Consider the following 72,089-nt stretch of genomic DNA (forward strand, 5'->3'; position numbering starts at 1 on the left):
AAGACTGACACAAAAGGTCCATTTTGCTTTGCTTCAATGTCATTCAGAGTTCCTATTAGCATGGTTCTTTACAGTTTGCACAATAGTTGATGCTGAGAGGAGCTTCTCCTAAAGGTCTGACCAAGAGTGTCTCCCAAACTTGGTTATTCCAATCATCATCTTTCTTTCTTTCTTTCTTTCTTTCTTTCTTTCTTTCTTTCTTTCTTTCTTTCTTTCTTTCTTTCTTTCTTTCTTTCTTTCTTTCTTTCTTTCTTTTATGTCCTGAGGACTCTAGGAGTTCTCACTCAGGTCCATTCACTTTGCGGGGGCGTTCTCCCCTTCACTCATTGGTTGGTTCTCCCCAGCAGCCAGCTATAAAAGCAGGCTGCGGGGTCCAACCAGTTGCTGATCGCTGCGAGCCAGTTCCAGGCGTGGCAAGCACGGTCAGCCCTTTATTGTTATAATAAAGTATTGTTGCACTCATGCTCTGGTTCAGCCTCTCTTTTCCCAAACTTAACACTGGCGACGAGGATGGGATGGCTACCAGAAGCACCATGCAACCGCTGAGTCACTAGCCGCCGATCCGCAGCCAGAGAGAGCGATCGTCCGGCGATAAGAGCAACGCTGATCCGCAGCCAGATAGAGCGGTCAGCAAGCAAAAGAGCAAACAAAGAGCGAACGCTGGTCCGCTGACAGAGAAAGCGGCCAGCAAGCAATAGAAGCGAACACTGATCCGCAGCCAGAGAGAGCGGTCAGAACGAAAGTTAGAAGCGCCTGTAGCCGCTTGTTAGCCCAGCTACAGGGAAAGTGAAGCGCTGCGAGCCGCAGCCGCTCATTGTTTAGGGCGCAAATTCAAACGGCTGTCATTTGAATTTCAAACCTAAAAGGTACAGCACGGTGCTGTAGTCAAGTCACTGACGCCCACACAGGCGCGTATTCAAACGCCGCCAACGGCTGACGGCCAAACGTGGCTAACCCAGAGAGAGAGAGAGGATTGCGAAAAGCCTCTCCAGAGCTGAAATCACTTGCCTGCCACAGGCACTAGAACATTTTTCTGCTGCCCCAGAGAGATTTTGTCCACAGGTTGTTCTACCGGCCCCATCACCATGAATTCCAATCCAGTCTTCCCAGCGCTCAAACCGGATGAGGAGAAGTGGGAATCATACAAGAACCGTTTTAACCATTATATCGATGCAATTGGGCTGGCTGATGCTGGAGAGCATCGGGAAAAATCGTATTTCTGATCTACTGTGGAGCCATCGCCTTCGATATGGCCACAGCCCTCGTGGCTCCACGTGAGTTGAAAAACGCCTTGGTCAGAGCTACTTGAAATCCTCACTAACCACTATTCTCCCAGGCCCTCACAGATTGCCAGGAGATTCACCTTCCGTATGAGGAAGCAAGCGGACAAGGAGACCATCAATCAGTATATGGTCGCCCTCAGAACAGCAGCACTGCATTGTGGGTTTGGAACCTACCTAGAGGACATGCTCCTCGATCAACTAGTCTGCGGGGTCAAGGACCTACACCTTCAAAGGCGCCTTCTCGCGAAAAAAGACCTCAATCTCGCACAAGCAGTCGAGGAGGCCTTGGCAGCAGAACTGGCAGCGCACTCAGCCACCGAAATCCATGGCCCGACGGCCAAGCTGACGACAATTCCAGTCCACTCCGAGGAGGTGGTAGCAGAGGAATCCCTTAGTGATGAAAACGACGTCCACCGCCTCTCCAACGACAGACGGCCGCAGGTAGGAGCCAAACAAGAAAACATCGGTCCACCCAAGCACATCACCCTGTGCCTAGCCTGTGGTGGATCTCATCTGAGGGCCACCTGCAAGTTCAAAGGAGCCACCTGCAATAACTGCCATAAAGGGGGCACATCGCGAGAGTCTGCCAAGCCCCTCAAAGCTCAACACAAAGGCACCCCCCTTCTCACACTCGGGCCGCAAAGGCAAGTATTGAACTGTCGCACGCACCACCATGCCAAGCACACTTGCCACACTGTTAGTAAAATCTCTCTCTCCGTTTCCTTAGAAGGTAAACCGTGCCGCATGGAGGTTGACACAGGGTCAGCGCTCTCAATTATCTCGTGGAACACCCTCAAGAGGCTCCAGCCCAGCCTGTCCACTAGCCGGCTCCAGAAGTGCCAGTTTAGCCTGAAGGACTACCAGGGAAGACCATTCCTGTAATCGGCAGAGGCAAGTTCCTTGTCAATTTTAAAGCTTTTAAAGGTCACCTACCTCTAGTGGTAGTTAACGGCAATCTCCTACATTATTGGGGCTCGATTGGTTTCCCCATCTCGGCCTAGGGCTAACAGGAGTCCATGCTGTCTCAACCTCTGACACTGACTCCTTATTCGCTGATTACTCAGATGTATTCAGCGAGGAGCTGGGGTGTTATAACGGTCCCCATCTCATTCTCAGTTGACCCCAGGCAGTCCCAATCAGGCTAAAACCGCGTAGGGTCCCATTCGCTATTCGCCAAAACTAGATGCTGAATTGGATAAACTATTAAAACAAGGGGTCATTGAGCCAACAGACTTCGCCAAATGGGAGACGCCCATTGTCACACCCCTCAAAAAAGACGGTAGCCTGAGAATTTGCTCGGAGTACAAGACCACAATCAATAAGTTTCTACAAGTTAGTGCTTACCTGGTGCCCGTCATTCAGCATTTATTACACACTTTTGAACCTGGCAGTATTTTTGCCAAATTGGACATGTCTCAAAGCGTATCAACAGTTCCCTGTTGACAACCAAACAGCGGAACTCCAGACCATTGTCACTCACAGGGGTGCGTTCCGATGCAAGCGTCTCCAATTTGGCGTAAGTGTGGCCCCAGGTATTTTTCAATCCCTCATGGAGCGGATTTTACAGGGCCTCCTGGAGTAGTACCCTACTTCGACGACATCTTAGTCTCGGCCAGGACAGACCCCAACTCTTCCAGAGAGTTCGAGCAGTGTTAGAGAGGTTCAGACAGCATGGCCTCAAATTGAAAAAGAAAAATGCGCCATTGCCACTAGACAGGTGGACTTTCTGGGTTATAAAATTGACGCCTCAGGCATTCACCCCCTGGAGTCCAAGGTTAAGGCAATTCACGAGGCACCCACTCCAACCTCCAAAACTGAACTACAGGCTTTCTTGGGGCTATTGAACTTTTACGCGTCCTTCTTGCCCCATAAAGCATCAGTAGCTGAACCCCTACACAGATTACTGGATAAAAAGTCACCTTGGCACTGGGGGCACAAAGAAGACCACGCTTTCCACGCCGTCAAATCACTACTCACGTCAGAGGCGGTACTTATTCAATTCGACCCCAACCTTCCTTTAGTGCTGGCAGCAGACGCATCCCCTTTGGAATTGGGGCAGTATTAAGCCACAGGCTTCCCAATGGCGCCGAGGCTCCCATTGCCTTTTTCTCCAGGACGCTCTCTGCAACAGAGCGTAATTACAGCCAGATCGATAAGGAAGCTCTAGCAGCTGTTGCAGCAGTGAAAAAATTTCACGAATTTCTCTTTGGCCATTTTTCGAGCTGGTCACAGACCACAAGCCCCACCTGGGTCTACTAGCTGGGGACAAACAGACCCCTCAATTCCTTTCTCCTAGGATGACGAGATGGACCCTCTTCCTAGCAGCCTACTCCTACAGACTCATACACCGCCCAGGTAAAACATTGTCCCACGCTGACGCTCTCAGCCGCTGTCCCTTGCCTGCCCGGCTGAAGACCCTGCTCCTGTACACGCTATTTTCGAGGTCACCCAATTGGACCTCCCCATCACTGCCCTTGACATTGCTGCTAAAACCAAGGCAGACAAAACGCTCGCCCAGGTGCTCGACTGGGTGAGGAGGGTGGCCAGGTGGCAATGTTGAAACCAAATTCACACCTTTCAAAACCCGCATGCAGGAATTGTCAAGTTTGCAGGGCTGTCACTGTGGGGCACTCGAGTGGTCATCCCGACCTCACTGCGCACCGAGTTCTGGAGGCGTTGCACGAGGGACACCCGGGCATCGTGAGAATGAAGGCATTAGCACGCAGCTACGTGTGGTGGCCGGGCCTCGACGAGGACATCGCTAGATGGGTAAGCTCCTGCAACCCCTGCCAGGAATCCCGTCCAGCTCCTCCTATTGCCACCCCTACTAAATGGAGAGCGCCAGCGCTCCGTGGTCCAGAATTCACATCGACCTGGCCGGCCCTTTGCATGGGAAGATGTTCCTAGTGGTCGTGGGACGCCTATTCTAAATGGATTGATGTAGCACAGCTATCCACGACCACCACACAAGCAATCACCAACGTATTAACACGCCTGTTTGTAACACACGGGCTACCCGACTCCATTGTCTCCGACAATGGCCCACAGTTCGCATCAACCGAGTTCAGCCGTTTCGCTGCCAACCTGGGTATCCGCCACATTTTCACAGCCCCATTTCATCCTGCCAGTAATGGATTGGCTGAAAGGGCCGTCAGGACCACTAAAGAAGCCCTGGCTAGGTTCAGCAAGGATGACTGGCACCACAAACTCTCGCGTTTCCTGATGAGCCAGCATTCAACTCTATGTTCAGTCACCAACAAGTCCCCAGCTGAGCTCCTGATGGGCAGGCGTCTGAGGACTGTATTGGACAGACTTCACCCACAATACTGCCCTGACTCTCCCCTCGCTTCCACATCGGGGGTTAGACATTTTATCTTACAGGAGCCAGTATTCGCGAGGAACTTCGCTGGAGACCCCCTGTGGATCCCGGGCGAGATCGTGGCCATCACCGGACCCAGGTCATATCGGGTCAGACTGGAGGACGGCCGGGTCTGGAGAAGGCACCTGGACCAGCTGCGTAGGCATCTCAACACCCACACTAGCAGGGACCCAGAACCACAAAGCGATGGGAGGTCCCAGCATCAACCCCACATCCACATCCTTCCCGGCGACCAGTGCACACCAACAGTCATTCCAGAAAGCCCGAACACGGACAGCGGCGCCCAGACGGCGGACCAGCCCGATCCAGTCTACGGGAGCACGTCCCCAGTGACCAACCCTACGAGTCCGGGCCTGCCCGAACCGGGCACGTTGGTGACACTTACCCGGCTCTGCCTTCCCAGACAGACTCTGAACGGACAGTCAGCGTTCCAGAGCTGCGCCGTTCCGGGCGCCAACATAAACCTCCTGCCTACCTCAAAGACTATGCGTGTTCGCATCTGGGGGAAGGGGTGTTATGTCCTGAGGACTCTAGGAGTTCTCACTCAGGTCCATTCACTTTGCGGGGCGTTCTCCCTTCACTCATTGGTTGGTTCTCCCAGCAGCCAGCTATAAAGCAGGCTGCGGGGTCCAACCAGTTGCTGATCGCTGCGAGCCAGTTCCAGGCGTGGCAAGCACGGTCAGCCCTTTATTGTTATAATAAAGTATTGTTGCACTCATGCTCTGGTTCAGCCTCTCTTTTCCCAAACTTAACACTTTCTTTCTTTCTTTCTTTCTTTCTTTCTTTCTTTCTTTCTTTCTTTCTTTCTTTCTTTCTTTCTTTCTTTCTTTCTTTCTTTCTTCTTCTTCTTCTTCTTCTTCTTCTTCTTCTTCTTCTTCTTCTTCTTCTTCTTCTTCTTCTTCTTCTTCTTCTTCTTCTTCTCCTTCTCCTCCTCCTCCTCCTCCTCCTCCTCCTCCTCCTTCCCTCCTTCTTCTCCTTCTTTTTCCTCTTCCTCGTTTTCCTCTTCTTTTTCTTTTTCCTCTTCTTTCTCTTCTTTCTCTTCTTTTTCTTTTTCTTCTTCTTCCTTTTCTTTCTCTTCCTCACATATTCCCAAAGGTGCAGGGTCCACTTTTCAGATCATTGAACACCACTTTGCATGGTCAGCTGCATCTTCAGGGCACAGGCTTGTATATCTTTGTTGATGGTTCTTGCCATCTCTGTTTTGGACACCCACAAGGTCACATATTGGTGATTCCATTATGGCCTGTGGAAAATTTCACACTGCACCCAAGAGAAGCAATCAATGGAATTGTCTGATGTGTCCTAGCTTCTGTTGAGCTGGGAATTGGCACAGTATCAACAGATAAGAAAAGATAAAGGAGAGGATTTGTAGCTCAGGATTAAAATGAGGGGTCCTTGGTATTCTGGAGCTGGGTTGTTTTCTTAAAAATGTTTCATTACCCAAACTCATCATTGCACCGATGATGTTACCTAGTTTGAGTAATGAAACCTCTGCAAGAAAATAACATCACTCACAGGGGTGGAATTCTCTCAGTTCAGACCAGTTTGGGCAAACCTCATGTTCTGATCATCAGCTGGCTCTGAACCAGTTCACTCCGACCAGCATGTCAACCTGCCCCTACTCTTTCCTGTGCTTTATATCTTTTTGATAGAGCACACCTGATTTGTGTGGCAGAGCTGTTTGCCATGCCTTAGCTGTTTTCTTCAGCTGCAGTTGAAGGTAAATATTAGTTTTTTAAAATGCGGAGCATGCATGAAGTGCGCTCTCACCCAACCAGTTGTTATAGTGGTTGAATCGCCCCCCTGCTCACTCAGAGAACATACCAGAACTCCTCAGATAAGAAAAGACATTTTATTTCATATTGCTGAGTTCTCCACGCCTCTTCCCACCTGAACATGCAGGCCAATACACTTCAGTGGCATTCACTCAGCTCTTCCAGGCTGACCAGTTCCAGAAATGATCCTGAAGCCACTCAACTTGAAAGCACTTTGGCTGGTCCTGGGGGAGATAACTGAAAAAAACCTCCTTCCAAACCAGGGGTGTCAAACTGGCAGCTGTGGGCCGGATACATTATGTGCAGGCCATGCCCACCCCAGTTCTGTGAAGGGGAAAAAAACATTGCAAAAAATGACATGATGGCAATGTGACACCATGAGTTTGACACCCATGCTCCAGACCTTCTACCAAAATGATAATTTTGCATTGTCAAGGAAAATCTAATGCCTCGCCACTTCAGCAAAAAGACTCTTTCCCCTCTTCTTCAATTTTGTATTTCTAAAAGGCTTGTCAGAATAGGGAAAACGTTATTTAAAGGATATAAAATCATTTATTTAAATCAACCTTGATTTTCCAGGTTTTCTTTGCCAAATATACATATATAAGAATAACATGGGAACTGACTGCTTTGTATTTCCATAAATGAATTATCTTGACTGATGAAGAAAAAAAGAAGAAGAAATGTAGCTTTCATTCAGCATCAAAGTGTTTTGTTAAGTCACTTGTTCACGAAAAAGGATTATCTGAAATAGTTATCTCTCCCCAAAAGAATCCAGGCTATTATAACAGAATAAGGAGCTTCAGGTGGGATCTGATAAGAAGGCTTGCATGTTGTAGTGATTTTACAAGAGCAAAATCCATGAGCACACTTTCAAGACTGCTTTCCTTCATGGCTTCCAGTAATTTAATGCTCTTGGTCCAATGATTCGAACAAGGATTCCTCTTAAGATTGCTTGGTACATTTATTTTTCCCACATAAGCATATTATCTCTGGGCTTATTTTTTTTTCCCACATGGTGATACTTTCCATAATATTTCATAGTAATTTCAGCTGAGGTGCTACAATTCTGGTAGATCTTTGATAATATCCCTGGATTGTTTATCAATTTAACAACATTTTTTCTTTGAATGTTTTTTGTTTGTTTGCTTGCTTGTTTTTTTAAAAAAGTCTAGAATTATTTTTATGAAGTTCACAGAGTTTGCAATATGACATGATACACATAGTTTCTCCTCTGTACCTGACACCCAGTAATCTCAATAACCTAATGCAAAGTTGGGATGACTTGTTGAGTCAACCCAAGCTTTAAACTCTTTCAGACATAGCTGTTAAACAAAAATAATTTGATTATGGTAAAAAAGATAGGTTGTGGAAATTCACGTATGAAATGCTATCAGCACATCTTTAAACAAGTTGTGATGCTGCAATTTAAAAATCAAAGTAGAAGATAACAAAAGAAAAAGGTTAAAAATCAAAGATGTTTTACTAGGCTAATGATGGAAATGAAAGAAAACTAGAGAAGAAGATGCAAATAAATAATTAAAATTACAAAGGAAGTAATCAGTTAAGTCACAGAAACTTACTGTTTAAGTTTCATGAGAGATTCAAAGAGATCACCATATTATCAGGTGGTTAAGATATCTAAAAGTAAAGGTGTCCATTTTTTGTCTCCACACTGATTCATTTTAGAGCTCGGCACAAGTCATTTTACAAAATTCTCTGTCAATAATGTGGGAAGAGAAATTGATCCTAATTTTTTTCCAGGAAAGAGCAATCTTTCAAAGAATTGATCAAGGGCAAGGCTTCCTTTACTAGCAACAGTAACGTGATTATTGAAAACTCCCATGTCAGAAGTACCTGCAACAAGTCTTCCCTTGGGAGTTAGGGTTAGGAGTTGAGACACCGGAGAGGATTGTAGGAAACCAGAAAAGTTACTAGTAGGTGGAGATTGTACAATGAAAGAACAGGATATTCATAATGTGAAATATGTGAGGAAGTGACAGTATGATTCCTGTATGTGCTTCAGAGTAGAGGCAGCCAAAGTGAAATGCTTCCCACTTCACTTCCCCAAGGCAAAGCCCAGCTCGTCCTTTCCTCCAAAAAGACATAAAAGTTTTCAGACTGAGAAATATGAGAAGACGGGGAGGGAGGAAGAGGAAGTATCCATATTGGCATCCCAGTTATCTGACTAATTGAGCTACCCCCCAGTGTTTTCAGAAACATGCTATTATCCATAGGCAACATCAACCCACTATGCCATTAGTTGATAAAAGGAAAAGCTAACAGTGTGGGTATGTAGTAGAAAGGGAGAAGCAAACAGTCAAGGGTCAAGAAACAACAGTGAGAACTGGACAGGGAACCATTGATTGGTTCAAAATTGGGAAAGGAGTCCAGCAAGGCTGTATACTGCCTATTTAACTTAAATGCAGAGCACATCATGAAAAAGGCAGAGCTAATTGAATCAAAAATTGGAATTAAGATTGCCGGGAGAAATATCAACAACCTCAGATATGCAGATGATACCATTCTAAAAGCACAAAGTGAAGAGGAACTATAGAGCCTCTTGGTGCAGGTGAAGGAGCAGAGTGCAAAAGTTGGCTTGAAACTCAACATTAAGAAAACTAAGATCATGGCATCTGGCCCTCTCAATTCCTGGCAAATAAATGGGAAGAAAGGGAGGTAGCGACATATTTTATTTTCCTGTGCTCCAAGATCACCACAGATGGCGACTACAGCCAAGAAATAATAAAAAAAGCTTGATCCTGTGGAGCAGGGGTCCCCAACCACCAGTACTCAGACCGGTACCGGTCCATGAATCATTTTTTACTGGGCCTCAAAGCTTGGGCGCCACGAGGGGGAGAGAGGGAGAAAAGAGCGCTACGGTATGCCCCAGCGCTAGTCTCCCTTTTCCTCTCCTTCTCCTTCTCCCCCGTCAACCATGCACAAGCACGCGTGCAGATAAAGCTGTTGCTGTTGCTGCTGCACCACGACCCGGAGGAACAGATTGAGCACAGGCGCTGAAGGAGCGCCACGGCGTCCGTCGCCAGAGCGCAAAGAAGCAGCAGCAGCAGCTGTGGTGGCGGTGGCTGCACCTCCAACTTTCCCAGGGAAGGTCATTCCCTGACCAGTCCCACTTCCCGGCCCACGCTTGCACCCCTCACCCCCCCCCGCCATCCACTTCCTCACAGGCGGAGGCGGGAAGCTGTGAGGAATTCGGGCATGCTTTCTAGCTGGCTGTGCCAAGTCTTTTTTTTTTTTTTTTTGCCCAAGGCTGGAAAGAAGAAGGGCGACAGGTCACTGAGGAAGGTGAGAGAGACTGAGAAGGGAGAGAGAAGCCCGGCTAAAGCAGCTCCGCATTGCTTTAGGGACTAGTAGTAGAAGGTACCGGTTCGTGGAAGAATAAATAATCATAAAACTGGTCCCTGGTTCAAAAAAGGTTGGGGGCCACTGCTGTGGAGGAAAGCTATGGCAAACCAGTCAAGTCTATGATTTTCTCAGTTGCAATGTATGGCTGTGAAAGTTGGACCATAAGAAAGACTGAGTGCCAAAGAATGATCACCTTGGACTGAAAGAGGATCAAACTGGTCAGTCCTAGAGGAGATCAACCCTGACTGCTCTTTAGAAAGCCAGATCTTGAAGATGAAGCTCAAATACTTGGCCACCTAATGAGAAGGAAGGAGTCACTGGAGAAGAGCCTAATGCTGGGAAAAATTGAGGGCAATAGAAGAAGGGGATGTCAGAGAATGAGGTGGCTGGATGGAATCACTGAAGCAGCACGCATGAGCTTAAATGGACTCCAGAAGATGGTAGAGGACAGGAAGGCCTGGAAGAACATTGTCCATGGGGTCGCAATGAGTTGGACAAGACTTCACAACCAACAACAGTCAAGGAAGCAGGGAGTGACATCTGGAGATTTACAACAACGACAAGCAAGCAGGTTGTCACTTAGCTATCAAGACCTCAAGCTAAAGTAACTATTGCATCCTGGTGTGATTCCTGTCCAAAACTTGATTTGGGAGCTTGGCTAGCAAGCTCAGTAGCTACACTGCTTAAGAGCAGATCTGGAGCTTAGCAGCAACCAGAAAATAAGCAATGTTTTTGAGGCAGCACTTAATGCCATCAGATGCAAGGAGTTCTGGAGGGACCAAAGGCTGTATGCCACTTTGCACTCTGTAAGACTATTACTTTTTGTAAATACTAAGCATTAAAATGATTTGTGTAGCTACATCAAGTGGTAAAACCAGGAGAATGGAGTTAACCCAGGGCAACATCTTATTTTGGGAGGTGTATGCTACCAATAAATCACTGAATATAGTTATCTTCTGCCTTGTGGTGGATCTAGTCTTAGAAAACAAGGAATCCTTATCTATGGACAAATCTTGGCCAGATTGTAATTAATAAAATGAGAATTTGCTAGATTTCTTCCAGGAAAATTCACCAACATTCTCTTCTATTTTAAAAGAAATTTCAAAAGCAAATTCTGTCATAATGAAATGAATGAATAAGAAAAAAATGAAGGAAAATGTCTTGGTTTAGCATTAATTTAATCAATCAATCAGAATAGAATTGGAAAGGACCTTGGAGGTCTTCTAGTCCAACTCACTGCTCAGGCAACAGATCCTATACTATTTCAGACAAGTGATTTTCCTCCTCTTTGTGTCAGCCTCTCAAACATTGGAATACAGATATCACGTCCCTCCAGTCCTTTTTTTCTCTAGAGTTTAGACTAGCCAAACCCAAATCCTGCAATCTTTCTTCATATCTTTCATTATTCAGCTGCTTCTTATTTTTGTTCTTCAGCCTTTCTCTGAGGAGTTAAATAGCCGACCTAAGTTTGTTCCTCACAATCACTTTATAAATTAGTTAGAGATGTTTTCAAGAAGAATATAGCATTTCTGGGTGGTTATTCCTTGTCTTTCCTGCCGTATCATTCTACAGCGAGTAACTGGTGAAGCAGAGAGTAACTGGTGAAGTAGACTCCCTGTATATGAGCTTCTGAAAAAAAAAGTCATAGAATTACTGTAAGATTAGCATTTAGTGGTATCTCATTAAGCTTCCTTGCTCCCTTTTCTCATCTTCTTTTGCTGTAAATGGCAGCCAGTTTCAAAGTGCGAGATGTTCCCTTCCAGACACTATAACAGAAAGAGTCTATTATTACATTTCATGCCTACGAAACATCGTGTCATCAATCAAACAACTGCAATATTATTAACATTAACTTTATACAGTTATTTCTGTTTCAACATCCCCTCTAAAATTAACATTTTAGAAACGAGAGGAGAGCAGGAGAGAAGAAGGAAGGGAGAAGGGAGAAGGAAAAGGGAAAAAGGAAAAGTAGCTGGGTGACTTTGAACCAGTCACTCCTTCTCTCAGCCCAGGGAACAGCCCACCTCCAGGGTTGTTGTGGGGGAAATAGGAGAAAATAATATTATACAGTATATGTTTGCCACCTTCAGTTACATAAAGTAACAAAAGCAGGATAAAAACCAAACCAAACCAATCAATCAATAAATGGAGGAAACTGTTTTTATAAATCTACATGGAATTTGAATTTTTGCATATCTATTGAACAGTAATTAGCACTAAGCAGGCATGAATATAGAAGTGGTCCTTAGTATTCTCTGAGCTTGCTTGTTTTCTTGCAGACATTTCATTACCCTAACTAGGTAACATCATCAGTGCTAGTAAGGAGTGCAGTTTGCTGTCAGTTTATATTCTGGTGATTTGCCTGTCAGTGTTGGTAGGGGTAATCTTAGAGATTCTTTAGTTTGGCTGTTTGCTGTTTGCTTCTTTGACAGTATCTTGATTGGGGTTTTGTTTACTTGATTGTTGGTCTGATTTTAACCTTTGAATTCATCTATGCTAACCTGAGCGCTGATTGGTGATCGAGAGGTGCTTTGTTCCTTTTTTGGGCTGGGTGATAGTCTCTTTTAAGCCACCTGGGAAAACCAAGGAAAATCATCAAAACCATAAAAAAGCAAAAGTTAGAACATTTTGGACATGTAATGCAATATCCGGAAAAATACAGCATATTTCACTTAATCCTCCAAGGAAAGATTGAAGGCAAACCAGGTCCAGGCAGAAGAAGAACATCATGGCTTCAAAATCTAAGGGACTGGTTTGGAGAAAACTCAACAGCACTTCGTTCTCGTTCTTGTTTGACAAATTCCATTAAATAAATAAACAAACAAATTATGGTACTTCCTGACTATCTCATAAGTGGAAACATTGCTATCAATAGGTATATCTATTGTATTTTGATTTATTTTATATGCAAGGTTTTATAGGCATGCATTTTCTTTAAAATCCTGATAGGGAAGTGCATGTGATTATATCACAAGCAATCATAACTAACCCGAAATCTGAGAAATTGTTTTCTTCTATATATCTTCAACCTAAGTATCTATCAAGTGGAAGTTTTTAAGACTTTGTCCTCTTAAAAAAAAATCTCAAGAAGTAGCTATGATTCATTGTGGGCAAAAAGAATTCATCCATAATGATTCAGTGAACGCAGAGAAGATATTTTATTTGAACCTTGCCTGCTTTGAGAATGACATCAGCTTGCTTTTCAGGAGTTATACAGAGAACTTTGTAGAATATGATACATATTCTTCTGCTTTGGGGAAGTTCGAAAATCATGAAACATTAGTTCAGGCTATACAACATAATTTTGATTCCTGCAGTGTGCCTCAGGCACTGAGGCGGTAAGTTAACATTAGAGAAGCGATCTGTCCAGAAACAGAGTAAAATATTTTTCTTCCAAATGTGTTCTGCAATAAAGAGATATTATCAGAGATGGTATTTAGCAGGTTCTGATCAGTTATGGAGAACCAGTAGTGAAAATTTTGAGTTGTTCAGAGAACTGGCAAATACCACTTCTGACTAGAGATTTGGTTGACTCAGTAAAGATAAAGATCTCAATTCAATAAAGCAGGTTTTACAATATATTCACTAAAGTTCCAACACATGAACTGATTGATTCATTGCATCCATTTTCATGACTGAAAAGACTGAAGAAAATGTTTTCATTTCAAATTAGCTTGTAACTAACGATTGGAACTATTAAACTAAGGAAAACCACTGAGGTAAAGGAAGCTATGGTTGAATGCAAATTGTCATAGGAGTCATTTATTTAAAACCTTATTCCCAGAGAAGGAGAATCTATCCTGTAATCTGCAACTCTTAACACTGCAAAAACATATGGACAACACAACTTGATCAGGGCAAAGCAATAGACACAATCTACATAGACTTCTGTAAAACCTTTGATTCAGTGGTACACAACAAACTACTCCTAAAACTAAAATCTTATGGTATCTCTGGACACCTGCATAACTGGATAGAAGCATTCCTGTCAAACAGACAATAAATGGTCAAAATTGGGAGCATCCTATCAAATTCTGTACCTGACAATAGTGGTGTCCCCCAAGGCAGTGTTCTAGGACCAACTCTCTTCATACTCTACATAAATGACCTCTGTGATCATATTAAGAGCAACTGTGTTCTCTTCGCTGCTGATGTAAAGCTATTCAACACCACAGACAATACTGCTACCCTTCAAAAAGACCTTGATTATGTATCATAATAGTCAAACAAATGGCAACTTCAAATCTCAACAAATAAATGCTCTGTCTTACATATTGGCAAAAAAAATCAGAAAATAAAATACAGGCTGAATAGTCAAGACTTTGTTGATGATCCAAACTCTGTCAAGGATCTTGGAGTACTCATCTCTAATGATGAGTGCTAGAGCCCACTTTAACTACATAGCCAAAAAGGTGTTAAGAGTTGTTAACCTAATCCTACGTAGCTTTCTCTCTGGCAATATTACACTACTAACTAGAGCATACAAAACATTTGCTAGACCAATACTCAAATACAGCTCATCAGTCTGGAACCCACATTACGTATCTGGTATTAACACAGTTGAGAAAGTCCAGAAATATTTCACAAGAAGAGTTCTCCACTCCTCTACTCGTTGCAGAATACCTTATGACACCAGACTTGAAATTCTAGGCCTAGAAAACCTAGAACTATGCCACCTTTGGTCCGATCTAAGTATAGTATATAAAATCATACATTGCAATGTCCTACCTGTCTATGAATACTTCAGCTTCAACCATAACAATACAAGAGCAAACAATAGATACAAGCTCAAGGTTAATCACACCAAACTTTATTGCAGGAAATACGACTTCAGCAACAGAGTGGTCAATGTCTGGAATACTCTACCTGACTTTGTGTTTTTTTCCCCAAACCCCCAAAACTTTAACCTTAGACTTTCTACTATTGACCTCACCCCTTTCCTAAGAGGTCTGTAGGGGGCGTGCATAAGTGCACCAACATGCCTACCGTCCCTGTCCTATTGTTTCTTTTATTTTTTTTATTTTTCTTATATGTATCCATGTATTCATAACTATGTTTTTACTTATACCTATTATCTTGTAAGCAATTGACAAACCAAATAAATAAATAAAATAAATCTTTCCTAGGTTCCAGAAGTGTGTGGGGCTTCCTACATTCAAGACAGAAGATGGCAATGTAACTTGGATGGATGTTTTTCACCTGGAGAAAGAACCGAATCATGGTACCACTTGGTTGGGGGTATCATGATTCCAAATACATGAGGACTGCATTGGAAAGCAGTATCTCAGGAACACCTGGTTGGCAAAGTGACAAACAAAATGCCAGCCTCAAATGGCCCTTGGGCTGAGAATTGTTTTGATATTCAATGTATAGTTACATTTTATTTTATTTACCAACCATCAGCCAATGAAATGCCTGTAATTGTTGCTGTCTCTCTGGTGTTTTCTCTTGCTGTTTTGTATTTCACATCTTTGCTTTTAAAATAATGATTTAATTGTTAATATATAATTGCTGTGAATCAGCTAGAACTTCCAGCTTGTTGGTGTATCATAAAGGGAAAGAAATGAAATGTTATTCTTATAACAGCAGGAAGGATAAATGAGATTCAAGTAACTTAATGAAAACAGCGGTTTCAGAGGCAGGGAAGTGGATTTAGGCTGTAAAATTAGTCTGAATATGTAGCAAAGATGTTTGGCTATGCTATACCAGCTGCAAAATATATTTACAAAATAATTTATTGCATCATTATACAACCTTCCAGCATTGTTGAAGTAGTTGCTATTTCTATGAATGAACTCAATGGAAAATGCTGTGCAAAACATAAGGTTGTTTTTATGTCTTGTATATCTGTTGTTTCTTTTTAATGAGAATTTGTAGAACTAGATCATATGAATGAGGATTACACTATAGGTTTCTCCTCCAGCTTTATTCATTGATGTGGGAATAAATTGCAATGAAGTTGGCAGAGCTTACCTCTGAATAGAAAAACAAATTACCCATAACAATAAGGAAACTTCAATTTTAAAAAAGATCACTATGACGTAAAAACAAAACTAGCTACGTAGTAAACTTTAAAAACCAATACAACACCCTCTGCTAACAGATAAAGGCAGAATGCACAAGATACCACCGCAAGCAAGAGAAAAACCTCCTATGTACAAAATCCACCCATGCCTTCTACAATTTTGTTAACACCAAACTTAAAGACTCAAAAACCATCCCACCCCTAAAAGGACCAAATGGGAAAAACTGAACCGATGAAGCTGTTAAGGCCAATCTCTTCAACACATTCTTCAGTTCAGTCTTTGTAAACAGCAATGGTTCATGCCCCACATTTCCTAGTCGTACCACAACTAACTGTAATGACCTACTACATGTTATGACTCCCCTTCAAAATTCAAACGAACAAAACAGAAAGCAGCCGTTTCACAATTAAATCAAATGGAAAGAAGTCTTACAAGATAACGGCTGGCAGAAACCACAGCATAAATCTTTACTCTGTCCAGCATAAATCTTTACTCTGGCAAACCAGTCCTGGCAATAAATCTCCAGTCTCAGAGCTCCTTGCTATAACGTCCTCACTCAAATAGTCATTTTGTTCCTGGCAAAATGTACCAGTCCAGCTGTGTCCTTTTATACTCATTGAGGCAACGTGCTAATTTACTGACTTGCTCTTCTCATTCGCTCCAGCTGATTTTGCCTTCTCAACCGTCTTCTATTTTTTACATTTAACCACAAATTTTCCAAGTTCTCATCTCCACTAGAAGACTCTCTCAAAACTTCCCTGTCAGCCATTCCCGGCTGTTGATCAGATAAGGAACCAGAGGAGGTCAAAGGTCCTGACAATTCTAATACATCAAGTCTGTTGTCCTTTGTCACGTCCATCTCCTCATCCTGGTTATCCGTCCAATCACTAAGCCAGGCCAGCTCATATTTTTCTGCGATGACCTCCTCACTTGAACTCATATCAATCACAGGAGCTGAATCCAAGCCCGGAGCCACAACAACTACATATTGACTTTACAGAAGATAATGTAGAAAAGGCACTATGTAACCTAAAACCATCCCTATCTATTGGCCCTGATGGATTATTTGCATACTTCTTAAAAAAAGCTCTCTTCTGCCATAGCGGAACCCTGAATTATATAGCATTATATATGAGATATCATTCATAACCAGCTCCTTACCAAACCTATGGTCCTTAGCTATGGTCATCCCTATCTTCAAAAAAGGTGACCTCAGTCTGGTTGAAAACTACAGACCAATCTCACTGTGTTGTGTCACGTACAAAGTCATGGAATCAATCATTAACCAATTCATCGCTCTCCACTTAGAGTCAAACAACCTACTCTCCCAAAAAACAATTTGGTTTCAGGAAAAATTGTCCTGCAATCTTCAACTCCTACATTGCAAAAACATACTCTACTTGATCAGGGTAAAGCTATAGACGCAATTTACATAGACTTCTGCAAAGCCTTTGATTCAGTGGTACAGGACAAACTACTGTTAAAACTAAACTCTTATGGCATTTCCAGATCTCTTCATAAGTAGATTACTGTGTTCCTGTCAAACAGGCAACAAATGGTAAAAATAGGGAGCACTATATCAAACCCTGCTCCAGTTAAAAGCAGTGTCCCCCAAGTCAGTGTTCTAGGACCCACCCTCTATATAAATGAGCTTTGTGATCACCTTATAAGCAACTGTGTCCTCTTTGCAGATGTCGTAAAACTATTCAACATCACTGACAATGCTACTATCCTTCAAAGCGACCTTGATTATATGTCTGCATTGTTGAACATCTGGCAACTCCAAATTTCAACCAACAAATGCTCTGCCCTACACATTGGTAAAAAAAAAAATCAGTATACTAAATATAAACTAGGTGGATATGACTTCGTTGATAATCCTCACTGTGTCAAGAACCTTGGAGTTCTCATATCAAATGACCTAAGTGCCAGAGCTCACTGTAACAGCATTGCCAAAAAGGTATTAAGAGTTGTAAATCTAATCTTACAAAGCTATTGAATTGTTAACTAGAGCATACAAAACTTTTGCCAGACCAATACTTGAATACAGCTCATCAGTCTGGAATCTGCATTGCATATCAGACATTAATACAATCAAGCAAGTCCAGAAGTATTTTACGAGAAGAGTACTACACTCCTCTGCTCGCAACAGAATACCCTATATCACCAGGCTTGAGATTTTGGGCTTGGACAACCTTTAACTACACTGCCTACAATTAGATTTAGGCATAGCACACAAAATTATCTATACAATGTTCTACCAGTCAGTGACTACTTCAGCTTCAACCACAACAACACAAGAGCATACAACAGATACAAACTCAATGTAAACTGCTTCAAATTCAATTGCAAAAAATACAACTTCAGCAACAGAGTGGTCAATGCCTGGAATGCACTACCCGACTCTGTTGTTACATCCTCTAACCTTCACTCCTTTAACCTCAAACTATCCACTATTGACCTCACCCCATTCCTAAGAGGTCTGTAAAGGGGTGTGCATAAGTGCACCATCGTGACTACTGTCCCTGTCCTATTGTCCCAGTCCTATTGTCCCCATTTATTTGTATTCTTACTCATGTTTATACTTATACCTATTATCTTGTAAGCTATTGACAAATCAAATAAATAAATAAATAAAATAAATCATGGTTTGGAACTTCTAGAAATTCTTAGCTTGAAATTTTCAGGAAGATATTTGAATGTCAAAAAAATCACAAAATGTTTAAATTAACTCTGCTCTCTCTCCTTACCTCTCTTTCTCTCTCTCCCTCTCTCTCCCCCTCTCCTTATTGAGTCCTGGGCCTTGACTTCAGCCATCACTGCCATTCCCCAAGGCATTTAGAAAATAAGTTCCAGATTCATTCCAGAATGATGTGGTGGACATGATTCAGAAATCTTATCTGAGCAAACCCTCATATTAACTGTCTATGTATGGCTTTCAGACTTAGATACAAATTTCAGTGGTTCTGCAATAATGATTTTGGAACATGGCAGTATCATTTTGTGCCTCAAAACTACATATATAAAAAAAAACCTTTTTTAGTATATGATTTTAAGTTAAAATATGTTTAGAAATGTGTACATTGAAAAAACTGTTTTTGATATTTTTTACACTGTAATACTTAAAATACAAATAATATAAATTTGGATTAGTGACAGTACTGACAAGTATAAACTGATTTATACATGCCTAGAAATTCCCAAAAGCTCTCAGTGTTTTACATTGTCTTAAGCTATTGAGATGAGGAGGAACAGGAAGGAATGTTCCTACAGGTTAAAATATAATAACTGTTGATGCTGGATCAGCTGCTATTTGGGAAGCTAAGGATTTGAGAAATTGCTGCCTCCTTTGATTTTGCACATGCTTAATGATTTTTAAAATATGATTTCAGAACCAGGAGCCCCTATTACAAGGTTACTCTTGATCTCCACAAATTTACTAAAGGTGCAGGAAAGACTCCCAAGAACCAATAAGTTAAGGATCCTTGAAAATGAATTTTTCTCTTTCAGAATCCTTATTCTGAAGCCATTTCCAAATAAATCAGGCTAATAATGTAATCAGATGGTATCCAAGTTTAAAAGGCTTTTATGATGCTCAGCTGAAAGGATGTTGAAAATTCAAATTTTATCTTGGCACCATGCTAAAATGTCTAAATGGAGCACAAAAGCTTTTTACCAGATTATGTTCGTCACGCAAATTGTTTTTAAATGAATAAACATAAGAGCTCAAGAGAACTGGAAGAACCGTCCATTATTCATTAAAGACATTTAGTGCTTCATTAATTTGAATTCAACAATCCATTTTTGATTAGCTGGGTTGTTAAGCAGACATTGTCAAATGCCACTAAGGTGTGAGGTGTAAAGAATGTGCTTCACAGCATCTGTGTGTTCCCCCTGAAGACAGCACTATTCCAGCTGATATTAATGTCTGAGCCCCCCACGCCCCCAGTATCAAATAGCCATAATTTTCTGAGCACTTTCTGAACATTACTTTTGTAATGTTACTTCCATATAAATTTCCATTCCTGTAAAAGTAGACAAATAAGGAGACAAATTGTTTCCACATTAGATGGAAGAACAAACACTAGAGAGAGAATGGGCCAGCCTTGAAATTGCTAGAATTTTACTCCAAATATCAGTGAATGAAGAAATGCCATCTTTGAATTCGGGGGAGGATAGGATGAATACAAAAACAGAATGGAAAATGATTCTACAACATTGTCAGCATATCCATTCACATTTGCCTCCAGTTGTGATTTTAGATAGTCTGATTTTAAATTGTTCTGCTCAGAAGTAAAGTGCACTTAGTTCATTTTGATTTATTTTTCAGTAAGCAAGCTTAATGTTGTTCATTCCTCCTACAAATTTTAACACCAGTTACATGATTTGGTCATTTAGTATTCCATTTTTCTCTTTCAATACAGAATGGAAAAGAGAAAGATTGTAAAAATTCCCAGATGAGTTAGAGGAGTTAATTGAAATTTGTGTGTGATCAGATAAATATAATGCCCTGGATTTAGTTGACTGAGTCAGTTGACTTGATTTTATATATACATCTTCCACCATCTGTCAGGATTCTGGCAGTTACCCCCAATTAAATCATGAGTCTTGAGCCATACTTCCAAAACTTCAAAAGGATTTATTGGAAGTTAACATGTCCGGCACTGCCTGGATGTAGCAGACTCTGAGGCACATAATTCATTGTTATCCTTGACACTGGATTTTACCCACACCCTAATTCATGTTCTCCAATGAGACACATCCATAGCCAAGAGTCATTGATCATGTTCTCTAGTTACAATTTTGCACGGCAGAAATTTCAGTCACCTATTTACTATCTTTGAAAAACTATTTATGGAATGCACTTTCGATTTCCAAGATGCTGCACTGCTCTTTCAAACCCCTTTCCCCACTCCCTTTCAGTTGGCAACTCTATAAAATAAAAATATTTTATGAGTTGACACCACCATTGTACCCATCATAGGATTCAGGCATTCACATATATTTTCTTTTCTTTCCATTCACTCTTTCTGGATTCATATTGGACCTTATTAACAAACCAATATCTTGTAACAGCACAAGCTAGCCTCTTTTCTGTGGGTCCATATTGTTGCACTCTTTATGTTCTTCATATTCTTTGAGAATGGGTTACATGTAACAGCAGTGAGGATTGTATTTGCACAACATTGGAAAAATGAAGAAACACTGTGAGATGAAGAGATAATTGAGGAGATACTAAATTGTGCAGAAATGGATAGATTGACATTGAAAATTAAGCAGAAATAAGACACAGAATACTATCAAACATGGAATTTATTCTACCAGTGGTTGGGGGTGGAAAGGGGTGGAAATTAAGAATATAATTAGTATTGTTAAGCAAATTAAATACCCAGACAACACAATGTTTACTAAGCGCTAGGAAATGTAATTAATAAAAAAATCAATATTTTTTTTTAAAAAATAAAATGGGATAAGATTTATTTTGTTCTCTTCTTCCTTAGATTAAAAAAAAACAAAACAAAACGAAACATCTTTGGTTCAGTATCCTAATCTAAGGTTACAGGGGCAAAAGAGAAAAAATGAAAATGAGTGAAAATCCTTCAGACTTTTCTGGAAGATACAAGTTGTACTCTGATATTAAGTTCTCACTTTCTATTGCAAAGCCATTAAGAGGAAGTTCCATTCCATTGCAGGATCAGAGGAAAGGGGATTATTGGGCAGATAATGGAATCAATAGGCCTGTTTATCTCAGGAGGCAAAATGTTTTCTTCCTCCTTGTTTCATGGGTGTTTGTGCAAATTTGTATGAAAGCAGAAATGAATGCTTCTTACATTTAAGTAGTTCTCAATTTATAGTCATAACTGAACCTGGAATGGTGGTTGTAAATCATTGTGGTCATATGTCAGGATATCACTTGACCAGACCTGATTTTTCAACATTTTTGACAGCTATTGCTAAACAAAAACACAGGAAACAGCCAAAAAATAAATAAATCACAAAACATGGTTACTTCGCCATTGGAAACTGCTATAAATGGCTGTAAAGGTAAGCCAGTTGTCCAGTGCCCAAAATACAATCACATAACTGTCAGGTGCCTTATGTACATGCTGCCATTGTAACTTCAAAAACAGATCGTAAGTAGCTCTGGTGAAGTCTGTCATAATATTGAATGGCCATTAAACAACTGGTTGTAAGTTGAGGATGACCTGTATATCCTTTCACATCAGTTAAATACATTGTAGGAACAGGGCCATTGTGTCCTGCTAACTCTTTAAAGTAGTTCTGACTGATTTCTAACTGATTCTGGAAGAAGAGTTCCATTGTTAGATATTTTAAACATTATGTGACACAAGGTTTTTATTTTTGCTTCACACATATAAACATACAGACATCCACACACACACTTCCAAAATCTTGCCAAGGAAACTGCAGGGACTAGTACAGGTAGTCACAAAGAGTTAAAAGTTAGGAAAAAAAAATAAATATTTAATGTTTTATTCATAAAATAATTTTATAATTTTGTCAATTACATTTTTTTAATATTTTAACTTTTCTAATTCATAGTTTAGTAGTCTGAACTATCTTATTTGCTTTTATTAATCTTCTAGAAAATGTTTGTGCATTTTAATTTGAGCCTTATAACCTTTTACAAAAACTATAAAATGCTGGTCGGTGAGAATAATAAGGATAGTACTACTCAATAGGTTTATAGCTAAATTCCCTCCCTTATCCACAAACCTTTTGTTAACTACCTTGTTATTACATTTTAAAAATAATGAAATGAAAGATAGAAGACACCATACTTCTCAGAATTTTAATCTGGAGACTTGAAATATCATTAAGGAAGGAACAATCAGCTTGTTGGCTGAACGAAAACACCAAAATCCGTCTCTGTTGTCCAACTTAAAGCACAAAATTAGTCATTCCTAATTCCTGAAATAGCTAAATCTTTAATTCAAATGTAAGATTGGTTATTGTGCAACAAATCCTGTTTATGGTTTTAAGAATGCATTACCTTATATTTGGAGTTGTATGAAATGAATCCTAAAAGCTCTGAATTCTTAAAATCTTGAGAGCCTCTTGAATCTCAGATGAGGTTAAATTTTATGGGAATTCATTTTTTCCTGTTATATCTGCAGCTATAACAGTTAGTCACTGATGGGAAAAACTATGGATTCATGTTTAAGGCTTTTGCTGTTGAATCTCTGAGCATAAGTGCACCATCATGCCACCCATTCCTGTCCTATTGTCCCCATTTATTTGTCCCCATTTCCTGTATTCTTACTTATGTTTATACTTATACCTATTATCTTCTAAGTGACTGACAAATCAAATAAATAATAAATAAAATAATAATAATATAGAACAATCTAGAGATGAGAGCCCAGCAAAACCTCAGGCTCTTCACAGAGAGTTATATCCTACTAAGGTTTGATGGGCCAAATGAGGACATGTTTCTCAATTAGAATTCATCAAGCTTAAGCAGCCTTCTTTCAGAATTCTGTAAGTCTTCTCACTTGTCCAGGTAACTGATATTAATTTAATGAAAAGGACTAGGAGAAAGATATGATAGCAGTGTCTCAATATTTGAGGGCCTGCCACAAAAAAATGGGAGTCAACCTATTCTCCAAAACACCTAAAGGCAGGACAAGAAGCATTGGATATAAACTAATCAAGGAGAGAAGCAACCTAGAACTAAGGAGAAATTTATGAACAGTGAGAATAATTAATCAATGCAACAACTTGCCTTCGGAAGTTGTGGGTGCTCCATCACTGGAAGTTTCTAAAAAGAGATTGGACAGATATTTGTCTGAAATGGTACAGGTTTCCTACCTGAGCAAGGGGTTAGATTGGAAGATCCTCCAAGTCTCTTCCAACTCTATAGTTCTGTTCTGTTCTGTTAATACCACCACAATCTAACTACAGTACTATCATTTGTGATGTACCTATTTATTTTTTCACATTTTTGAGCCATCTCTAGATATATGACTTACTGAGAATACTAGAGTGTTGTGGCCTGCCAGTGGCTGACAGAGCTAGCAGCAGAATCAGACAGCGAGAAGGTTGTGGATGAACCTGGGCCAGTCTTGGAGGCTGAGGAAGATCAGACAAGGGCTCTGCATCAGAGGCAGAGATGGGGCCAGGGCAGGCTGGCAGTCATCAGCTGCATTCAGGCTCAGACAGAAGTGAGGTGGGAGAGCTTCTGGAACCGGATCCCAGCCTGCGTATGCACAGAGCTGCCAAAAGGAAGGAACAATTAAGAACTCAGGGTTGATGTGGGAGTAAGGCCACAGGTGGATGATGAATGGCCCCTCCCATCAAGATTAAAAGAAGAGCAAAAGGGGAGGTTTTTTTTGCAGGAAACAATTCGTTCATTCCAGCCTCATGAACATTTGTCTGTGAAACTCTGTGCCAAGCCCTTCTCTGTCAGCAGTGTGTGTGGAATTTACCAGGCAGCTTTCCAAGAGAGATAAGGTCTGAGCTACTCTGGAAATCCTCATCCCCAATTTTGTGAATGCAATAAATTCACATTTAATAAAAGAGGTTTTCCCTGGACTCAGAGTTTGCTTAGGGATTTTGGGGGAAGCCTAGGACAGAACATAGAGATACCTTAATATCTTTTATGTTCTTCAGTAGTTTTTGTATTCTTCTTTTTATTCATTAGCTGTAGTCAAGAATGTTGAAGGACTAGAGAATCCTTTTATGTTCTCAGTCCAGGAATTTCTTTTATTGTATTGTATTGTATTGTGTTGTGTTGTGTTGTGTTGTGTTGTGTTGTGTTGTATTGTATTGTATTGTATTGTATTTTTAAAAATAATTCAGTCTACATAATTCCAGCAATCCTTCAGATCCCCCCCCCATATTTTTTGGTATCTATACTGCAAATAAAATTCACAGGGACAACTGAAATAAACAGATATGTGAATATACGTACAACCACTCACACACAGTACACAAAAGGACTGAGATGTTATTTTGAAGTATAACTCTTGTTATAAACCAATGTTTGAAATGTGTCTATGTATTTCCTGGTGCATGATTTGTCAAAATGCCGAGGAATTTCTGTTGCCATTGCCATCTAAATCAAATTCTGGTTACTTGTTGACATCATGTTGGAGTTCCTGGTCTCTTCATCCCTTTGTTCAGTGAGGAATCTGACTTTCTCCCCCAGAATAGTAGTAAGACAATAGAATTCATAAAATAATCAATGAAAAAGGGGGAAAAAAGAGAATAAATATATCAATATGATGAACAAAAAGATGGGTAGAGTCCGGAGAGGAAAAGTGGTGGGGAGATGAATCTGCCATCAATCCAGCAGACAGCTGAAGGGTGGAACTCTCCCATTTGGTCCCTAGGCTAACTGGAAAATCCAGGACTTCAGGGTCTTGAGGGAAGATAGGAGGGTGAGAGCAGATCTTAGCTTAGAGATAAATAATGTCATGATTATGTAGTGTATTTTGGAAGTGGTGACCTTTTGAGAATTGTATGCAATGAAATTTCATTTTAATGCATTCCAACTGATGTACATTCAAAGTGAAAATAAAGTTTCTACTCTATTCTAATCTCTTCAGTAGTCTTTAGATATCTTTTATTTTGGGCAAAAAAATTCATATCATTTCTATTGCTTGTTTTATTATTTTTAAGAATACTACAAGGGTAGAAATCCAGTGAATGATTTCCTCTGTCACATCAGGCAAGTAGAAAGAATTGCTGTGGTGAGATAAAATTTCTTGAGACACTTTTTAAAGCTGGAGTTGATGCTGGACGATCAAGTGAAGACAGGTTACTTTCCCCAGATTGGATCTCACTTTGGGAAATAGCATCTGTTATCAACTGCCACAGAGTGCAGTGGAAATGACACCTGAAAGGAAGTAACACAGAAGAACTTCAAAATTGGCTCTCCATTATTCCAGAATGTAGGACAAGGAAATAATGGATTTAACTTACAAGAATCAGATTTTGATTTAACATGGGATGGGGAGAGAGGAAACAGAGCAATTTGCCAATGGAATCAACTACTAATCAACTAATGTTCTCATTCTATACTGGATATGTTCAAGTGAATGACAGATATTGGCCTTGCTTGAATTTAGATTCCTGAAATAACGGGTGCTTTCCACTCTGAGTTTCAGTAATACCTTCTTCTCTGTCAACTTTTACAAAAAAATTTCTTCACATAAACATACACCATCACTCCTTATCATGGCTTAACCTCATCCCGGAACTTACATCTGCAAACAGTACAGAAACAACTAACTTTCACTTTGACCTGAGTTGCTAGGTAATAAGTTAGCAATGAATACATCTCTGACAAATTCTGATTGTCTACTGTTCTGCAAATGCTACATATTGAAAGAGTAGTCAGAATTGGCTGCTCCATTTCAAATCTCAGATTAGAAAGCCTGGTTATCTAGAAGTGAAAGGGAGGGAGGGGAGGAGAGGAAGGAAGGAAGGACACTAAGATCTTCAGAACAGATCTTGCAAGTTGTAGTACAATCTAAATGTTAGCAAACTAAAAGATTTCCAAGGTCTCTTTCAACTCTGTTATTCTGTCATTTGGGAGTTTCACATTTATTTCTCGATGGCGCTAAAAATACTTTAGAATGTTTTCTTGCTACTCTTTTGGAAGTGCTGTATTCTTTTTCAGATGAATGCTGTAGATTTATCTCTTAATTGAAAGCTTCCCTGTTTGGCTATTGCTTTTATGTTAGATTTTGGGGATTTTTAAAATCTGTGTAACAGCCTTAAAATCTGAATACAAACATGTAAAAATTGAAGGCTTAAAGCTTGTAATTATCTAACTGTAATGCATATGTTGAGTTGTCAGGAAATGATGCAAACATTGATTAAACTAATAAATAATGAATGCATAAAACTGCACACCTAGTGACCTTCCTATTTCTGCCCATCACCTCCCTTAATTACAAATCTGAGTGACAATTTGAAGAAGAGATTTAATTCTTCTTTGGTAAACAAATCTTAGAGAGAGAAAAAAAGCTTCCATCACCATAAATAGATGTATCCCTCATTTGGTGTCTATAGATCAGACAGTGTCGTGCAGTCAATCCTTCTATCATCTTATTTATAAACACTCAAATAATACAATAAACTGTGCAAGTGTTTTTAATAATTGGTTCCATGTGTGTGGAGGAAGCCACTTTTAGCTCCAGTTGATATTTCTTCACCTTTTAAAAATGTATGTGAGAAATAACCAAGTGGCAATGTTTAATTTCATTCAAAACAAAAGGTTTAAGTCCCGAAACAGTTTGCAAAAGCCCCTGGAACTCCTCCAAACATGGTTGCCAAATGGTAATCTTGAGTGAGACAGATGGGCAAATTATTAAATGCATGAGGTCTAATCATATTCACTGTAATTAATCAATTAATCAAAAGCAAAATTTAATTAAACTAGGTTTTGGTCTTGGCCTGTTGTCTGAACTTTATCTATCCTCTGAATTCCATCTGTAGCCACACAAAGAACAAGTGCTGCCCAAAAAGCCAGAGTTGGACAACATAAAACTTCAATAAATTATTTAAATTATTTTTAGAAGAATTGGGTTAAATATTTCTTATAAATGCATGTATAAAGGGACAAATCCAGGTCAAGTTGCTGCCTACTTATTTTAGACTACAAGAATAGGATATGACTGACTGACTGACTGATTGATTGATTATGAACCACCAAGTTGGTCTTGATCCTAGCAATCTTATAGATTAACTTTCTCCAAGATGATATCTCTTCAACTTGGTCTTTCATGTCTTCCAATATTTTGCTCATTGCTATGGTAATTAAGTCCATCTATCTTGCTACTGGTCATCCTACAGAATGCAGAATAATAGAGATGGAATGGGCCCCACAGGTCACTTCTCTTTTCTCTTCTCTTTCCTTCCATCATCATCACTATTACTATGAGAACATGTTTCACCCAATATATTTAAGATAATCACTGTGATTTACAGATCTGGACTCATTCTCTGTGATAGAAAATAAACAAATTCAACAAATAAACAAATCCAACAAATTCACAATTGATCTTCTAATAAGTTTAATCATGTGTTTTTAATTAGAACATGAAGTGCAGTATAACAGAGGATATAACCCTATATATTCTTACTAAGGTGTATGCTGAACACACATGAGGTTTCCTCTTTTGTTTGAAAATTTGGAGGAAAAACTAATTGAATTCCGTTGTGTGTGTATAGGGGACAAGTTCTAATATTTATTGTCCTTTTAGACAAAATGTTATGTCCAAAAGACAGATTGGTAATAGGCGGTACAACTGCTGTGTGTTCAAAGTGCTACATGCTCAGAATAGGCAAGCAGAAAAAAATCAAACCACATCAATTGACAATGATTTCTTTTTTTTGAAAGAGAGTTGAAAAGGAGTCAACTGTGTCCCTTACTGAGTCTGAAACAAATAAAGCAAAACTTTGCCCAGTGTACTTGAAAAGAACAACTCAAATGTTATTGCTTTTATTGTCGCATTTGTAGTCAATTCATTTCTTTTCTCCCAAACTTTCTTGCCATAAAAACTAAATGACACCAAGAATGTAACTTCTTTCTGAATAACTTTCAAGTAAAAAATAAATTGGATTTTCCTTTCCCTTGCTTGTTTTTTTCAAGCATATCAAATTCGCATCCCTAATCCAAAAAGGTCTATAAAATGTTAATCATAACAATGAACTTTCTATCAAATGCTTCAATTAAGCAACTAATATTTCATGCCCACTATGAAAGTTTCCCCTGTTGGGCTACCACAGGTTTGTCATTTGTTTTATCAGCAGAGCTAGATCACAGTTGGTTAAATATCAAACCCAATTACTCCCACTATGGATATTAAACATGGGAGGTAAGATTTAGATCAAGTTTTCATTCAGCTGCATCAATGATAGTTGTGAAAAGAAAATGGAAAATATCTTGGAGAAAGACTTGACAAGAATCAAACTAGCTAAATTCCTTTCTGGTTTTCTGCTGTCATCCTTTATTTGTTGTTCCCATGCTTCTAACTGAAAGAGGAAACTTGTTAGAAAGGAAGGTTTGTAACTACAGGGATTTCATTACTAAACTATTGGGACTAACAAATACTTCCAAGTATAATTAAGAGGTGTTTTTCTTTCTGGAAAGTCTAGGGATTGTGGTTTTAAGTTGTAGTTGAAATGACCTTCCAATTTTAATAACTGCTTTATTTTTTCTTTGTACCTTCTTCTATATCTGAAGGATTCATTTAAGTAAAAAATAATAATAACTTAAACAAAGTATTCTTAATTTTATGTGTCTCTGTGTGTGTCCACGCATGTGCCATGTACCCCTTTAAGAATCTGGTGAAACCTATAGAAAACTCTTAGAAAAATGTATTAAAATACCTAAAATAAATTACACAGATACAAATGTAATACCGAGAAAACCAATTATGCTCGAATACACTTATCAAAATATTGTAAACATACTTAATATATATGCTTCTTTATTAGTCCATTCAACCAATAGAAATTCCAGCAAAAATTTAGTTAGTGGATAGTGAAAATTGCATTTTATCCTTTTTAAATTCTATCTATCCACAGATCCAAAGAACCTTTATTCTAATATATAAAAGCTTATTGAAGAAATACCATGAAGATACTCTCCCTCCTCCATCAATATCTTTCTCTCTTCTCTGCCACCTAGGTGGCAAGGTTATCCACACATAGATTAAAAATCACCAAAAGTTTATTAAGAGTCTTCAGGATCAGACAAGCAGGGACATATTAAGAAAAGTTCCCAGTCTAAAGACCCTCAAATAAACATATAAGCTTACATAGTCAGCTTCACACATGGCATTTTAAATAATGGAATTGCCCTAGCTAATCCACATTTGGTCCTTACAACTGCTAAGCTAACTACACAAGATCACTCAGATATGTATCTGTGATGAAATAAATTTTTGAGCCAGAATAATCTTGCTGTTGAGAGTGGCTGGGGAGCTAACATCTTTTCTTTGTCAGAAAAGTAAATAAATATGTCAATTATGGCATGATGAGGACTGGCACTATCTTGGGACCACAGATCCAGTCATTATTCCCTAAATCCATCTCAGAACAGGGATAGAAAGAAGATAGCAATGCCCAACACTGAATACTGTTAGTGATACCATCATTTGTCATAAAATGCCATTTTCTCTATACTGTTGTAGCGTTCAATTTCAGTCTGCTGTCCCACTCTCCCATCTTTTACTGATGGATAAAGTCATCACCATGGAAATCTTCAAAGACTAATCTAAAACAATAGACAGAGCTCCCTGCTTATTTCTAAATCCTGGTTGGTGATTATATTAAAAACTTCAAATCATTTGAGAGTCAGAATCATAGAACTTATCAACCTCAGCCTCAGTATTTACTTTCAGTCTGATGGACAAATAAGTCCCTTTGTAGAATCCCATAATCCCTTTATTCAGAGTAGAGTCAGGATGCATGGAGTTGAACATTTACTGGTCAGATACCTTTCCTAATGCCACAGAGAGTTTACAACATATTTTTTTCTTTGGGCCCTAGGAGAGAAATATCTGCCGTTATCTAGCATTGAACTCTCAACCTTCTGAGTGGGAAGCAAGCATCTTCACCACTAGGCCACCATGCCACTCAAATGGCAAATATACCAGCAAATCAGAAGGTACAACCTGTGAGATCTCTACTTTCCCAGACTCATGGCAGAAACTGCAATGCAATCTATAGAAATTATAGAACTCCCAACCAAAAGTATGAATCCTGTATGCATATGACACCTTTGTCATAATAAAAAAGGAACAGCTAAAGAAGATATGTAAAACAATCAACAATATCTTCAAAAGAATAAAATTCACAAAAGAAAAATAAAGCAACCCATTACCCTTCCAGGCAGAGGAAATGGTGGCAAATTATAAACACAATTTTATAGAAAATCCACCCACACTAACCAAGGGCTCCACTATTAAAGTAACAACACATTTTCACAAAAGAAGTAAGAACATTATTCAGATGAGTACAAATATATTGCAGTCACCCCAACACCAGAAAAAAAAAAATGAAAGAGATTGCTCATATAACATCCTTCAACAAAATGGGTAGCCATGCAACTTTATCAGCCCAAACACTTAACCAACTAGAGCAGGGGTGACAAACTCAAGGCCCATGGGCTGGATCTGGTCCATGGGTACTTAGATATGGCCTATGGGGCTGCCTTGGAAACAGTAAAGGACTGGCCCATGGTGCCTCTGCCAGCAAAAATGGAGCTTGGGAGGGCCACCTGCAGCCCTCCTGACCTCTATTTTCACTGGCAGAGGATTGCAGGAGGCTGTTGCAGCCAAAACTGCAGCTCAGGAGCCCAATTTCACTGGCAGAGCACTTGGGCCACCATCAGTGCCCGTAACATGAGTGATGCTGAGCTGGCCAAGCTCATCCTGGCCACGGTCCCCCACCTCCAAGGTCAAACATAATCCTATGTGGCCCGCAATGAAATCGAGTTTGATACCACTGCACTAGAGAATAACCAACACACACTATGAAAAGGATAACAGTGCTATTATCAATATATATATTGATCTGTTGTTTGTTACAAACAGAAAGCATCAATGCAGCACACAAATGAAGTAAAACCTTCCAAAACATCTTAAATAAACCAAAAGATCCAGGAGCCCCCAAAGGAAAAAAAAACACACCTACAATATACATTATACTGACTGTATATGGAGTTATATGTAGAAAAGATGGGCAGAAGAGAACATCCATGAATACAACTAGCAAACAGAAGATATGATGAAAATGCCTTAATTTCACAAGAGATATCCACATTTAACCATCGTTCCAGCCAGGAAACTGTGAGCATCCTAGACCAAGCTAAATCTCAAAAATGGAAATCCAAGTTTTTGTAGGAATTAAGAAAGTACAACATGAACCCATCCAGTGGAGGAATTCAGCCAGTGCGCACCAGTTTGGGAGAACCAGTTGTTAACTTTCTGAGCAGTTTGGTGAACTGGTTGTTGGAAGAAATCATTAGGATAGAGAACCGGTTGTTAAATTATTTGAATTCCACCACTGAATCCATCTTTTAGTTTACATCTATTTTTCATAAAGCATAAAAGTTGATGGAGTATAAGAAATGTATTCTATTCCTGTTACAAGTACAGGTTTGTTATCCCATGTACTAGAAAACTAAAGTACATACTTTGTTTTCTTGCTATGTTTTTTTTTAAATGTGATAATGTGCTTCAGGTAAAAATTATCATGTTAATGTTTACTGTGAAAATGTAACCTAAGCATAAACCCCAAATATAGATATTTAGAATACTTTTATTTCACCTTAGGATTGAATAAAAATATCCAAAAATCTGTTTTATTTTTTTATTTAGATAGCTTTTTAACCCTACCTTTGTGAAAAAAGATTTAGCCAAAACTAACTCTCTCTCTCTCCCCCCGCCCTCTCTCTCTCACACACACACACACACTTAACAAGTACAGCAAAAACTATCCTTTGTCAAGAACAAAGAAAATGAAGAGAGAGAAACAGAGGGGGAAAAATAGTGCAAAGAATGCCTGTTGACATTTCATTAAGCCTTTTCCCATCTAATGTATATCCCTTTTCTGTCTTTAACTTGGGCACTTCATTTCTTATAGAAAGCCATTGGTAAGCATATCAAAGGAGTTATTTAATTCTGTGACAAGATCATGACAACAAAAATGAGATAGGATTCTTTGGAGGCCAGCATTTTCTCTCCCCCTTCTCCCACTCCATCTAATACTAGAATCTGAGTATACTTTTACTTCAATTGAAAAAAAACGTTCTTATTGAAGAATGGAAAGAAACAAATTCCTGCCAGAAGAAGACCATATATATCTCCCAGAATCACTGTCTGGACTGAGTAAACAAATGCAGAACAAGCATATGAATTAATTGTGTAGATCTTTTTTTTATTTGGATTAGACCAAAATCTTGCCTTCTCTAGAAATCTAATGATGTTAGTCCTTTGACATAGTCCAAACAAGAAGCATAACAAGAAGTACTAACTGTATATTCTAGGGGCCAGTTGTCTGATCTGTGGCTCCTTTTCCTGTCTCCCAAAGTTGTTCCCATGTACCATTAATCTGTCTAAAGCAATATTTTTCAGAGTTGGCAACTGACTGAGGAATTCTGGGAGTTGAAGTTCACACATCTTAAACCTGCTGTGTTTGAAAAGCTCTAGAGTGACCATGTTTAAATCCAAAGTGGTTTTTCTTGAAATCACACTATAATTGGAAGGGGCAACTGCATGTTCCTAGGGAAAACACAACTGTTCTAAGGACTTGTCAATGGGTGCTACATTAGTGCTTCTGGAACATCTTTTTCTAGTTCAAATCCAAAGCCCTGCCTAGCATTGATCAAATGATACCTTCATCACATTCAGAACAAATATGTCAGGAAGAATCAAAGCATTTTGATGAGAGTTGGCAGATCTTTGAGCCTTCTGTCAATAATGAGAATCTTCTCAGATCTGTTCTGGATCTTTGAGCTACACTGAGGAAGCCTGGATGGAATGTCCTTATTTATTGCACATTTCTTGGAAGAGTTTTCCATTTCTCTTGTGTGTTCAGGGCTTGTCCTTCTTTATTCAACTCATGTATATAATGTTTCTTCCATAACCCAGTGAGATGGAAGCAGTGGTGGGATTTTTTTTAATTACCAGTACTGTGCTAGTGGCTTGGTGGGAGTGGTGTAGCTTGGTGGACATGGCTTGGTGGGAGTGGCAGGGGAAGGATACTGCAAAATCTCCATTCCCTCCTCACTCCTGGGGGATGGTTACTGCAAAATCCCATTCCTGCCCCACCCCACTAACCTGCTTTCCAGCTCCATTCTCCTGTGCAGGACAACAAAAGAAGACCCAGACAATCAGCTGGGACTTGGTAGGAAAAGAATAGATGGGGGCAGGGGCAGTTAGAGGTGGTATTTGCCAGTTCTCCAAACTACTCAAAATTTCCACTATTGGTTTTCCAGAACCTGCTGAATACCACCTCTGAATGGGAACATGAGCTGTAGACATTCTCCATTCTACACCTTAAAATAGTTTTCCCCAAGCCAATACTACATTCCCGCAATTTGGAATTCTCAAAGGCCAGATTGTGGGAAAGGAGGAATTCAAGAGAGTGCCAGACTTAAATGACTGTTTTAGCACATTTAAGAAGAAAGGATGGTAAGATTCACATTCATTGCCAATTAGAAGAAGAATTTGTTAAGTGATTTTTTTTCCCCCATTGCATATTTAACTTTATGCCAGAGAAACAACAAAACACCTCTCTCTATTCCTGGATATCCTTCAAAATGATCTCATTAGCAGATACATTTCTTTCCAGAAATAACCTGTGACTATATGAAATGCTAAATAGTGGTTTTGTTAATGAAGAGAACACCATGATTTGCTCTTGCTGTCTGCCTTGCCATGTGAAACTTATAATAGTGCCTCTCGTTCAATCTAATATTCCTGGTGTTCAAAAAAATATTAACTTGGTGGGCAAGTTTCATTCTAAATTTTTAGCTGATAAATGTAGTATAGAAGCTGGAAAATGTCTTTACTGATCACCCCACAAAATATAATTTATAGAAAATACTCAATTTATGATTCATTGCTTAATGACTGTTTCAAATTTGTGATGAATCCCCCCCCCCCGAGCTTCCTGTGACTTGTTTTCAGAGTTACAATGGCCCACACATCCCATGGTCATGTGATCACATTTGAGAAGCTTGGCAACTGATTCACTTTTATACTTCAGCAGCATCCCATGATCATGTGATCATGATTTGCAATTATTTCCTGAATACAATTGGAAAATACAAAGACGGGAATTAAAATTGGGGAAATTTTAAGATAATATTTCAAATTTACTTGAAGCACAAGACATACACAGATAGTCTATATAAAATATTTGAGCCAGGGAAGACATAAAAAATTGTCTTAAGTTTCTAATGGAAAGAAGTCAGAGGAACATTTTTAAAATTATGGAGTTTTCTGAAATCTTTGCATCTCCAAACCCAACCCTGATCAAATTTGCTGCAAGTGGAAATTAATACTAGAATAGAATAGAATAGAATAGAATAGAATAGAATAGAACAGAACAGAACAGAACAGAACAGAACAGAACAGAACAGAACAGAACAGAATAGAATAGAATAGAATAGAATAGAATAGAATAGAATTCTTTATTGGCCAAGTGTGGTTGGACACACAAGGAATTTGTCTTGGTGCAAATACTCTCAGTATACATAAAAGAAAAGATACATTCATCAAGAGTCAAGAATCATAAGGTGCAACACTTAATGATAGTCATAGGGTACAATAAGCAATGAATTCTAATTACAAGTGCCACAACAATTTGAGGAGAGACATAGATTTTGCTGAATGCAATATGCTCTAACAAGACATTTTGTGTGAGTAAGTGCCAAAAAGTGGCTCAGGGCTGAATCCAAGCTTTATATCATATATATAGAGCTTCACAGAATAGTTTGGACTGAGAAAAGGGCAAATTAAAGTCACCTGTCCCATCTTGCTTGAGTTGCAAACTATCCTGAATTATGCAATCCTCTTTAGATTCAGAGATATGCCGTGCTGGAATACACTTTTCATGCAAAATTGAATACCACATTTATCTGTGGTATTTACCTCAGTGGTGATTTTAACTACTGTAGGCATGGACCAGGAGAAGGAAAATTAAACAGAAGAAATTGTTTATTTAAAGTGGGGATATTGCTCTAGAAATGATGGATGGAAAATGGTGACTGCAAAGAACTCTATTGTGAGATGGTCATGAGATTCAATGAAGAATATTTACAGAAAATAATTGGCACAGCTCAATTCTTTTTAATGCCAAGAGACCATTCTGCAATCTTGGTTCAACTTCAAATGTTAAAGGACAAAAAAGCTTAGGGAAAATAAAATATTTATTTGTCTCATATTGAACATTCTCCAGTGCCATAATTAAGGCTGGGGAAGGCTGCATTCTGTTCAATCATTTATTGACTTAATTAAAAGGATAGCCTTAATCCTCCTTCTTTGGAGCTATGCTTTGACTACAAATCACATTTAAAAACCATGAAATTGATAATAAACCCAAGACTCTGGTAAAATCATTTAAAGAGAAGTAGAAATTCATGCTTCTATCCTTCTACCGAATGATAAGTTACAGTTCTTGAAGAATAGTACCTAAGGCTTTTAAGAGCTCTGAATTTACTATCAAAAAAGCCAATGAAAATATATATTTGATAGTCAGAAGCCCACCAGATATATAGATATATGTGTATATGTGGAGTAGACTTCTGTTCACTTATGGTGGTGAAAATGGCCTATAATTTTCCTCTGCTTCCTACTTTTTCATCACACTCTCTATTTTCAAGACTCCTACTGTTTCCTTCCAGGAACAGCTTTTGTCTACAATTTCCTTTATTTTAAAATCTACCTCCCACTTATGTTCAAAGTTTGCAAACTGGATGATGAAGAACATAATGCTATGAAACCAGACCTGTAATTTGTACAGCAAAAGCAAGGTGTTGAGTCAATCTCCTTTGTAACATCTTACTTTGTCTATTACACAATAAAAGTCAATTTAGAAAAGTAGAAAGAACTGTGTCATCTTCCCAGAGTTGGAGAAAATTGAGCTTTCCATGCATCTCTGTGAAATAGAAATAACTTATTAAAAGGAAACTTTTCTTGGTAGCAAGCAATCTCACTATGTGTTACTCATAGAGAGAAAAGAAGACATGGATTTGCATAATTTTTTATTATGCTGATTTATTTGGGTCTTGAAGACTACATAGATGAAATGTCCATAGAATTCATTGTAAGTTTTAGTGTCCTCTTGACATACTTACTTAAATATATGCATCCCATTCATGGAACATACTACCAACTTCATAGCTTCCTCGAGTTTGCAAGATTGTAGGACTGTCTTCAAATGGCCATGCTTCACTTTTCCTTGACTTTTCAGGAAAAGTGAGTCATCAGCAAAGCCAACTAAGTAATCTCTCTCCTAGATATTTAAAACACTTTGAAGCTACAGTTCAAAGACTTTGCTTATCTCCAACAGAAAAGGTAAGGAAAGAGCTAATTCACTTTAAATATGGGTGTTCTTAAGCCACTGCTATTACTTGCTGACAAAGGGCCTTTTAGGGTTCCACTTTTCTAAAAAGCTTTATTCTTGAGAGTAAGGAGACATCAGAGACAATCCCCAGGAAAGGTCTTCAGGGGCTGGTTGGAGGAGCTGAATTTAACTGTATAAGCCCGGGATGGTGAACCTATGGCATGAATGCCGGAAGTGGTACAGAGAGCTATTTCTGCCGGTATGCGAGCTGTCGGCCCAGATCAGGTGCACTGCGCATGTGCGTATGTCTCCCACTAGCCAGCTGATTGTCAGGTATCTGCTATGCATGTGCAGAAGCATGTGGTGTGGCATGTGCAGAAGCGGGGGGTGCATGTCTGTCATGTGTGCATGTGCAGGGGGTTGCTCGTGAAAGTGCATTATGAGTGCAGGCATGCATGCACGCACGTGCAGGTGTATGTGCCCACTTTCAGCAGGCAAAGACGAAAAGGTTAGCCATCACTGGTAGAGGCCAAGTTGTAATTTTTACAGGTTATGTCTAAAGAATCAATTCAGTTTTCTCTAAAAGAATACTTCATAAATAGTCTCTTCAGTGAGAAACAAGAGGGCAGGATAGCAAAGATGAATGGTACAGCTGAGAACTCATAAAAAGCTGTAACAAAAGTTTCTTTTTAACTTCCTTTAACCATTGAAGAAAGAAAAGCAAAGTTAAAAGTGTGCCACTCATTGTCAAATACATGAATATGTGCTTGTGGAGAATCAACAACTTGTTTTCAGTTTACAGATGTTTAAAAATACTATTAAAATGCCAACACCCCCAGGCTGCAACTTGTAATACCCTAATCCTAACCCTACTCATTGCAGAATACCTTATGCCACCAGACTTGAAATTCTAGACCTAGAAAACCTAGAACTACACCACCTTCAGTCCGATCTAAGTGTAATATATGAAATCATACATTGCAATGCCCTACTTGTCAGTGAAGTCTGAAAGAGACCATGAATCAGGGAGAATTTATGGAAGTCCTCATCCATGCCACTAGACACTTGTGGGCATGACATTTCATAAAAGCCAATCTCACAACAAAGTCGGAATTTCAGACTTGAAAGAATGGATTCTTAAAGATACGTAAATACTTTATGCTTCCTGTCACTCCTACATGTCACTAGGTCTTCTTTTATCTGGAAAATATTTAACAGAGTAACAGAGGTGGGAGAGACCCTGGAGATCTCGCTAGATAAACCCTTCTGCTCAAACAGAAGACTCTATACCAGGGGTGTCAAACCCAATTGCATCGTGAGCCATATCGCAACGTATCAGTATGTTTTTGCCAGGGTGGATGTGGCCTGCGTGGGCTTGGGCCTACCCTATACCATGCCAGATATATGGTTGTCAAATCTCTTTTTAAAAACTTGCAATGATGGAGTTTCCACAACTGCTGGGAGCAAGCTTTTCTACTGATTAATTGTTCTAAATGTCAGGATATTTCCCTTATGTTTAAATTGCTTCTCTCCTTGATTAGTTTCCATCAATTGCTTCTTGTCCTACCCTCAGGTGCTTTGTGGCAGCCCCTGAAATATTGGAACACTGCTATCATGTCACCCCCAGCCCTCAGAATAAAATATATATTATTCCATTTCTTAATACCGTCACCACTTTGGATGATTCCTGGTAGGCTTATTTAATGCAGCTGATATCCAGTTTCAACACAAGCAGGACCTAGTTAATACACAAATTTTACAACATGCAGATTTAATAGGAACTGGAATGGAAGTGTAGCCTAAATATAAGGTAAAACAGCTTGGCTCAGAAAACCAATTCCACACGAAGGGAATTCAAGTTAGCAAGAGTAAGTGATGGGCTCAGATACTGAATGCAGGTCTGTTTTTTTCAGTTTCAGGAACAAAAGAGAGAAAGAAAGAGAACAAGAGCCTCAGAACCGAAGACAAATAATTTGTATTCATATTTGTTCAACAAAGCTAGATAATGGTTAAACAGATATATTTGTATAACATATGGCTAGTATTAACCATTACCTGTTGTTTTATAGCTGAGCATATAGCATGACTGCAATCATTTGGTTAGTTTATGGATTAGTATTTTGTATCCATTCTGTATTTTGTATTAGTATTTTGCATTAAACCAGAAAAATGGGTTAATTCAATAAGATTTTAGATATGCTGCATAGTCACAGTGATGATGTCCCCCAGCAAACAATAGAGGGTTCTGAAAGTCTCCTCTGCCAGAGCATTCAAAAAGATATTGAATTAGATTCACAATGTTAAGCAAATAATAACAATAATAAAAAAGAATTGCCTTCTCCTCAATCAGACTTTTGGTTTCTGGGCAGATATTTTCCTACTTTTCCTTGAAGTTTCATGCTAGGGATTCAGATAAAGTCAAGCACTGTCAACCCCGAAGATGGCCTGACTGTAATCATTTTCTTTGCTGTAGCTGTTTCTATAGGGATTTTCTTCACATAGCTTAAGGCTTGACAGAGGCTGGAGTTTAGGGGCAGGGAGGGTGTGTGTGTAGAGATAACTGGGGTGCTGTAGCCAAAATAAAACCTTTTCCCATGGGAACCAAGGATGTTGCCACAGGTGTTTGGAAGGTGGATACTGAAGACAACCAACCATGTGACTGATGACTCTGTGGGAAAGTTTCTTACTTTTATTTTTAATTGGGTGTAAAACTGTAGGGAAAGTAGAGCCATTTTCCACCAAGACTGTGCCAATATAATATGTCCCAATAAAATGCTCTTTGAGGAATATGCCTGTTTCGGAGTTCTTTTTATTGGGGATATGTTACTTGGAACCTTGATGGTATCTCTATCGTTGAGCTCCAGGGGTGGGGTTCAAAAATTTTAGCAACTGATTCTCTGCCCGGTTGATGGGTGGGTGTGACCATGGTGGGTGTGTCCTACTCCACCTCCTGCACCGGGGAGACTGTTTTTTTTTTCCCTCCCCAGGCTCCAGAGGCTTTCATTGAACCTCTGGGAGGGTGAAAAAGGTGTTCACGGCCTCCAGAGGCCCTCTTCCGGAGCCTCCAGGAAGCCTGTTTTTTGGCCTCCACAAGCCTCCATGCAGGCCTTGTACTTACCTGGCATCTAAAACAGGCTGTGTGGGGACTCCTGGGAGAGGAGGGGTAGGTGGGGCCAGCCAGGGGTGGGATTTACCAGTTTGCCAAACTGGCAATTAAAAATTATAAAATTAGCTACTGGATCACCCAAACTGGTACCAGTCCACCCCTGTTGAACTCTATGACATAATGAATTTAGATTGAACTAAAGCCATTTCAACCAATCCTGAAACTCTGATTTTTTTAAAAAAGTAACTATTGAAAGGGTTGCTCAAATTTAGTGAAATCACGTTGAATGTGATGTTGGCCTTTTGTTTTATTTCTCCCCTTGCCTGATAATTTCCAAACAGCAAGTGATCAATATAAGTGGCTGCTGTACCCATGGGCGAGTTAAAAATGAAGTTTTATTAACTGAATTCCACAGAGCACATGTCTGGTTATTTGTTTTGCTTAGGCTGATTTTTGGCTTTGTTGATATGACTTTTTTTAAAAAAAAAGATGATCCAGAAAAGGACAATCACTGTTATTTCAATAAATGATTCTGCATCACAAGTAAATACTGTTCATTCTTAGACTTTGGCATCCCTACATAAATGCTAGCAGACTCCATCAGGAAATGCTTCAAGGTTGGTGGGGGTGGAAATGTTGGGCAGTGCAGTTGATCAATGTCAACAGTGGTGTCAAGAGATGGTCATTATTGCCTAGTAGATTTATAGCTGAGGTCCGAGTAAATTACTTTTGCTTTTTACAAAATTGTGTTTCTGCTTTTTGCCTCTCCCACCCCTTTGTTTGTGCTATTCCTTTTCGGCATTCCTTGCTGAAATGCAACTTCTCAGATGCTATCCTTTACATTTTTAATAGTAATTTTAAACATAGTATAGGAGAAAAAGGAGGCAGAGTCTAGGGATGGAGTCAAGAGAGGAATCAGCTTGGAGTCCTTATATTTCCACAAGCGACCCAAGTCCAACCCTTCTTCAATTTCATTAATTATTATCTAGTGCCAATTTAGTGCTGACCCATTAGTTGATAGGTTCTTGATCTATAGGTGTGAGCAAAATCAGCTTAACTGCAACTTAATGTGTAATTCTGATTCTTTGTGCCTGACACATAGTAATATTCCCAAATTAAAAACAACAACAAGAATCTTCAATTCTGATAAATATTAACCTTAACAACAATGTAACATTTTGTCCCTTTCATGGCAATGAGTCTACACGTGAGAACACTAAAATTTATTGAAACATGAAAATCAAATGCTAATCCCAAATTCATATGAAAATTGTTGTGAGTGTATAAATGCAGTGCATGCTAATGTATCATATACTAATGAATTGTCTCCCCACTGCACATATTTATAAGAAAGAGATGTTCCTTTGTTTTGTAGACACAGCTTAGTCCCACCCTCTATTCAAAGAAAATGAAAAATTGAAAGCAAGGAAAAAAAGTTCTGTACCCTGGGTAGGAGAAAGAAAGTACCAACATTCTCCTGAACTTTAGATTAAAATATGGAATACACAAGAAGCTGAAAAAGTTCAGGAATATAAGAAGTAGATGTTTGTTTCAAGATTCCATTTATCTCTAAGAATGAGGAAAATATATCTAGCCAGACAACTGCCTTTGTGATTTTGACACCCCTCCCTCCCCAGTATGGTGCTTATTCTTTTTACTTCTCTATACAATTTCTGAAAATTGAGAATTCAGCTTGCATCTTTAATTATTTAATTTTTTTAAAAAAATTATTTTCCTCTGGCATGTTTTTGTAATAATTAATACCAGTTTGTAATGTGAACCCCTTTCCTATTTGTAGCAAATATCCACCATCTTGTGACCTTGAGATCTTGGTGAACTTCTCACCCTGATGAGTGGTATGTGTCTTCTTCAATCTTGGGTCCTCTATCACTAACCTTGGAGTTTGTGGGTCTTAGCTATTCTAAGCACTTCACTCTTCTGGACAGAAAGCTATGTTGTTGTTCCTAGGATCTGCTGGAACTATGCCTCCATCTTAGGAGTCATAACCCCAAGTGCTCCTACCGGTACTGAAACTACTTTGGCCTTTACTTTCTACATTCTCCTAGTACCTCCTTTAGACGATTATAATTCTCCAACTTCTCATACTCCTTCCTATTTTGCTATCACTTGTTTCTACTACATCTATCACTACCCTTGACAACTACCACAGTATCTGGTTCATTGGCCAGTACTGCTGGTCTATGTAGATCTGAAAGTCCCACAGAATCTTAGCTTTCTTATTCTCCATGACCTTCTATGAAATTTCCTATCTGGACTTGAGAGATCTAGCCCATATTCTGTGCAGATGTTCCTCTACACAACGCCAGTTATTTGGTTCAAAGTATGCTGTTCCTGCTTGCATCTTACACCTTCTTCCTATGTGTTGGACTGAGGCCTCTCTGCATAGTCTGCACCTTGAGTTCTGTCTTGTGTGGTGTTGGAAGGAAAATCCATCTGGTTCAGTTCCAAGCTGGGAGAAAGAAGCTGGAAACAACACGAAGAGCTGATTGGAAAGCTGGTTTATTGAACAGAACCACAAAGACAGCATGAAATTCTGGGTCAGCTGAACAAATGGTTGAATGAGTGGATGGATCTTTATAGGTTTCAGTGACTTTGAAGTTTTAACTGTTCTGGGGGTGGTGCAATGAAGGGGCTTGTGTTCCAAAAGGGTGTTGGGCTATTCCTATTGTGGCTAATGGCTTTCGTCCTGCGTTGGATATTGGCTGAGGGGCTGCTTTCTAATCCTATTCTGCCTTTGTTCAGACTTTGCTGCAAGGAGTTTCAAAATATCCTGTCTTGAATGAATTACCAAATCAGCATTTCTAAAAGCTGGCCTCCTCAGTTTCTGCTTGGGGGCAGGGAGATTGGTGCTGGTTTCTGCCTCCCTTAATATTTCCCCCCCATTTCTCCTTTAGGGGAAATATTCTATCCTGACTTTTTTAATATTTTCCAAAACATTTCATTCTTCTGGTGGGGGGCTTCCCACAGTGGTATACCTCAATTTCTATGAATTGAGTGCTTAGTGACTGTTCTTGTGGCACTATGATCAATTCTTCAGTGCTGTCCTTCAGTCCAGGCCTTTCCAGTAGTACTTCCCCATGTCAGTTGCCTCCATTATTTATCGGTATAAAATATAAGGATGGGAAGTTCTAAAATTCAGATACTGGGCTCAGTGAAACTGATAGATTTCTTCAATTTATTGCAGGCTTTGAGTCTTTAGTCTGGTTGGAATCTCTATCTACTCAGTCCTGTTTGTGGTATTAAATTTAGTTTGCCCTTACTTTCTTTGGACAGTCTCCTTATCTTGAATAGCCACATGGCAAGCCATTACACCATCATCCTTTTTATACTAGGAATTCATATCTATTAAAATTGACTGCTGCAAATGTATGAGAATTTCATTTTGTTTGAGATATGTGTTTGATAAATCACTCTATTTTATTGCATTTTCTTTCCCTTTTAAAAAAAATACTGTTGGGGAACAAAGAAAACAAATGCCTTAAAAATAAAAAGAATGGTTTTCTAATAAGAATATTGCAAACAGCACTATGTTTACTTGCACCATAAATATTTCTTTTGCTAAGTTAATAATTTGTCAATTGTCGTGACGTAGGTCACAAAATATTACCAGATCAGAGGAAAATCTTTTTGAGATGATTCAACAGAAATCACCTGTTGAGCATTTAGTCTCAGTAACAAAAAGACTAGTTCAAGTTTTATATTATTTTGTATGTATTATTATTTCAAGTTCTTTATGTATAATGTATATATGTACATGTCTATGATAGATAGATAGATAGATAGATAGATAGATAGATAGATAGATAGATAGATAGATAGATAGATAGACAGACAAGAGTCAAAGCTATAAATTACTTGGATAGAAAAGCTTAATATGTCAATAGGCACAATATGCTAATTACAACTATTATTTTAACAATATTTCTATTATATCTGTAATTTAATGGTTATGAAGAAAAGACAAAAACAAGCAAAAGGAAAGGAAACTTTGTATCTTTTGTATGAATGGGGTTTTCCGCAAAACTTGGACTTTAATATACAATAGATATTTGTAATACATCACTTCCAAGATCAAGTAATTTTAAAGTTCAAAAAGAAATTCAGATGAGGATAATTTCCAGAACACTTTAAGGTTGCCAGTAAATCCCAATTTGAGATAATTTAGAAGTTTCTTGCTTAGGCAAAATGTCAAAGGATAGTACAACAAAAGTTTTAAAAAGTTTAAGTAAGAGAAAAATCCTTCAGTGGAAGGAGCTGTAAATCAGTGGAAAAGCCAAATAAGTAATACTGGAAATATATGTCTCCATTTTTGGAAAAAAAATTGTTGTTAGAATAAGCAATACTGATCTAACAAGTCTGATTCAGTAATATAGCATCTTAGAACTTTCTATTTAGAACAAAACAACAAAATTAAAGTTAGATAATTAAGGTAAAAGTAAAGGTTCCCCTCGCACATACATGCTAATTGTTTCTTGTTCTAGGGAGCAGTACTCATCTCCATTACAAAGCCAAAGAGCCAGTGCTGTCTGAAGACCTCTCAGTGATCATGTGACCAGAATGACTAAATGCCGAAGGCACATGGAATGCTGTTACCTTCCCACCAAAATAGTCCCTATTTTTCGACTAGTGTTTTTACATGTTTTCTAACTGCTAGGTTGACAGAAGTTGGGATAAATAATGGGAGCTCACTCCATTACATAGTGCTAGGGATTCAAATTGCCGAACTGCCAACCTTTCTGATCCACAGGCTTAGCATCTTAGCCACTGAGCCGCCACGTCCCAATTAACAATTACCCAGGGTTTAAAGTAGATGATCATTTTAAACATGCAAACTATCGAAGATCAATCAAACTTCAATCCCTTAAACAGAACATGAGTTTTCTAACATGATTAATAGATAGCAATCTAACTTTGGGGACAGCTATTCTGTTGTGCAGGTTTTGGTCATCCTTCTTCCCAGCATCTGCTATTTGAGCTATCTATATTATACTGCATTGCTCTGGCCAGCAATCTCTATGTAGTAGTTCTACCTTAAATATTAGGAAGAAAGTTCTAAAAGATTGGATCACAAAAGATTGTGTCCCAGCAAATATCAGATGGGTGATTGGTGGTGATGGGAGTTCTTAAGATTCCAGAATAGAACAAGAAGCTAGATTTGATCAACTAAGTTACTTCAAACTAACAATAAAGAGGTTAAGCTTGAACATCTAAATGACATCCCAATGGAAGAAATAGCATGTGGTGAGTCCCATCAGCCAAAGACTTTCTTCTGGTAGTAAAGAGACTTGTGGCAGCATTGTCCTATGGTGAGATTGGCCCCAACTTTTCCAGCCATCCAAAAGGCCCTCAAAACTTGGATATGCTGTTGGGCTTGGAGATCCTAGGAGCCCATTAAATGGTTATATTCTACATAGTTAGAGTGTACTTTAATCTTTTTATTAACATTCTTTTAAATGTGGTTTTTAATTGTTCAATTGTTCTTAATGGTAGAAGACGATGATTTTATTTGTGTTTAACTATACATGTGGTTAAAAATCACATGCAAATGAGATGATCATCCATATAAATTTAATAAATAAAATAAAGTAAAAATTTGTGATCCTATTCAACTGAAGAGAGTTTATTGTAATTTCTTTATTTCCTTTATTGTAATTTCCCTAAACAGAGAAAATGATCCTTTCCAGAACCTTGAAGTTAAACTTCTAATTTAAATCATATTGCATAGGCAGGGAAAGTGTGACTTTAAGATTCCACTTTTCTACAATGTTAGCCAAGTTCCAGATGAAAGCACAAAAATTAGATCCATTTCTAATATGAGCAAAAAGTAAACTGCCATGAAATGGGCCTGTCAGTTTAACAATAAGCATCTGGGATTAGAAAATCACCATGCATTTGATAATAATGTTATTCATATTCTATGGGAAAGCTGGAATTCTGATGCTAAATACAAAAAGTGTTAATATTCAAGCATTTATATATTGGCAATTACACAGACATAAAAAAACCTCCACAGTTGGACTTTCCAGTTAGTCTCAGGGAAGAGAAAAAAGATTATTTTTTTCACAAAATATAAAGCAATAAATGAGAAGGCATGTTGATTGGATAATAAGATAAATCAAAAGTTGAAGTTGATGGATGGATGGATGGATAGTAGAAAGAAATATAACTGTCTCTAGAACAACATTATTCAAGCTCTATTACTTATTAAATTTGCTTCTTTTTTAAGCACGTGATTTCTGTGTGGGTATCTAATTCAGCATAGGAGCCTTTAATCATGACTCAGCTTGAGCTTCAGAACTTTTCAAAACTTTTGCAGAAGCAAAAATATTTACAAAGATCAGACATACATATTTTCTTTGTTATGTTCTAGCATCGTATTCAAAGTTCATGCATGTGACCCACATTAATCTTCTATAATTAGATTTAAGATTCAGTGAGATTCTCAGATTTATGTGCCTTATAGCAAGCTATACTGTCATAGAAGCTACAAATAAAATATTGTAACTTTATGAGCTATCCATTCAATCTTCATGGATGGAATTCAAAAGATGAAAGTAGAGGTAAATTACCTTTTCAGTTTTGGAATCAATGCCCATTATATCATAATATTTGTTAGGAACTAAATGCTTCTTTTGACTTCCATGTTCTGGGACTACCTTCCCCATGATGTTGCTGCAACCACCAGTTTTTTCCTTGTATTTCAACCATGTCTATTCTCAAAGACTACCTAAACAAGTCCCAAAAGTTTTCTTGGCAAGGCTTTTCAGAAGTTGTTTTCCTTTAGTTGTTTCTTAGGCCTGCGAAAGTAACTGATTCAAAGTCACCCAAATGACTTTGTGACTAAGATGGGACAAGAACTCATGGTCTCTCAGTTTCTACACTGATGCCTTTAACCAAGGGTGGGATTCAAATTTTTTAACAACTATTTCTGTGGGTGTGGCTTAGTTGGTGACCATGGCTTGGTGGTCATGTTATTGGCTGGGCATGGCCAACTCAATATCACTCACATCGAGGCACGCATCTCCTTGCCTGGCCTCTCATGACTGTGGGGATGCTGCAACAGTTGTAAGTGTGAAAAATGGTCATAAGTCACTTTTTTCAGTGCCATTGTAACGTTGAATGGTCATTCCACACAAGCAAAGTACCACCAAAGGAGGGGGAGAAAGCTCCAGAGAAGTTCCTGAGACAGGAAGTCTAGTCCTGCCAAGAATGTAATAAGGGTTAACAGAGAGGCAGTTTCTGTAAGCAACACCAGAATGTTTCCTTCCTGCCTTCCTTACAGGACTAGGCCAGTAATTTCTTCTAACAACCAGTTCTCTGAACTGCTTAGAATATTAACAACCAGTTCTAGCAAATAGGTGCAAACTGGTAGAATCCCACTCCTGCCTTTAACCACTACACCAATCTCCCTCCCTCCCTCCCTCTCTCCCTCTCCCATTTTTGCCTCCACCACCCTCTCCCTCTCTCCCTTTCTGTCTGCAGTTCTACAAATCTATTATGCTCTCTTTGCTTTGTTGTTTACCCTTTCTGAAACTCCCCTAAAGTACCAGAAAGAGCTCAAACAGAACTTTAGATCAGCTTTCCACAATCTTCAGTGCTAGATCATGAATTTAAAATAAGTGCTGGGAAAACTTCTTGTCCATTTCTCTATTTTATGTAGAACAGGAGAATGTCCATCCTGAGTTGGGCAGGGCAAATCAAGCAGTGCTTGACCTATGTACCTGTTCATCTTAAAGATATACAGAGGAAGGACTTCATTGTTTCCAAGCCAGGTCCTACAGGTAGGTAGATTTAGACAGAATGAGAACATTGGGACTTAAAACCCATCACAGGGGTGCCTGTGAACTGATGTGTGGAGAAATAGAGACACAACCTCTGTTCCCAAAGATATCTCAGGTATTTATCATTTGTTTTCCTTACTCTATAGAATATGCTTCCTGTTTACAGAGTTAGAACATTTCAAAAAACTGTCAGGACAGAGTTATTCCATGGGGTCTTTGAAAACTGATGTTGGCTAAGCCCGGGTGATCCTATTTGATGGTTGAAAGGATGTTTTTATCTGATATTTTTTACTGTATACATTTTTTTTTCTTTTTCCCTGTGTTGTTTACAGTTTTATGAGTGAGAGCCAGTTTGGTGCAGCAGTTATGGCACTAGGTTAGAAACCTGGAGACTGATAATTCTAGTTCCACCTTAGGTATGAAGCTAACTGAACTAGTCCCTCTCTAGGGAAAAAGGCAATGACAATTTATTAAATGAATATGCCACCCAACTTACAATAGCTCTTGGCAGTAGCAAACTACTTCCAAAAACTTACCAAGAAAATTGAAAGGACTGGTTCAGGCAGTTGCCAAAGGCATCAAAAACAAAACAGAAAGATCCCTGTAGGGTAAGGGCAATATGAGAGAGAAGTAAGAAATGGGAGAACATGGTGTGTGTGTGTGGGGGGGGGGGATTAAGTTATATGTTAAGTTTTGATCAAGAACCAAGGTTTTAATCTTAGGCCTTTACTTTCTGCATTTCAAACTAATAGACATTAAACCACTCCTTTCCTTGAGTGACCAAGTAATATGTTCTATGTTTAGATAGAGATTCTATTTTGCTTGAGGTTGTTAGTTCCTATTTCTCCACCCTAGTGGTTAAATTAACTTATTTGGCTCCTTTAAAACATTACCCTCCATTCTCCCGAAAAGGTTAGAAACAGATTCTTCCTTCACCCAAAGCTCCTGTCAAGTTGAATGCTTTTCCAGTTATGAAATTACAATTATAATGGATATTTCATTACTCATCTGCTTAATATGAGAGCATTTAATGCATTTCTTAATTTATATATTATAAAGAAAGGTACATATGCATACAAACACCTAAAAACACTTTAGCATCCAAGTTTGTGTCTCTTCGCAGTCCATTAATCACCTTCTTAGGTCAGGAGGTTCAGCAAGACTATAACTTTAGAAAAAGCTTAATGAAAAATAAGATCGCTTTCTTCTTTAAATGCATAGATGTGCCTTCAGCGGTACTTCTGAATTGGTTTGGAATTCATTTCTAAGGCTCAAACAGTAACAATACCTCTTATTATTAAATGTGGTTCTACTGCCAGAATAAATCTTCCCATACCATTGAATGCTCCAGGACTTTCTCTTCAATTTGATTTCAGAGACTTTCCATTTCAAGCAACCACAGGCCTTATACCAAAAGTACCTTGCTTCCCCCCACCCAACACCTCTCTTTGTTTTCATTCCATCAACTGTCATTTGGTAAATCATTTTTGTCAAGATAAGTGGGGTGTCTAGGGCTTGATATAGAGGTTGAAGTTAAAGGCACATATTTTTCTTTCAGTTTAAATGAACAAATTAATTCTTTCTCCTTCTCAAAGTGTCATTCTGTGTACTGTGTGCATGCACTTTTTCCTATGTATTTTCTCTTTGAGCAAACACTGATAAGTACATCTTGCCTTTGATCTGTTGCTAAATATTAGAAGCACCAGAGAATAAATGTAATGAAGGAACTAAGCGTCTTGATGGATCTTTCCCTGTTTTGCTCTGCAATATTGTATCTGTTGGGAGGTTTTGTTCAGATTTCTATCCTTTCTAAGCTTCTGATCTGGTCGGTTTTATATTTGAGTTTTCATTCTAAGCCACCCAGAATTTTTTTGAGAGTCAGGAAGATGAAGTAATAAATAGATAAACTAACAAAAAAATAAATTCACTCACATGGGTAGGATCTACTTTATAAGCTATTTTATTTTATTGACTATTTCCTAGTATGATTTGATTGCTTATTGTACCCTAGACTATTATTAAGTGTTGTATCTTATGATTCTTGATGAATGTATTGCTTCTTTTATGTACACTGAGAGCATATGCATCAAGACAAATTCCTTGTGTGTCCCATTACACTTGGCCAATAAAGAATTCTATTCTATTCTATTCTATTCTATTCTATTCTATTCTATTCTATTCTATTCTATTCTATTCTATTCTATTCTATTCTATTCTATTCTTTACAGTGCAATGAAGTACACTGGCAGTATTTGGAGCTTTGTAATTTCAGCTTGACGAAAGTATGATAGGGGACACACCTGGATATCCTAGTATCTGTATGGTACAATATTGTGATCTTTATCCAAGGAGATGTATTCATAGAACGCCTAGTTTGCAACTTTTATTTTATTTCATTCACTTTACATAGCTACCCATCTCACTCTTGTATAAAAAACAAGTAGAGCAAATAAAATTAAGAAGTATTACCACCATACATCATAAGCATGGTGGCAATCGGGACTTTGATCACTGCTGTTGCATTTGTTGTGGTGGTTTGACATTGGTTAACTTCAATGCTGCACTTTGATTGTTTTTACTCTCTGGTTTTACAGGGAATTGTTTTCTTGTTGCTTTCCTAAATTGTACCTCAAATCCTTGTGACCTCATGAACTGATGCAGTTCTGCTATAAACAGAAGTGTGGTCGTGATTTGCCATTCATTTTTTTAGGGTTTTTTTTAAACTTCTCATTCTAGTTTATAACCTTGGGGTTTCTTGATGGCTTTACATTCAAACACTAATAAGATCTGAGCCAGCTAAGCTTTTTCAAGGTCAGTCAAGGTCAACCAGTGCTGCTAGGTATTTTGAAGGAGCCTTCATTTTACTTTATCTATGGCAGATTGTTTTATTTTTTCCTCTCTCTCTCTCTTTCAGCTCTCTCTGCCCCTTAAAGGCAAAGATTAGTATCAAAGTATAATGGCACAATTAAGAAACAAATAATCTGCATACATATGCATCAGTGAAGTGATGCGGTTAAGGGCATTATTTACTTGCTCACATTGTTCTAAGAACTTGGTAGCACTGTGGGAAATAGCTGTGATTTTGTGTGTGTTTTTAATAACTCCACCAATTTTCTTCCCTTAAAAATATCTTGTTCCCAGTGCAGCTCAGAGCACAGTGCATGACTTCTTAGCATCTTTTCTTTTAAGCATTTAACATTTGCTGGCCCAGATCATGCTGAGTTAATAGATTTTTTTCTCTCTCTCCCTGTCTCTGTTTCCATGTCTCCTCTTAACTACATTTCATACCTTCTGGGCACCCAAGGATGCATGAGTGTTCCAACCCCAACCTGTACAAAAGCAGGCAGAATCTGTCCCGCAACTGGATTCTGAAACCACTCTTACATGTAAAAGTAAATAAATGAAGTACTACAGCATTGGAACCTGTTCTTAACAATTCATAGAACTCAAAATAACTCATCATAAAAGCAGCCAGGCAATATGAAATTTTGAAGGAAAACCTTGACAGGAAAACATGTGTATCAAGTATTTTATGAAGCAGACTTCAGAGTTGTGAGGCAATACCTTCTTGTAAAATTGTCCCAGATCAGCTTTTAATGAGTCAGAGCCAAAGAACCGTCAGCCAAAAGAAAACAGTCTATAGGTGCTGTTGTACTCCCCGCCCCCCTACAATATGTAGTCTGGAACATAAAATGAAACTCTTTTCTGTTAGTGCATAAAGTTTGCATATATTTGTACATGGTGCTGCAAAAGTGCAAAACTTACTGCATATGTGCAAATCTTTAATTCACTTCTGCAGAATGTTGAGATATGTTGTGCACATAGTAACAACATAACTGCTATGGGGAGGACAGCCCTGTTTACATAAGAGGGGGTCTGTGTTGGAATTAAACACTGCACACACCTGCTTCCTGCACCTATAAAAACCTATTGATCACTAATAGCAGTAGAAGTAAAGATAGTTAGTAAAGAGTTCCTGCTAGATCTTTTCCTTATCTAAGAGACTTAACAGAATAACAGAGTTGGAAGCAATTTTAAAGGTCTTTTAGTCCAATCCTCTGCTCAAGCAGGAGCCCCTATACTGACAAATGTCTATCCAATCTCTTCTTAAAAACCTCCAGTGTTGGACCACCCACAAGTTCTGGGGGCAAGTTGTTAGGTATTAGCATACTCACCTCTGGTTGGTTGGTCTGTGGCAGTGGGAATTTGAACAGCCATCACCGATTGTAGTGTGAGCAGCTCTGCTGTAAAAGGAGCTGCCACAGCTGCCGAGTTCAGTTCTATACAGTGAAATAAAGAAGTTATACGATCGGAGCGTCCTGCGTCTTCTCTTGCCCACAATCTAACACAAGTCATTTCACTAGTTAATAGTTCTCACTGTCAGGAAATTTCTCATTTTTTAAGGTTGGATCACTCTTTAATAGGTTTCCATCTTTACTTCTTGTCCTTCCTTCAGGTGCTTTTATGTAATAGTTCTATGATTAGTTAGACTGATAGTTACACAGCTTTCAATATTTCCTTCCTTCCTGGGTTCACTTCTCTTTGTCTTCTCTTTGTCCTCTTTCTCTCTCTCTCTCTCTCACTCACTTTCTCTTTCTTTCTTTTTCTCTCCCCCTCCCTCCCTCTCCCTCTCCCCCCCCAAATAAAGGCTGTTGGCTATAAATCGACTTAGACATTCTGGTTTACTATGCTATTTCCTGAGTAAAACTTCTCTTCTTTTTGTATTCATGCATCAATCTTTAGACTAGTTCCTTACAAAAGTTATGCTAATATTAGTGTTTCTCTTAACACTCATTCTTTCCACTGTTTATAGCTATGTATCTATTTCTTCTGGATATAGCCAACATACCCTTATTTGCCAGAAGACAACCTTGTCATATTCTTTAGCCCTCCTCCCGCAGTTTCCCTGCCAAAGGAACTAGAACCAAGTAAAACTGTAATTGTGAGTTATGAGTAAGGAAAGGAATATGGGCTTGTGAGTGACCATCAGTACATCTGGTAAAATCAAATGAAGCCTTATTTTGCAATCTAAAGGTGTTGCTTTTCAGATTAAGTTCCTAAAAAAAAGGATTAAAGTTCAATACTTCTTTCCTAAATATGTTTCCAGCTGACACAATGTTTTGGGTCTGATCAATTTGGCCAATAAAAAAGGCAAACAAACCCATGAAACTATTTTTATTTATTTATTAAATTTATATGCCACCCACTTCGTGGTTTGTTGGCAATTTCTTCAGAATGAACCCATCCCATTGCAATGGAATCTGTAGCAACTTTCCTGAAATGGAATTTCATTTGAATGAATTAGAATCCTACATTAGATTGAGAACTTCTAATTACCTGGGATTCAAAGCAGTTTCATCTCAGTATGCAGAGATTCCTCCCAATCAGATCTTCCAGTTCCACCTATAAAGCTAAGCAAGAAGAGTTAGAGGATTGCTGGTATGAATAGCGGCATTGTCTTTGAAAGTGTGAGAAATAATTTCGAAAGGCAAATTCATCGTCCCTTTTAATTTATTTTTATTTTTTACTCTACATCTTTTGGAATTTTAAAAAGTGCCTTTAATCTAAATGCTAAACCTATTGATGAACTTGCAACTATTTAGAAGACAAATGGATACTACGTGGGGTGACTGTGGTTCTCAGAAGTCTCTTATGTTATCACTGAATATGTCTGCATTGATAATAATTCCCTGAATCCCATTTACATTATGTGGCATTGCTCATAATCATTGTCCTTTTTAGAATCCAAGAAAAAGCTGGAGAGACAGCCATCAAGAATTTTGGGGGAAATATTCAGTAATAATCAAACTCCTCCTGAAGAGCTTTCTGGAGGGTTGAAAGAACAGATTCAATTAAATAAATAAGACAGTGAAACATTCACAGTTTGAATTCCTCAGTTTCTTCCCAGAGGATATCTCAGCATACAGTGAACAGAGAGATTTAATTTTTCATTCTTTGTGTACAGAGAATGAAAAATGCCATGCATGGAACTGCACTAATGCGTACAAATATGTCCATTGGTTGGAAGCCCCAACCTTGAATATATTCCATCATATGCCATCAAAACTTGGATATTTTAAGCCCTCAGCTGAACTCTGTCTATCTCTCTCTCTCTCTCTCTCTCTCTCTCTCTATCTATCTATCTATCTATCTGCCATCTATTCATTTATTCATGCAATTTATTTGTCACCCTTCTTGTACCCAACATAAAACGTTGAAAAATGTTTAAATCATCCATTATAAACATAGGAAATAAAATTATTAACAGATTAAAATCAAGGAGACAAGATGGCAAAGAAAGGAGCTGGATACAAGGAGCTATGGATGGGTGGGGAAGGTGGCATTTATGTCAGGAGGGCAGGACCCAATCTCTTCCTCAATAGCAACATATTTTAATACTTGCTGGATAATAACAGTATTTTCTTTTTATATAGTTTTTTTCCCCTTTCACTCATCATTCTTCAGTTTTCTCTTCATGCCTAGGGCACCATAACTCAGAAAGATGGAGAAGTGAAAATTAGTTGTCAAACTGAATCCAAACTAAAAAGAACAACTGCTACTACATGATGGATTTCTGCATCTAAGTTAACTTGGAAGAGGAAAATAACTTCCATCAAAGAAAGCTGGATACAGAGGGCAGCAAAACATTTCTGCTGATACCTGGCAGAAAGCAGAATTATCTTGAGTATTAAGGAAAAGCCAAATTGCAATTTTCTCACCTTCTCCAATTTCCATACACATGCACACAAACAGTATAGGTATTGATATCATTTAACATAAGGGTTCTCAAATTATAAGTTGTAACCTCTTGGGGCATTGGAGAAATCAAGAAGAAGCCACATTTTTCTTTAACTTGATCAAACTTCACAAAGAATAAACACTGTTAAAACATGTTCTGGGTTTTATTTCCTTAACCTGGCTTGTGCAAACTTTCAAAGTTTGAAAACTCCTGTAATAAGCAAATTAAAATACAATTATTAAAAGGAAATCCTGTATTTATTACTTCCCCAACTCTAAACCCAAAGGAATCATTAATTTCTTTTATAGGGGGCACACACATTTTGCATTATTACAGGTTGCAGTAGTGCAAAGTTTTTGAAAAACACTAAGTATCTATCTTTTCATCAGAGTTTTAGAATATTTAAATTTGAAATAAAATTTATATGTCAAATGTATATAAATTATCTACAATATTATTTTAATACACTGCATATTTTCTATAATTTCTCTTTTTGCCTCAAACCAAATATTGTTGAAGTTACACAGTGTTCTAAAATTTTAGAGTTTTTAAAGTTCTAGCTTTTGACACTAACAATTTTTACAATTTTGTAAACAACAAACTAAAAGATTCAAGGTCCATCCCACCCCCTGATAGGACCTAATGGTAAAGACTGCAATGACGACACCATTAAAGCCAACATCTTTAACACATTTTTGGCCCAGTATTTGTAAACAGCAATGGATCATGCCCAGCATTTCCTAGCCGAACCACAGATAACTACAGTGATCTAATACATATCGATTTTACAGAAGACAATGTTGAAAAAGCACTACGCAATCTAAAACCATCCCTATCTATTGGACCGGATGGAATATGTGCCTATCTCTTAAAAAGTTATCCACTGCCATAGGCGAACCTCTAGCATAATCTTTGAAAAATCTTTCAGGACCAGTTCCTTGCCTAACCTATGGTCACAAGCCACAGTCATCCCCATCTTCAAAAGGGAGACCCTTGCCTAGTTGAAAATTACAGACCAATCTCCTTATGCTGCGTCACCTGTAAAGTCATGGAATCAATTATTAACCAATCCATCATCCTCCACTTAGAGACAAACAACTCTACTCTCCAATAAACAATTTGGTTTCAGAAAAAAGCTATCCTGTAATCTGCAACTCTTACACTGCAAAACATATGGACTCACACAACTTGATCAGGGCAAAACAATAGATGCAATCTACATAGACTTCTGTAAAGCCTTTGATTCAGTGGTACATGACAAACTACTACTAAAAATAAAATCCTATGGTATCTCTGGACAACTGCATAACTGGATAGAAGCATTCCTGTCAAACAGACAACAAATGGTCAAAATTGGGAGTGTCCTATCAAATTCTGTACCTGTCAATAGTGGTGTCCCCCAAGGCAGTGTTCTAGGACCAACTCTCTTCATACTCTACATAAATGACCTCTGTGATCATATTAAGAGTAACTCATGCGTTCTTTTCGCTGATGATGTAAAGCTGTTCAATACCACAGACAATACTGCTACCCTTCAAAAGATCTTGACTATGTATCAGAATGGTCAAACAAATGGCAACTTCAAATCTCAACAAATAAATGCTCTGTCTTACATATTGGCAAAAAAATCCGAAAATAAAATACAAGCTGAATAGTCAAGATCTTGTTGATGATCCAAGCTCTGTAAAGGACCTTGGAATACTCACCTCTAATGATCTAAGTGCTAGTGCCCACTGCAACTACATAGCCAAAAAGGCATTAAGAGTTGTTAACCTAATCTTACGTAGCTTTTTCTCTGGTAATATCACACTACTAACTAGAGCATACAAAACATTTGCTAGACCAATACTCGAATACAGCTCATCAGTCTGGAACCCACATTACGTATCTGATATTAGCACAATTGAGAAAGTCCAGAAATATTTCACAAGAAGAGTTCTCCACCTCTACTCGTTGTAGAATACCTTATGCCACCAGACTTGAAATTCTAGAACTAGAAAACCTTGAATTACGCCCGCCTTCGGTCTGATTTAAGCATGGTATATAAAATCATACATTGCAATGTCCTACCTGTCAATGAATACTTCAGCTTCAACCATAACAACACAAGAACACACAACAGATACAAACTCAAGGTTAACCGCACCAAGCTTGACTGCAGGAAATACGACTTTAGCAACAGAGTGGTCAATGTCTGGAATACTCTACCCGACTCTGTAGTTTCTTCCCCAAACCCCAAAAACTTTAACCTTAGACTGTCTACTATTGACCTCACCCCTTTCCTAAGAGGTCTGTAGGGGGCGTGCATAAGCGCACCAACGTGCCTACCGTCCCTGTCCTATTGTTTCTTTTATTTTTCTTTTATTTTTCTTATATGTACTCATTTCATGTATTCATAATTATGTATACACTTTTACTTATCTCGTAAACAATTGACAAATAAATAAAATAAATAAAATAAATAAATAAAAATAAATTATACAATTATGCCATTTTGGCTGTCTTCCTTGAAAAAGGGAGAAATAAATATTGTTCATATAAAAAGAGTATTATGAATGACTGTTTCTGGTCATTTTCTTATTCTTCTTACTACTGAAGGGCACAGTTCTGATTCAGCAGAACTGCCAAAATAGATTTCTTTCTGCAACAAATAGGGCTGTTCTTGCACTGCAGCATTAAAAGGTAAGTTTTCTTTGCCAATGCTTCATTTTTATGACAGTTTGTCCCTTGCGAGGAATTTGTGTCTGAAAACATCTGCCCTCTCTTGGCTGCTCAAAATCAAGTGGTGCAGGAATTTCATTATTCACTGTAAGACAAAAGAACAATCTCCTCAATTCTTTCTCTCCCAAATGTTTTCTCTATTTAGATGTGGCTAGAGATACTTCCACACTGGATATATCTTTGAAATCTCACTGACTTGCATTTTAGCAAGTTCACTGAAGACTGGATGTTCATCAGGTTCAATCACACTAATAAGGAGGTGCAAAATTAGTACTTAGTGTATTAGTATTAGCATCCTTAGAAGATATCCATCTGTATCTAGTCATTAATTGTTGCAAAGAACCATGTTAGGTGGATTCTCTAATTCTGGCATAAAAGAATCCTGAAACATTTCTAGAGCTGATGTACAATGGTAACTAAAACCTTTTCTGGTATCTGGTTTTTGTGTTCTATTCCCTACCAGTTAGAACTGAGTAAGCTTCTTGGATGAAAAATTAAACATTTTCAAAGAAAAGAAAAAGAAAGTTGCCTTTTGGGGGAAAACACTTTGGGACAACCATGACCTGGATGACTGAGAATCTCCATAGACATTCTGGTTAGAGGATGTGACCAGTGACATCATAAATTTATTGATATGAATGAGACCACTATTTCTGGCCCTCACAGAGCCTTAACGCGCTTTTTGAACCTCCCTCATCAAAAAAAGAATTTGCAAATGTTGAAGGCTTTTAGGGGGCAAAAAAGATACCATAATCTACCTCAGCTGCTCTGACTCAAAAGTATACTTGAAGTGCTCTGTAAGTCTATTTCCTAGCAATCAAAGGAGAATATTCCTCTGGAAAGATAGAGATGGGTAAAACCCGATTTTATTGATCATAAGATCATTGTTTCAAATCTACATTAATTTGCAATAGATCATCTTTGCATTGTACTCTGAAAACCAGCATCCTATTGAAATGCACATGGAAAAATAAAGTATCCTTCAAGGTGAGCTTGATTCTGATTACTTCATGGATATAGTCCACTTATGCATATTTTTAAGTTGTTGGCCACCAAGATGTTTATTTGATTTCTTAGTCTAACCAAAGATTCCCCAAAGATCATCCATCTAATTACTAACCAGATCAAACTCTGCTTAGCTTCAGAATCAACATTTGCCAGATACTGCACCTAGGGACTTGATTAATTTTGTTTGAACTTCTGTATATGTGATAGTTTCCTCCCCGTGTTCTCTCTTTTTCCATTTTCTTATTTCATAACTTGCATTTCTGTTCTATTTTTCTGCCAATACCTGGCACTACTTCAATAGTCATTTGTTTTATCTGGTTACCTAGGCAATCATTTTAGACCACTCACTTCCATGAACTAGAGGTTTATAATCAACAAATATCAAAGAAGCAATATTGCAATCCAATTTAATCTGTCATAATATTGTTCTTTTATCATCAGAACCAATGCACCATCACAAAACACTAAGGTCTTCAATACTTTTGTGATGACCAGGAGATTGGTACTGTTTCCCTCTTTCAGGAAGTCAAGAATTTCAGAGTATAATGACATTGAAAAGGATCATTTAGTCTTCACTCCACTTATCTCCTACAGTGTGAGAACTCTTAACATAATCTTTCTCAGAGACCAGAGAGATTCCAAGGCAGCTTGATTTATAACATGTGGCAGTAGTATTAGTACTTCTAGCAGTACCAATATGACAAAGAGGAGTTGTTCTTGCCAGAGCCTTTTGATCCAAGAAAACCTGAGCTTGGATGCATCAGCCATTATTTCTATTTGCTATTTTAATAGAAGCTGTGGATCCAGGTATTCTCTCAAATCATGTTGTTTCTTTGCAGGAATGTGACCTACTCTAGAGTGCTAAATAGAATAGGATCAGGCCAGGTCTTTTACTAAAAAACTCCATCTTTCAGGGTTGAAATCCAAATTTGTTGTCAGCATTCCAGAAAACAAACTCCAATTCCAAAAACCCGGAGACAGGCATTTTGTCAAAGTTCCATTTTATTAGAGTCGTCATACTGGCACACCTGGGAAAACCCAAATCTGAAAGTTCTGGGTTTTCCCTCAGTAATTGAAAATCAAAACCCATCCCCTGCACTCCTCAGTCCATCACATGGCCCAATCACCATACGTCCCAACTGGAGACATTCCTCTAACTACTCCTTGACTAGGTGCAGAATGACATGATCTTGACTGAAAAGAAGAATGCTATTATGTCTAACTACATACACTCTATGGAATCCCTCCTCCCAATTTCCCAGGCACAGGAATGTGGCAGCGTAGAAGCTTCTGCTGCTAATATGGCTTCCAAGGCTGACATTTTTTTTTAAACAAGTTTTATTGATTTTTCAAGACAAACAAAACATATAAAACCTCCTTTCCAAGAACTACCCATAAACTTCAACAAGACAAACAAAGCATTATTCTTTAAAACATGGTTCCACATTATCACACTTGAAGCAAAACATTGGAGAAAAAAAAAAAAACCTCCTTAATTATCATTTATACATATCTTTTCCCAATTTCTCTCCCTTTAATTTCATTTCTCCAAGATTTTATTAATTTAGAATCAAACATAATCCACACACTAAACATAAAACATAAAACTTCTTTGAAAAGTGACTTGGCCCCAGGTTACATCTTTTTTGACAGACCTAAATCAGGTATGATGCCCAGGTTTTAATCTGGGCTAGTAAGGTACAGCTTGCATATAGATGATCTCCCCCATTGGTTTTATGTTGCTGTTAAAAAAGAGAGACAACTGAGTCCTATGAGACTACATATTGGAGGAACTACCACCATGACCATTCTGCTGCCATGTTTTCATTTGCATAGGAAAAAAATTAACCTCCAATCTCCAGCTGTGGCAGGTGATTTAGTGGAACAATATTATCAAAGGTTATCAAGATGTCTAGTGGGACCAATAAAGGCATACTGTCATCCCCAACAAAGATAATCCATCAAGTTGTCCACTTCCATCTCTGGTGGTCATTATGGGATCCTGTCTGTAAATGGTCTATAACATCTATGTTCTTAAAGGTATTTCTTAATTAGGGAGCAATTTCTCTAAAATATATCAAAGGTGGAAGAAGTCTTATTGTCCTGTATGTGGATCTGGTATTTATGAGTTGTATCCTAAGGTCATGGCATCCAACAATTCTATGCATCAGCCTGGAGGTTGGGTCTGAAGAACCTGAAGTAGGGGCTGTTTATTCTTCACTTATATCTCAGGCAACACCTGTTATCATAATTTCTATGGAAATAAACACCCTTCTTTCTTGTACACTTGTTCCATTCCTCTCTTTTGCTTTCAATTCTTCACCATAGAGAAGCAGTCCTGCAAGCACATTAATATTATTGTAAACCATCCAACTATAAGTGAGAGAGTGGCTTATAAAAGAAGGAAGGAAGGAAGGAAGGAAGGAAGGAAGGAAGGAAGGAAGGAAGGAAGGAAGGAAGGAAGGAAGGAAGGAAATCTACCTTTCTAACAACTCATTCTCCAGCAGCCTATTTTCCTCCCAGACCTTTCTTCTATAAGGCCCTAGGACATACAAGATATTATACCTTCCAGACACCATATATTCTCCCATGACTCAAAGCTAATTTTCAGCTCTCCCTTTCTAATTCAAGGCTGCCAACCACCTTAAAAACATTTAGTGTACAATTAAAACATTTAGTAAACAATTAAAATCTTCCACTCAGCTCCACAAATATTCTGTGTGTGCATGCACACACATGTAGGATATTCCTCCATATTATGTTCTTTTTAGGCTTTTACTTTTGTGTAAGAAAATCTAACACTATTTGCTTTTTATTTCTTTTCCTAGAGCTTTAGAGAGAGAGAAAAAACATTGGAGAACAGCTTAAGTATCTCATTTTAGCAGACTAGGAAGAGTTGGGTTCTTCATCTTGGCTGAAGTCAACCTAACATAATTTTTTTTGGGGGGTGGGGGGAGTATTGGAAAGACAAAATCTGTCAGGAGGAAAAGTGATTCCCCTCCCAGACATGTATAGTCTTCCATCAGGATACTATCAGCATGAGTCAGCCTTCCAGATTTTTCTTGGGAGGCTTCTTTGCTCTAAATTATGTCAACATTATTAATTTCATTTGGTGAGCTATTGCTGCTGTACAATTGCACCTCCATTTCAAGAACTCTGAAGAAAGGCCCATAGATTAGATAAACCTGGGATGACAGTTGAAGAAATACATCCAAAACATTGGGGTAACTTATGGTGGAAAAAATAGTTTTTAACAGTATTACAAAGTAATAACTCAAAACAGTCTAGAAGTTCTTATAGCAATAAAAGGGAGAATAGAAGCTTCTTAGCCATTTTTCAGTCAGCCATGAGTGGAGAACCAGCTCTGCATGAAAGACCAATAGCTAGCCAGCAAAAGTTGGCACATCTAAATGCCTTCCTGCAGTTTCTTCTTTCTAGATGCCACCATGTCTTCCCCAGTGATTTCTAGTTGAAATAATAGGATTGGTAGAAGGGCACAATCCTTTCAGGGAGTAAATCAAAGGGGGGCGGGTTGTGGTATTTTCTCACAGGACATATTTTTACATGCTGTACACAAACAATATTGCACTTCCTAAACTGGTCTGTTGCTTCCCAACACAATAGAGATAACAAGCATTAACTAATATTCAACTTCGAGCATAGCTTATTTCTATACATGGAATATAAGATGGGATCCATGCTATTTTGATAAGCAGACTCTTGTGGGTTTAATCACACTTGGATAAATAAAGTATTCAGTTCAATTAAATCCAGAATTGAGTTAAGTAGACTTCAGAGATCCATCCACTATGTACAACTGGGATGAAATGGTGTGTCTCTCTCTGTCCAACCAGTATCCTACATATATTAATGATGTCCATTTGGTCCAAAGAGAGAGGAGAATCTAATGGATAAAGGTCATATTTGTCCTGGCCAAGAGTGAGGTTAACAAGTATATTTAACAATCAGCTTATTTTCTCAACATATAAAACTTCTGCTTTCTGCTGCTAATTCAGCTCAGTGGGACATTGAAAGTAAAAAGATAACAATACAGAGAAAGTGGAATAGAACAATAAAACCCTATTTTATGAATATTGACCATCATCATCTGAACAAGTTAACCAAATAACTCAGAAACCCAATGTTACAATTCCCCTTATTAGGCTGTTTAATGAAGCTACTTACTGTTCACATTTTAAGATGTGCTAATAAATAATGCCAATTAACATTGTGATAAATATATTCCAATATAATGTTGCATAAAAACATTTACACAAAGGAGATGCATATAGCAAACTTTCTAGAGTATTATATGTCCTGATTTATTAAAAAGTGAACTTTAACTAATAATGATAATAACTACTGGTATTATTTTTATCAGAAATAATAATTAGTAGTCTTTCTGTTGATTCGTACAAAGCCATTATCATCCATGGGACTTCAGAAGTAGCAATGGCATCAGGACAAAATCATGAAAACAAATCTTGAAACTGAATAAACTGCCAAGATGTAGTCTTAGACAAATCAAAGTCTTCTACAATAGTTCTGCAATAGTTTTAAGTACTCTAATAAGTCATTTTTTTTTCATTTCCAAAGTTTTATTAAGTTTATCGAATTATATTATTATTAAACCTGATAAATTTACTTTAATAAGTCTGGACCAGCTCTAAACTGAAGGGCAAGAACATAAACCATGAGCTCATAAAAGTAATCCTAAGACATCAGTCAGCCATCACCCACTCCCATATTAATTTTAAATGCAACTAAATCCAAACTAAGTTGATCCAAAGTAAAGCTATTGTGAAATGTACACATACCTTACTGAAGAATATATTTACCAGATATTTTAAAATTATGATTACTCCAGAGATGGTATTCAGCAGGTTCTGACCAGTTCTGGAGAACTGGTAGCGGAAATTTTGAGTAGTTCAGAGAACTGGCAAATACCACCTCTGACTGGAGATTTTACAGTATCTTTCCTCTGCCATGCCCACCAAGCCACACCCACAGAACCGGTAGTAAAAAAAAAAAATGAATCTCACCACTGGATTATTCCCATAATCATAATCATTCACTGAACCATGGTTAGAATGCAGTATTTCAGGCTATCTCACAATTCATTGCTCACTGCCAGGAGTTTGGTCCTTACCAGCTCAAGGTTGATTCAATCTTCCATTTTTCCAAGGTCACTAAAATGAGAAGCCAGATTGTTGGGGGCAATATGCTGACTCTGTAAACCACTTAGATATGGCTATAAAAGCACTATGAAGTGGCATATAAGTCTAAGTTCTATTGTGATAAAGTTCTAGGGATTTTTAAAAAATCAATGTAACATTGGTAATTCACTGTTTTCCATTTCTATTTTGCTGCATTAAATCTAGGTTTTGAAAATGCTGCAAAATACACATGAAATATTATATATGGACCCCACTACTTATCATTACTTTTGTCTGGTCATAAAATAGCTTTCAAGTTGAGTCTAAATAAGAATATTTGCACCAAGACAAATTTTTTGTGTGTCCAATCACTTGGCCAATAAAGAATTCTATTAATTAATTTATCTATTAATTGACATTCTAACTCTAGATTTATTTTATTTATTTTTTACTATCAATAAACAATTGATATGTAAAAAATGAAAATGAAATCCACATTTCCTAAAGAGAAATAGTAATTTGCACAATGAAAACTTTCAGTGATGACCCTGCCAGAGAAAGATATTCGACATCTTTTAAATTCATTTGAAATAAGGGATATAAACAGAAAGACCTCTTCAAAGATAAATTCTACAGGAGCTAAACTGGTCACATTTAGCTTACATATTATAAATAAATAATTTAGATAAATATTATACCATCTGTCTATATCTTCACTTTCTGTAAAACATTACTTGTGACCTATTGGGACTTTTTTTCCCTTCGCTAAACCAAGCATGGGCGTGGCCACCAAGTGATGCATCCGGTCCACAAGCCAGGAGTTTGACAGCCCTGTACGATCTCTTTAATGTGTTCACAGGTTATAATAGCTTAAGCAATAAGTAAAGTCTAATTTAATTTTTTTTTTTTTTAAGGATCTAAGATAGCATAATTTGACCCAAGTGGTAATATTCCACTTGTAATCACATTAATGTAGAATTCAAACCAAAAATGTCAATCTAGACTATAAAGTTTTGAGAAAACCCCCCAAACAATCAATAGCTGGTTCAGATATTGTGAAAGAATCATATTAAAAATTACTTCAGCGTCCAATAGTAGCTGAATTAAATCAATTATCAATTAAAATGTTACATTTTCAGAATTTTGATGAGACTGTATACATCCAACTAGAGATGGTGCACAACAGTTGGAAGAACAGGGCATAATCTAAGAGTTAAGAAAGCTGTTAAAATTATAGCATCCACAAGGACAAATATAGTTCTATAATTATAACAGATAACAAGATCCTTATGTTGCTTTCAGGCTGTCTCATTAAAACTAAGAGGTTGGAGGCTGGAAATGTTTGATGCTTTCAGTACCTCCAATGGAATAAAAGTTAAAAACAGTGTAATTTTTCTATCAGCTAAAAATCATCACAAAAAGAAAGAGATGGATTAAATCTAAATTAGATTTATATGTGTGTGTGTGTGTGTGTGTGTGTGTGTGATAAATCACTTTTTCCAATGCTGTTGTAACTTTGAACAGTCACTAAATGAACTGTTGTAAGTTAGGACTACCTGTATAAGTTGATTTTTCCTTTTTCCTTTTTTTCTTTTACTGGGCCCTTGCTTACTTTCACTCTAGAACCAGATCTAATTCAGTTTAGTGATAGTGGACTTTGACAACTCTATCCATTAAATCATTTCGCAAAGAGAATTGAATTAAAATTAGAATCCCACTTCTACTTCCAATTCCTTCTTTAAGGTAAAGTTCACAGTTCATTCCCCGCCTCTTCTGTTCTTTTATTAATTTCATTTCCCAATTTATGCAGAAGGGAAATAATTATGATGTGTCTATCATGTAGAAAAAGACAAATGCCACCTTCACATAATAACTGCTCCATGTGCTCAACTATTTGTGGCTATGTGCAACTTTAGTTTCAAATTTTGGTAGCCAAATATTCTCTAACAATAAATTTCATTGGGCTTCAGAATAAACAATTTCTAGCAAAATGTCAAGATTCAGACTAACTGACCCAATTAAAGCAAGCATGAACAAGACAATCCAATCTGTTTATGCAAAACTTTATTGAGTACATCATTTTGGCACTATCAAGGGCAAAACCAGTTCTAGTTCTTTCCCGCGCTAACTCCTATAGTTAAAGTTCAAATTCTTCCACCCCACCCCCATTCCCCAATTAGTTCAGGTCACACTGTCCAATATGGTCTCTGGATTTTGTTGTGGGAAAGTCTTTTCAGTATCTGTAAACACCTGCTGAAATGTTCTTGGTTCTCATACTGATATCTGCATGCCTGTCCCGTGTTCTACCTCCCTCTTCCTCCCTCCATAGTTTATTGGCAAGCTGAGATGCAATAATGGTATCAATATGAAAAATGACTTTTGAAGCTTGACACAAAATCTTTATCACACGAGGCTTAAGTCCATGTGATAGATTTCTCCAACTCATAGAATCAAATTTCTAATGTAATTCAACTCACTTTCATGGGGTAAATGTAAGAAATGATAGTAAGAAATCTATCTACACTTAGAAGGCAGTAGAGAACCTTCAAGACACTTAGGTTGCATGGTTGCATACATTGTCGTCTGTGAGCCCCAAGTGAGTCTTCAAACTCTTTTGAAAGACCAAGGGGGAGGGGCCTGCTTTACCTCTGGGGAGAAAGTTTTCCATAGGGTGGTAGCAAGAGCAGAGAGGCTCTTTTCCTGGGCCTACCACTTGAAATTATTTAACTAATAGGATCAGTATGCTGGATGCAACCAACTGATGTACTGTGGATAATTAGCAACTCAGAGTTGCTTTGAACGGAGAGATAGGCAGCATATAACTCAATCATATATAGATAAATAATCATATGAAACAATAGTGTAGTATATGCAGAACAAGAGCAAGATGGAAAAAAACTGTGCAATTTTGACATTTCTATTTTGTTTCCTAGTATGTGAAATCCAGCAGCCTCAACCAAAGCTCTATTGTTATACTTGGTACCACTTCATAGACAACTTTACCCTTCCCCCACAAAAAAAATCAACAACAAAAGAGCATCAGAAGAACAAACAGTGAAAGTACAAAGGCATCTGAAGTACAAACAGTGCATGCAAGATAAACACTGCAAAATGTCACCCATGACTTCAACATTCCACAGAATGTGTGACTAATGATAATATCCACAGGCACACAAGATGCATGACATTTGATATAATATGGAAGCTTGATCTTATGGGGAAAAAAACCTTTCTTGTGAATATATTTGAAAAAGTGTTTTGTACAACACATATATGCCCCCCTCTCCAAGCACTGAGGTAGCCACCTTTGCTGGAAGTCTTGGTGTGCTTTAAAACTATCCCAGCTTGTTTCCACATTGTACAGACATTAAGAACCACTGTGGCACAGTGGTTAGAGTGCAGTACTGCAGGCTACTTCTGCTGACTGCTGGCTGCCTCCAATTTGGCAGTTTGAATTTCATCAGGTTCAAAGTTGACTCAGCCTTCCAGCCTTCTGAGGTGGGTAAAATGAGGACCCAGATTGTTGGGAGCAATATATTGACTCTGTAAACTGCTTAGAGAGGGCTGTAAGTGCTATTGCTATTGTTAGTACTATTTATTTCACTTCGCTGGCCATCTCATAAGGCATTTTCAGTCCCTGCAGATGCTCATTCAGAGAAGCTAGGAAGGCCTACAACTTTACAGATCCTTCTATAAGACATTACAGCTTCAGCCCTTGAAAGAATGATGACTTTCTTCTCATCAGCACAGTTTGCAAAGCCTCATCTCTTAAAGTGTGCTGAGATAGCACAGTGATAAAAAAAAAAAGATTCTCAGTTATACAAGAGCATTTTAATCAGCTAACCCCCTTTAGTAGAGAGTGAATGTTTTGGTCACAATGGATAATTATATAAGTAGAGTGTGTATTCTAAAAACAAGGACAATGTGAGTTTGTTAGAAAATAGAATAATGAGCAAAGAGACCCCCTTTAGGCCTAGAGGAGAAAGACTGGGCAGATCTGCTTCTTCAAAGTTTTGGATGTTCAGGTCTTGAGGAAGCTTCCACTTCAGATACTTTTTAGGCACATTTCATAGCCCACTGTCAACAAGAGGAAGATGTAATCTTTGCCAAAGAGGGTGCTTTTTGGGAAATGGGGCAGTATTGTTCAAAAATGTGTTCAGCCTGGCACAGAAGCCAATCAGAGCCAGACACGAAAAGCAGATTTTTGCAAAAGTTTTATTGAAGTGCTTCAGCAAAAGGGTCCCATACAGTTTGGGAGCTAAGACCATGAACAACAGCATAGCGCGATCTTTTCTACAGTTGAGTTCCAGAAACAGGGAAGTAACATTTCACAAAGCTATTACCTTTTTTGGAGTTCTAACTTGCTTTTAGTTTGTATGTTTGTCTATGGAGTCGTGCCTTGTTTGAGCATATGTGTTATTTTGCCCCTCTAGAATTATGTCTTTGTTAAGCTCTGTGTCCTTTTGTCCCTACTTGTGGTTTCTGCTGCTTATTTTCTTCTTGCCAATCTTGTAAATTCCTATCTAATTCTGAATACATGTGGTTACATTTCCTCCATTTCTAATTGACACATTGCATAAACATTCTTCTAAAGTTTTTCTTTTTCCTTCCTAGGATGGGTTGTATTGCTTCTTAATGGGTGATCCATCAGCAGCTTGGGCAAAAGAGAAAATAAGAGAAAACTAGAACACTTTCTTACCAGCAATCAACATCCAGATAAATAGGGATTGAAACTGGATTAATAACAGCCCAAGGATCAGCAGTAAACAATATCCTAATTAAATAACTACCAACTCAGACTAACAATCAAACAGTAGCTTAATCAATGATCAAGGAACTATCATGAGAATGGTATGCATATATATATATATATATATATATATATATATATATATATATATATATATATATATATATATATATAATATATGTGTGTGTGTGTGTGTGTGTGTGTGTGTGTGTGTGTATATATATATATATATATATATATATATATATATATATATATATATATATATATATATATATATATTTGTTTTCTGAGGTTCTCGGTATTTGTATGTGGATCTTTGGTTGTTCGGGTTTTCTCCCGCGTAAGATTCAAGTATCTAGGCAACGTTTCGATGAAGTCTCATTCATCATCTTCAGGCTTCTGTCTCCGACTCTGTGCTTCTCAGAGTGATGTGAGATTGCAGCTGCTTCTTCCTTTTAACTGCTAGTGGGGTGGGACTTGATTGGGTGGGGGCTTGGCTGTGTTCTGATTGGGTGGGGTGTGTTCTCATTGGTAGGGGTTTGGCTGTGTTCTGATTGGTTGGGGGTTGGCCGTGTTCTGATTGGTTGGAGGCGTGTTCTGTTCAGGTGGGGGCTTGGTTGTGCTCAGGTTAGTCTTAGTTGCTGGGGGATTTGAGTTGGTGAGCTGTGATCTTGCTGTTTGGCTTCGAGTTCGTGGTCGTGCTGCATCTTCATAGTGGGTGTCGGTTTGCTTCATGTATGGCTCGGAGGGGTTTGAAGTGGGTAGTGATGCAGCTGCAGTGCAGCTTCTGGTCCATGGTCGTGTCTCATCTTCTGAGTGGGTGTGAGTCTGTTTTCTACATGGAAGTGTGGTGGTGGCATCTTGTGTGGCTCTCATGGGTGTGGGTCTGGTGTCCTTCTTCATGTTAGGTACTCGTCTGTTCATGAGGGCGGGTTTCCAAATGGCTGGAAGGCGGGAGGTGTCATCTCATTTGTTCATGCTGTGTGGGCGTTTTTCTATCTCTATGGCTTCTCTGATTATTCTGCTGTTGAAGTGTTCAGTTTTGGCGATAGTTCTGGTATTTTTAAAATCAATTTCATGTCCTGTGGCTTTGAGGTGTTGGACCAGGAAGAGGTCATTTCTTCTTTTTGATTGAGTTCTTATGTTCTTCAATGCGTGCACTTATTCTTCTGTTAGTTTGTCCAATGTATGTGGTAGGGCAGGCAGTGCAGGGATTTCGTATACTCCTTGGTTTTCTAATTCGATTTTGTCTTTGGGGTTTCTTAGGATGGTGGATATTTTTCTGTTTGTGCAGAATGCTGTTTTGATGTTGTGTTTTTGGAGGATCTTGCTGATTTTGTCTGTAGTGCCTTTTATATATGGGAGGAGGGCTTTGCCGTTTTCTTGTTCTCTGTCTTGGATTTTGGTGGGGTTTCTTTTGGATTAAGTGGGTAATCTTCTTTCTTTGGAATCCATTGGCTGTAAGTACGTTGGTGAGAGTGTGTAGTTCGGTTTTTTGGTGTTGTTCATCGGCTAAGCATTTTGTTCTGGAGATGAGTGTCTTGGCTACGGAATTGATCTGTGCTGGGTGGTGGTGTGAGAGTGCATGTAGATAGCGGTTTGTATGTGTTTTCTTCTGGTAGATGGTGTGTCCTAGGGAGCCATTGGATCTTTTGTATACCAAGACATCTAGGAAGGGAAGTTGATTGTTGGCTTCTGTTTCCATGGTGAATTGTATTTTGGGGTGTAGGCTGTTGAGGTGTGTGAGGAAGTTGTTCAGTTTTTCTTTCCCGTGTGGCCAGATTATGAAGGTGTCATCTACGTATCTGAGCCAGAGTTTGGGTTTGTGGTCGTATTTTCTAGAGCTTGTGTTTCAAAGTGTTCCATGTAGAGGTTTGCGATGACAGGTGAGAGGGGTGATCCCATGGGTGCTCCTTCTATTTGTTTGTATTTTTGTCCATTGTAGGTGAAGTATGTATTGGATAGGCAGTGGTTGGTCAGATCTAGGATGTGCTTGGGAGGGTTGTATTTGTTTTGGATGGCTGTCAAGGCTTCTTTTATTGGCACTTGGGTGAAGAGGGATATGACATCGAAGCTTACTAGTAGGTCGCTAGGTTGTAAGTTTTGTTTCTTTATGATCTCGATGAACTGGAATGAGTTTCTTACGTGTGAGTTGATGGATTCTGCATAGGGTTGTAGTTGTTTGGCGAGAAATTTGGCCAGGTTTTGTAGAGGTGAGCCTATGGAGCTGACTATTGGTCTGAGTGGGGTTCCTTCTTTGTGTATCTTGGGGAGACCATAAAGCTTGGGGCATCTGGATGATTTCTCTCTGGGTATGATTCTTTGCTGGATTTCTTCACTGATGGGGAGGCTTTTATTTTGGATTTGGTAGTTTTTTCTAGGTAGGTGGTGGGGTCTGTCTTTAGGGGTTTGTATGTAGGGTCTTGGAGTAGGTTGGTTAACTTGGTTTGGTAGTCAGATGTGTTCATAACCACTGTCGCGTTGCCCTTGTCTGCTGGTAGGATTATTATGCTGGTGTCTTCTTTCAGGTTAAGTAGTGCAGTTTGTTCTTCTTTGGATAAGTTGCTTTTGGGTGGTTTGCTAGTGCAGAGGATGTTGGTGATTTCGAGTCTGATTTTGTTAGCATCGTCAGGGTTGGTTTTGGTCAGGCTGGTTTCAACTCCGCATATGATGGTTTCTGTGGGGATGTGTTTGGGAGCGACAGCAAAGTTGAATCCTTTTGAAAGGACCTTGGTTTCAGCTTCAGTGAGGATCTTGTCTGAGATGTTGTGCACTGTTTGTTTCATGTGTGGCTGTCGGGGGGGAGGAGTTGGTTTCTGGCGTTGTTGTAGTTTCCTGAGTTTGTTGGTGTGTGTGTCTGTCTTGAGGTGGTCTGTGTTTCGGCTCTCCAGACAGCGAGTTGTTTGGATTTGTCCCAAAGTAGGGGTGAATCTTGTTGCTGAGTCTGAGGTGGAGTGTGAGGAGATCTTTGTTGATTTGGTCTAGGAGAAACCTTTTTGTGTGAAGTTCATTATATATATATATATATATATATATATATATATATATATATATATATATATATATATATATATATAAAAAATCTTATAATCTTACTCCTTTCTAATGTTACTTAGTTGGGTAATGAAACATCTGCAAGAAAAAAACCAAGTTCAGAGAGCACCAAGGACTCTACAGTTTAACCCTAAGCTAGAAACATTTTCTTCTATTAAAAGGGCTTTCATTATTGTGATGATGCATACAGATTTCAAAGAAAACCCAAAATTTTATAAAAATCTATTTTAGCCCTTAAAACAAGATAATTTTGTATTCCAGCAGCAATCATTGGTTTCCTAGCTTCCAGAAATGAAGTTGAGTGGCAGTTGCCTAGCAATTCTAAGCAGAAAAATGTTTTAAAAGCCTTGATATGAAAAATCTAATTTGGGGGTACTGCAAAGGTAGCTGGGATATTTACAATAAGCAGAGCAGCTTCTTTTTGTGAAAGTATCTTTCTCCAAAAACTATGCTGAAAATGATGTAGAATGAATCCTTGAGCTCTGATATTTTTCCTGTGATGTCTGAAAGCAGTTTAAAAGTTTCCCAACCTCCCTTCTATTATATTATCTCTTATTATATGACTTTTGGATTTTTAATGAATGGAATGGAATGACTTTTGCACAGAATGACTGTGATATAATGCAATAGGCAGTGCTTAGCAGATGTGAAGAATGGCCCTCTTGCATATTGGATCAGCCGAATATTGATAAATGTATGCTGAGCTTATATGTGACTTGTGGTGTGTGTAGTTGGGGTACTGCAAAGGTAGCTGGGATATTTACAATAAGCAGAGCAGCTTCTTTTGTGAAAGTATCTTTTTCCAAAAACTATGCTGAAAATGATGTAGAATGAATCCTTGAGCTCTGATATTTTTCCTGTGATGTC

At 38.3% G+C, this 72,089-nt stretch overlaps 1 long non-coding RNA gene across 1 annotated transcript; it reads right to left on the reverse strand.

Moving 5' to 3' along the window:
• Positions 1–11,511: 11,511 nt before the first annotated feature.
• Positions 11,512–52,067, reverse strand: LOC148126013 (uncharacterized). Its single transcript, XR_015742541.1, has 3 exons — positions 51,967–52,067; positions 12,305–12,376; positions 11,512–11,569 (listed from the first exon to the last, which is right to left on the reverse strand). It is a non-coding gene; the product is annotated as an uncharacterized LOC148126013 (long non-coding RNA).
• Between the last annotated feature and the right edge of the window lie 20,022 nt (positions 52,068–72,089).

The sequence above is a fragment of the Pseudonaja textilis genome, chromosome 3 (assembly GCF_049901715.1).
Source record: "Pseudonaja textilis isolate UNSWEBS1 chromosome 3, rPseTex1.2, whole genome shotgun sequence".
NCBI classification, from domain to species: Eukaryota; Metazoa; Chordata; class Lepidosauria; order Squamata; family Elapidae; genus Pseudonaja; species Pseudonaja textilis.